Raw genomic sequence first — 66378 nt, 5'->3', positions numbered from 1 at the left:
AGCCCCATTACCCTGAGGCCCTGGGGACAGCTGGGAGCCCCCGTTACCCTGAGACTCTGGGTACAGCTGGGAGCTCCAGTTTCCCTTAGGCTCTGGGGACAGCTGGGAGCCCCAGTTACCTTGAGGCCCTGGGGACAGCTGGGAGCCCCAGTTACCCTGAGACTCTGGGGACAGCTGGGAGCTCCAGTTTCCCTTAGGCTCTGGGCACAGCTGGGAGCCCCATTACCCTGAGGCCCTGGGGACAGCTGGGAGCCCCCGTTACCCTGAGACTCTGGGTACAGCTGGGAGCTCCAGTTTCCCTTAGGCTCTGGGGACAGCTGGGAGCCCCAGTTACCTTGAGGCCCTGGGGACAGCTGGGAGCCCCAGTTACCCTGAGGCCCTGGGCACAGCTGGGAGTCCCAGTTACCCTGAGGCCCGGGGGAAAGCTGGGAGCCCCAGTTACCCAGAGGCCCTGGGGACAGCTGGGAGCCCCAGTTACCCTGAGGCACTGGGGACAGCTGGGAGCCCCCATTACCCTGAGGCCCTGGTGACAGCTGGGAGCTCCAGCTACCCTGAGGCCCTGGGGACAGCCGGGAGCCCCAGTTACCTTGAGGCCCTGCGGACAGCTGGGAGCTCCAGTTACCCTGAGGCCCTGGGCACAGCTGGGAGTCCCAGTTACCCTGAGGCCCTGGGGACAGCTGAGAGCCCCAGTTACCCAGAGGCCCTGGGGACAGCTGGGAGCCCCCATTACCCTGAGGCGCTGGGGACAGCTGGGAGCCCCAGTTACCCTGAGGCCCTGGGCACAGCTGGGAGCCCATTTACCCTGAGGCCCTGGGGACAGCTGGGAGCCTCAGTTACCCTAAGGCCCTGGGGACAGCCGGGAGCCCCCGTTACCCTGAGGCCCTGGAGACAGCTGAGAGCTCCAGTTGCCCTGAGGCCCTGGGGAGACCTGGGAGCCCATTTACCCTGAGGCCCTGGGGACAGCTGGGAGCCACAGTTACCCTGAGGCCCTGGGGACAACTGGGAGACCCCGTTACCCTAAGGGACAGGTGGGAGCCCCCATTACTCTGAGGGCCTGGGGACACTGGGGGCTTGGGAGGGGAGAGGAAGGGAGGTCTCTCTCTCTCTCTCAACTATCAGGGGACATTTGGAAAAGGATGGAGACATTTCTGCTTGTCATGACTTGCATGTGTGTGTGTGTATGTATGTGTGTGTGTATGTATGTATGTGTGTATGTATGCATGCATGCATGTATGTATGTGTATGTATGCATGCATGCATGTAGGTATGCATGTATGTGTATGCATGCATGTATGTGTATGTATGCATGTGTGTATGCATGTATGTATGTGTATGTATGCATGTGTGTATGCATGTATGTATGTATGTGTATGTATGCATGCATGCATGTGTGTATGCGTGTATGTATGTATGTATGCATGTGTGTATGTGTGTGTATGTATGCATGTATTTATGCATGTGTATATGTGTGTGTGTGTCTTTCAATGTATCCATTCAACTATTTATCCAACCATTCTTCTAACTTTCTATGTATCTATTACTATCATCTATCCATTTATCTATTCGTCAGTTCTTCTACGTTTCTTTCTATCTATGTATCTATCATCTATCTAACCACTTATCTGTCTGTTCATCTATCATTTTATCTATCTATGTATTCATCTATCATCTATCTGCACATTCATCTATATATTTATGTATCTACCATCTAACCACTTATCCATCTATTCATCTATCATCCTATCTATGTATCTATCTATGTGTTTATCTATGTATCTATCTATCGTCTATCTACACATTCATCTATATATTTATGTATCTATCATCTAACCACTTATCCATCTATTCATGTATCATTCTATGCAATTTATCTATCCATCATTTATCTATTCATCTGTTATCTGTCTATCCATTCATTTGTCCATGTATGTATGTATCTATCCATCACCTATCTATTCATCTATCTATCCATCTATCTATGTATCTATCTAATCTATCTATTATCTATCTGTCCATTCATTTATGAATGTATCTAACCATCATCTGTCTATTAATCTATCCATCTATCTAATCTATCCATAATCTATCTATCGATCCACCTATCTGACCTATCTTCATTTATCTATCATCTATCCATCTATCTATCCATCCATCATCTATCTATCCATCTACTATCTATCCATTCATTTATCCATGTATCTATACATCATCTATCTATCCATCATCTATCAATCCATGTATTTAATCTATCTATCCATCATCTATCATCTATCCATCCATCTATCCGTCTATCTATCCATCTATTATCTATCCATTCATTTGTCCATGTATCTATGTATCTATCCATCATCTATCTATCTATTATCTATCTATCCATTCATTTGTCCACGTATCTATGTATCTGTCCATCATCTATCTGTCCATCATCTATGTATGCATCTATCTATCCGTCATCTATCCATCTATTATTTATCTATCCATTCATTTATCCATGTATCTATCCATCATCTATCAATCCATCTATTTAATCTATCTATCCATCATCTATCATCTATCTATCCATCTATCTATCCATCATCTATCCATCTATTATCTGTCCATTCATTTGTCCATGTATCTATGTATTTATCCATCATCTATCCATCTATTATCTATCCATTCATTTGTCCATGTATCTATGTATTTATCCATCATCTATCCATCTATTATCTATCCATTCATTTGTCCATGTATCTATGTATTTATCCATCATCTATGTATCCATCTATTATCTATGTATCCATTCATTTGTCCACGTATTTATGTATCTGTCCATCATCTATGTATCCATCTATCTATCTATCTATCCGTCATCTATCCATCTATTATTTATCTATCCATGTATCTATGTATGTATCCATCATCTATCATCTATCTATCCATCTATCTGTCTATCTATCCATTATCTATCATGTATTACCTATCTATCCATTCATTTGTCCACCTATCTATATATCTGTCCATCATCTATCTGTCCATCATCTATGTATCCATCTATCTATCCATCATGTATCTATCTATCTATCCGTCATTTATCCATCTATTATTTATCTATCCATTCATTTATCCATGTATCTATGTATGTATCCATCATCTATCATCTATCTATCATCTATCTGTCTATCTATCCATTATCTATCATCTATTACCTATCTATCCATTCATTTGTCCACCTATCTATGTATCTGTCCATCAATCTGTCCATCATCTATGTATCCATCTATCTATCCATCATGTATCTATCTGTCTGTCTATCTATCTATCTATCTATCTATCTATCTAGGCAAGGCAGCGGTGAACAATCAGGGGTGATTCCACCCCCCCAGGGAACTCTTGGCAACGTCAATGGAATTTTTGGTCGTCACAGCTGAGAGGGAGGAGGTTGCAGCTGACATTTAGCGGGTGGAGGTCACGAATCCCGCCCAACACCCTGTGATACGCAGCACAGCTCAAAAACCACTAGGGCAGAAGCCACGGCGTCTTCCTTTGTGTCCGAAGCTCCCCAATCCAGAAACTTCCTGACCACAGACATCAGCACTTCTGCCTCTGCCCTCCCTCCCCCTCCACTTCCCTTTTCCCCAGCGCTCCCCATGACCATGCGCAGGGCATCCGTGTTTATGTGTGATTCGTTTCCTCCTACAGAACATGTTTTTTTATTTTTTTATTTTTTCAGATGGAGTTTCACTCTTGTCACCCAGGCCGGAGCGCAGTGGCGTGACCTCGGCTCACAGCAACCTCTGCCTTTAGGGTTCAAGCGATTCTGCCTCAGCCTCCTGACTAGCTGGGATTACAGGCACCTGCCACCACATCTGCCTAATTTTGTATTTTATTTATTTATCTTTTTTAGATGGAGTTTGTCTTATCGCCCAGGTCGGAGTGCAGTGCTGTCATCTCGACTCACGGCAACCTCCGCCTTCAGGGTTCAAGCGATTCTCCTGCCTCAGTCTCCCGAGTAGCTGGGATTATAGGTGCCCACCACCACGTCTGGCTAATTTTTTGTATTTTTGGTGGAGACGGAGTTTCTCCACGTTGGTCAGGCTGGTCTCGAACTCCCGACCTCAGGTGATTCACCTGCGTCAGCCTCCCAGAGTCCTGGGATTACAGACGTGAGTCACCACGTCCAGCTAACTTTTGTATTTTTAGTAGAGACGGGGTTTCATCATCTTGGTCAGGCTGGTCTCGAACTCCTGACCTGAGTTGATCCACCTGCCTCGGCCTGACAAAGTGTTAGGATTTACACGTGTGAGTCACCATGTCCAGCTGATTTTTGTATTTTTACTAGAGATGAGGTTTTGCCACGTTTCCCAGGCTGGGCTTGAAGTCCCGACCTCAGGTGATGCACCTGCCTCAGCCTCCTAGACTGCTGGTTTACAGGTGTAAACCAACGTGTCCAGCTAATTTTTGCATTTTTAGTAGAGACGGGGTTTCGCCATGTTGGTCAGGCTGGGCTCGAACTCCCGACCTCAGGTGATCCACCTGCCTCAGCCTCCCAGAGTCCTGGGATTACAGATGTGAGTCACCATGTCCAGCTAACTTTTGTATTTTTAGTAGAGACGGGGTTTTGCCATGTTGGTCAGGCTGGTCTCGAACTCCTGACCTCAGGTGATGCACCTGCCTCAGCCTCCTATACTGCTGGTTGGTGTAAACCAACGTGTCCAGCTAATTTTTGCATTTTTAGTAGAGACGGGGTTTCGCCATGTTGCTCAGGCTGGGCTTGAACTCCCGACCTCAGGTGATCCACCTCCCAGAGTGCTAGGATTACAGGTGTGAGCGAACGTATCCGGCCCTCTATAGTCTTTTTTTTTTTTTAAGATGGGGTTTCACCATATTGGTCAGGCTGGTCTCGAACTCCCGACCTCAGGTGATCCCGGCCCTTACACTCTTAAACTGGGATGCCATCTATCCAGCTTGTTACCATCGAAGTGTTTGTGGGGTCACGGGGAGAATGCCCACCAGCTGGGTCGCCTGGTCTGGGAACCCGGTCCTGGGTGAAGGCGCACTCTGCGTGTGGCTGGAGATAGATGAGCTCTCAAGTGTCTGGATGTCCAGCCCAGCTTGAGTGCAGAGACCACACAATCGCACGCTGGTGCGACATTCTCGTAGTTTAGCAGAGAACGTGATGCCCAGGCTTAGAAAGTTAGCCCGTGGGCCGGGCGCGGTGGCTCACGTCTGACATTCCAGGACTTTGGGAGGCCGAGGTGTGCGGATCACAAGGTCAGGAGTTCGAGACCATCCTGGTCAACATGGTGAAACCGCGTCTCTACTAAAAATACAAAAAAAAAAAAAAATTAGCTGTGCATGGTGGTGAGCGCCTGTAGTCCCAGCTACTCGGGAGGCTGAGGCAGGAGAATCTCTTGAACCCGGGAGGCGGAGGCTGCAGTGAGCCGAGATCGCACCATTGCACCCCGGCCTGGGAGACAGGAGTGAAACTCTGTCTCAAAGAAAAAAAAAGTTAGCATGCGACATGTTTTTTTTTCTTTTCTCTTTTGAGAAAGAGTCTCGCTCTGTCGCCCAGGCTGGAGTGCAGTGGCGTGATCTGGGCTCACTGCAGCCTCCGCCTCCCGGGTTCCAGCGCTTCTCCTGCCTCAGCCTCCCAAGTAGCTGGGATGACAGGCGCGCTCCCCAGGGCCCGGCTATTTCTTGTATTTTATTTATTATTATTTTTAAGTACAGATGGGGTTTCACCGTGTTGGCCAGGCTGGTGTGTGATATGCTTTCAAGAAAAGCTCAGGTCGCGTGCAGAGACCCAAGCCTGTCATCCCACTACTTTGAGAGGCTGAGGCAGGAGGATCGCTTGAGTCCAGGAGTTCGAGACCAGCCTGGCCGACATGGTAAAACCCTGCCTCTCCTAAAAATCCTAAAATTAGCTGAGCGTGATGGCGGGCAGCTGCCACCACAGAGTGAGACTCTGTCTCAAAAAAGGAAAAATGGGGAAGAGAAAGAAGAAGGGAGCGGAGGGCAGGGAAGGGGAGGAGAGGGGAGGGGGGAGTGGAGAGGAGGGGAGGGGAGGGGAGGGGAGGGGAGGGGGGAGTGGAGAGGAGGGGTGGGGAGGGGAGGGGAGGGGGGAGTGGAGACAAGGGGAGTGCAGGGGAAGGGAGGGGGTAGTGGAGAGGAGGGCAGGGGAAAGGAGGGAAGGGGAGGGTAGGGGAGTGGAGAGGAGGGGAGGGGAGGGGAGGGGAGGGGGGAGTGGAGAGGAGGGGAGGGGAAAGGAGGGGAGGGGGGAGTGGAGAGGAGGGGAGGGGAGGGGAGGGGAGGGGGGAGTGGAGAGGAGTGGAGAGGAGTGGAGGGGAGGGGAGGGGAGGGGAGTGGAGAGGAGGGGAGGGAGGGGAGGGGAGTGCAGGGAAGGACAGGGAGGGGAGTGGAGGAGTGGAGAGGGAAAGGAAGAGGAGAAAAGGGGGGGGAGGGGAGGGAAGGGGAAAGGAATGGTGGGGAGGGGAAGAGAGGAGAAGGGCAGGAAAGGACAGGGAGGGGGAGAGGTGGGGAGAGGAGAAAGGAGGGGCATGGAGGGGACTTAGGGAGGGAAGGGAGGGGAAGGGAGGGGAAGGGAGAGGAGGGGAGAGCAAGGGAAGGGTGCAGAGGGGAGGGAAGGGCAGGAAAAGGCAAGGAGGGGAGGAGAAGAGGGGAAGGGAGGGGAGGGGAAAGGAGAGGAATGGAGGGGAGGGGATGGAAGGGAAGGGCAGGGAGGTGAGGGGAGTGGAGGAGTGGAGAGGAGGAGAGGGGAGGGAAGGGGATGGGAGGGGTGGGGAGGGGAAGAGAGGGGAAGGGAGGGGAGGGGAGGGGAGGGAAGGGAAGGGAAGGGCTCAGTGGCACATGTGTAAATCCTGATCGTGGATTGTGTGTGTGTCTGTCTGTGTGTGTCTGTGTGTGTGTCTGTGTGACTGTGTGTGTGTCTCTGTGTGTGTCTGTGTGTCTGTGTCTGTGTGTCTCTGTGTGTGTCTGTGTGTATCTCTGTGTGTGTCTGTGTGTATGTCTGTCTCTGTGTGTGTGTCTGTGTGTCTGTGTGTGTGTATCTCTGTGTGTGTCTCTGTGTGTGTCTGTGTGTCTATGTGTGTGTGTCTGTGTGTCTGTTTGTGTCGGTGTGTCTGTGTGTGTGTCTGTGTGTCTGTTTGTGTCGGTGTGTCTGTGTGTGTGTCTGTGTGTCTCTGTGTGTGTCTGTGTCTGTGTGTGTCTGTGTCTATGTGTATGTATGTGTGTCTATGTTTGTGTGTCTGTGTGTCTGTGTGTCTATGTGTTTGTGTGTGTCTGTGTGTGTGTCTATGTGTGTGTCTGTGTTTGTTTGTGTTGGTGTGTTCTGTGTGTGTCTGTGTGTGTATGTGTGTGTGTCTATGTGTGTCTGTGTGTGTGTCTGTGTTTGTTTGTGTCGGTGTGTCTCTGTGTGTGTCTGTGTGTGTATGTGTGTGTGTCTATGTGTGTCTGTGTGTGTGTCTGTGTTTGTTTGTGTCGGTGTGTCTCTGTGTGTGTCTGTGTGTGTATGTGTGTGTCTGTGTCTGTGTGTCTATGTGTGCGTATCTGTGTATCTATGTTTGTGTGTCTGTGTGTCTATGTGTTTGTGTGTGTCTGTGTGTGTCTGTGTGTCTATGTGTGTGTCTGTGTGTATGTGTGTCTGTGTGTGCGTCTGTGTGTCTATGTGTGTATGTGTGTGTCTGTGTGTGTCTATGTGTGTGTCTGTGTGTCTGTGTGTCTATGTGTGTCTGTGTGTGTGTCTGTGTGTGTGTCTATGTGTGTGTCTGTATGTGTGTCTGTGTGTCTATGTGTGTGTGACTGTGGGTCTGTGTGTCTGTGTGTGTCTACGTGTGTGTCTGTGTGTGTCTATGTGTGTCTATGTGTGTCTGTGTGTGTCTGTGTGTCTATGTGTGTGTCTGTGTGTGTCTGTGTGTCTATGTGTGTGTCTGTGTGTGTCTGTGTGTGTCTATGTGTGTGTCTGTGTGTCTATGTGTGTGTGTCTGTGTGTGTGTCTGTGTGTGTGTCTGTGTGTGTCTGTGTGTGTCTATGTGTGTGTCTGTGTGTGTGTCTGTGTGTCTATGTGTGTGTGACTGTGGGTCTGTGTGTCTGTGTGTGTCTACGTGTGTGTCTGTGTGTGTCTATGTGTGTCTATGTGTGTCTGTGTGTGTCTGTGTGTCTATGTGTGTGTCTGTGTGTGTTTGTGTGTCTGTGTGTGTCTGTGTGTGTCTGTGTGTGTCTCTGTGTGTCTATGTGTGTGTCTGTGTGTGTGTCTGTGTGTCTGTGTGTGTGTGTGTCTATGTGTGTGTCTGTGTGTGTCTATGTGTGTGTCTGTGTGTCTATGTGTGTGTCTGTGTGTCTGTCTGTGTGTGTGTGTCTGTGTGTGTCTATGTGTGTGTCTGTGTGTGTGTCTATGTGTGTGTGTCTATGTGTGTGTGTCTATGTGTGTGTCTGTGTGTGTCTATGTGTGTGTGTCTGTGTGTCTATGTGTGTGTGACTGTGGGTCTGTGTGTCTGTGTGTGTCTACGTGTGTGTCTGTGTGTGTCTATGTGTGTGTCTGTGTGTGTTTGTGTGTCTGTGTGTGTCTGTGTGTGTCTATGTGTGTGTCTGTGTGTGTCTGTGTGTGTCTGTCTGTGTGTGTCTGTGTGTGTCTATGTGTGTGTCTGTGTGTGTGTGTCTCTGTGTGTCTATGTGTGTGTCTGTGTGTGTGTCTGTGTGTCTGTGTGTGTGTGTGTGTGTTCTCGACAAGCGTATCTTTCAAAACCAAGCGTCAGTGTGTTTCCTGCGTCTTATCGTTTCCCTGGCTTCCTTTCTGCCTTTTTAAAAAGGGAGTGACCTCTGCCTGTGAGTCACGCGCCACCTCCTCCCCGTAGGTGCCCCAGGGGCTCACTTCTCGCTCCTGTGTCAGGCATGAGGACGTTCCTTCTGCTGTGGGGAGCTGCAGTCTCTCTGCGGGGAGGCCGGGTGACTTCGGGGCAAGTGGACACAGGTAGGACACAACCACTCCCGGCGTAAAATGTCCTTCATTCCAACACCCTCTTCTTGTATTTTGCTTTGGGGATTCCTTGCAGGTTTCATTCATTCATTTCTTTTTTTGAGACGGAGTCTCGCTCTGTTGCCCAGGCTGGAGGGTACTGGTGTGATCTTGTCTCACTGCAACCTCCCCCTCCGGGGTTCAATCAATTTTCCTGCCTCAACTTCCCAAGTAGCTGGGATGAGACACATGCCCTCTTGGTAGCCAGAACTACACAAGGAATTGTGTCTGTGTGTGTCTGTTTATCTATTGATGGATTGATTGGTAGATGTGTGTATCTGTGTGTCTGAGTGTTTATTGATGGATTGATTGGTAGATATTCTAATTTTTAATCTATCCATCAACTTATCTCATCTGTCTTTTCCCATTCCTCATCCATCCAACCATCCACCATTCATTCATCTATTATCCATCCATCCATCCACCACCCACTCATCAAAGCATCCATGTACCCATGCATTTACCCACCCATAAACCCACCCACCCATCCACCCATCCATCCATCCACTCACCCTTTCACACACATATACATCTATCCACTTGTCCATCTATCCAACCATCCACCCACCATCCACCCAGCTATTATCCATCCATCCATCCACCAATACCTCCATGCACCCACCCATTCTTTTATCCACTTATCCATCCACCAATCCACTCATCAATCCATCATCCACCCATCTACTCTGCATGCTTCTTTACATCCACCCACCCACCCATCCACCCACCCATCCATCCATCCATCAATCCACCAATACATCCCTCTGCTCACCCATTCTTTCATCCACATATCCATCCATCCATCCATCCATCCAACCATCCATCCATCAATCCACCAATAAATCCCTCTACCCATCCATTCTTTCATCCACTTATCCATCCATCCATCCATCCATCCATGAATCCGTCATCCACCCATCCACCATCCATCCATCCTTCCACCAATACATCCATCTACCCACCCATTCTTTCATCCACTTATCTATCCATCCATCCACCCATCCACCTATCTATCTGTTCATCCAGCCATCCATCCATCCATCCATCCATCCATCCATCCATCCATCCATCCAATACATCCATGCACCAATCCATTCTGTCATCCACTTATCCATCCATCCATCCATCCATCCACCCATCAATCCGTCATCCACCCATCTACCATGCATCCATCCATCCATCCAATACATGCATGCACCCACCCATTCTGTCATCCACTTATCCATCCATCCATCCATCCATCCATCCATCCATCCATCCATCCACGCATCAATCCGTCATCCACCCATCTACCATGCATCCATCCATCCATCCAATACATCCATGCACCCATCCATTCTGTCATCCACTTATCCATCCATCCATCCATCCACCCATCAATCCGTCATCCACCCATCTACCATCCATCCATCTATCCAATACATCCATGCACCCACCCATTCTGTCATCCACTTATCCATCCATCCATCCATCCATCCATCCACGCATCAATCCGTCATCCACCCATCTACCATGCATCCATCCATCCATCCAATACATGCATGCACCCACCCATTCTGTCATCCACTTATCCACCCATCCAGCCATCCACCATCCACCTATCTATCTGTTCATCCACGCACGCACCCACCCATGTACACATCTACATATCCATCCATCCACTCACCTGCCCATCCACCCATCCACCTACCTGTTCATGCATTTATCCATGCACCCACTCACCCATCCGCCCATCCACCCACTTGCCTTCCGTGTACACACCCACCTGTCCATCTAGTCATCCATCCACCCAGCCATCCCTATCTATCTGCCTCTGTCCATTGCCATGATTATCTATATAACTCTATCTATCTACCGTTACGGTCTATCTATCCACCCTGCAGATACCTCCGTGTAGACTACAGCACGGCGAGTTTCAATCTACCTGTATTCTAAACCTGTAACTCACTTCTCTGCCACTGACAGACGTGGCTCCCCTCATCCAAGATATCGTGACATATTTCCCGTGTCTTGAAATGTACCCATTTGCCGCTTTCAGAATCGCAAACCGGGACATCTTGACACCTCAAACCCACTGAAGCCTCAGTAACCTTTCAAGCAAAGATGGAAGTTCTTATTTCTTTTTCTTTTCTTTGAAAAACATCAAGATGTTAAAAATTCAATCACTTCCCTTATTTTTGTTGGTTTTTGATATAGAGTCTCGCCCTGTCGCCCAGGCTGGAGTGCAATGGTGCGATCTCAGCTCACCGCAACCTCCGCCTCCCGGGTTCAAGGGATTCTCCCGCCTCAGCCTCCCGAGTACCTGTGACTACAGGAGTGCACAAGGACGTCCGGCTAATTTCTGTATTTTTAGTAGAGACAGAAATTGTCACTACTAAATGATGATGTCACTACTAAATGGATGATGAATTGATGGGTGAAATGGTCACCGTGTTGGCCAGGCTGGTCTCGAACTCCTGACCTCAGGTGATCCTCCCGCCTCAACCTCCCAACGTGCTGGGACGATCATAGGCCTGGCCAGTCCTCTGTGGTTTTCAAATCAGCGTCTCAGGGTTAGGGTGCAAGGACGGGCTTCCTTTCATGGGTTTCTGGCTTTAGAGCGGCCGCACAGCCACCTTCACGTGTCTGTCTGTGTCCAGGGGAAGCGATACACGTTCAGATAATCTACTTCAATCTGGAAGTCGTGCACATCACGTGGAATTCCAGCGAGTACGCCGGGACCAGCCTGACTTTCTTTTACAGGTAAGTGCTGTGACCAAGCCACGGGGGCTCACGTGGCTCTTCTGACCCGTCTGCAACGTGGGAAGGACAGAAATCTAACCCGTGACGCGTCAGACTCTCTGAGAGTTCTCCATGTCTGTTCTGTGTAACCCTCAGCCCTCCCCAAAACCACAAGCCCGTTTCCCCAACCTTCTGGCTGAGGCGTAGCTGAGTCATGCTCAAAATCACCTACATTATAAATTTTCTTTCCTTTTTTTTTGAGATGGAGTCTCTCTGTGTCCCAAGGCTGGAGAGCAGTGGCGTGATCTCGGCGCACCGCAACCTCCGCCTCCCGGGTTCAAGCGATTCTCCTGCCTCACCCTCCCGTGTGGCTGGGATTATAGTCCCCTGTCACCACGCCCAGCTAATATTCTGGATTTTCCGTAGAGACGGGGTTTCACTTTCTTGGCCAGGCTGCTTTCAAACTCCTGACCTCAGGTGATCCACCTGCCTCAGCCTTCGAAAGTGCTGGGATTAGAACTTTGGGAGACCGAGGCAGGTGGATCACAAGGTCAGGAGTTCAAGACCAGCCTGGCCAACATGATGAAACCCAGTCCTTACTAAAAATACCAAAAAAACAAAAAAAAAAACCAAAAACAGCTGGGCCTGAGCGCCTATAATCAATCTCAGCTACTTGGGAGGCTGAGGTAGGAGAATGTCTTGAACCCCGCAGGTAGACTGCACTCCAGCCTGGGCAACACAGCGAGACTCCATCTCAAAAAACACTTTGGGAGGCCGAGGCGGGTGGATCACGATGTCAGGAGTTCTAGACCAGCCTGATCAACACGGTGAAACCTTGTCTCTACCAAAAATACCAAAATTAGCCGGGCGTGGTGGCAGGTGCCTGTAGTCCCAGCTACTCGGGAGGCTGAGGCAGGAGAATTGCCTGAACCCGGGAGGAGGAGGTTGCGGTGAGCTGAGATCGCGCCATTGCACTCCAGCCTGGGTGACACAGAAGACCGCGCCCGGTCTTCTTTTTTTTTTTAAGATGGGGTGTCACCATGTTGCTCAGGCTGGTCTTGAACTCCCGACCTCAGGTGATCCCCACCCCCCCCCACCACCATGGCTTCCAAAGTGTTTGGATTACAGGCGTGAGCTCCGAGCCCAGCCGTGAACTTGAAATCTTATCTGCTGGGCGGCTCAGGAGGTGAAGACTCAGTCTCTGAAATCTTCCACACCAGGTAATCTCGGCCCGGACCCCTTAAGGCATGTGGCTGAGCGTGTGTCAGGAAGGGTTTTTCCAATACATTTAGTCAGAATTCAGGGAAGGGGAGGTGTGTCATGGCTGGCTCAGTCTTCAGTTTGATGGCAAAACAGATAAACCGGAAAGCATACGGATCAGAGAAATTTTCAGATGAAGTTATTTGTGAAATAAGACTCACACTTGGGAGGCTGAGACGCACAGATCACCTGAGGTCGGGAGTTCGAGACCAGCCTGTCCAAGATGGCGAAACCCCGTCTCTACTAAAAATACAAAAATTAGCTGGGTGTGGTGGCGGCACCTGTAATCCCAGCTGATTGGGAGGCTGAGGCAGGAGGATCGCTTGAACCCGGGAGGCGGAGGTTGCAGTGAGCCAGGATCGCGCCCCCGCACTCCAGCCTGGGCGACAGAACCAGACTCTGTCTCAAAAAACAAAATGAAATTAAAAAAACCACATACACACATTTGTGTGGTTACAGGTCTGGGAACCATACCCTGAAATGCATGTCGTGGACTAAAATCAGCTGTGAGCAGCGCCGTGTCCTCTGGGGCATTGAGGGAAGAGTCTGCTTCCTGGCATTTGAACCTAGAAGAAACGAGACTAGTGGCCGCCTTACTCTAGACAGAAAAAAAGGGGTGACCGGGTGGGGGGGGGGTTCACGCCTGAATCCAAGCACTTTGGAGGCCAAGGCGGGCTGATCACAAGGTCAGGAGTTCGAGACCGGCCTGGCCAACATGGTGAAACCCCGTCTCTATTAAAAATACAAAAATGAGCCGTGCATGGTGGCGGGCACCTGTAGTCCCAGCTACTGTGGAGGCTGAGGCGGGAGGATCGCTTGAACCCGGGAGGCGGAGGCTGCAGTGAGCTGAGATTGCACCACTGCGCTCCACCCTGAGGGACAGAGCGAGACTCCATCTCAAAAATAATAATAATTATAACGAAAAGACTCACAGAAACAAAAAAAAAAGTGCTGGGTTTTCCCTGTGCTGTGACACAGATGACTCACGTTAGCTCAGTTCCCTTCTCTGTAAAGGGGTCCCTTTTGGAGCCACGAGCTGCCGGGACATTGGACATGAAGAATAAGCCGGTTGGTCTCCCGCTGGCTTCTAATTATGGCTGCGGGACGACCGCAGAGTGACACATAATCCTGGCACGTTCCCGTACCTCAAAGACCCTCGGGAAAGTGGAGGCTTGGTGACCCTGACAGTTAAAGCATAGAGGTTTCTTCGGGTACATTTATAAACTATCACATGCTGGGCAGCTGAGATCAACAGATAGTCCCTCTCCTATTCACGGAGGGCAGACGTCCTAAAGCGAGCACTGGGCAGGGGTTTCCTCAGTCCATCCTCCCAGGAGGATCTTCCCTGCATCTCCCAGCTCCCGGGGCTCCAGCATCCCTGGGCTTGTGGCCCCATCACCCCGGCCTCTGTCTTCATCTGCACGTGCCTTCTCCTCTATGTTCTTTGCTACGTCTTATAAGAAATATTCTTTTTTTTTTTTTTTTTGAGACAGAGTCTTACTCTCACCCAGACTGGAGTGCAGTGGCTCGATCTCGGCTCACTGCAACCTCTGCCTCCCGGGTTCAAGAGATTGTCCCGCCTCAGCCTCCCGAGTACCTGGGATTACAGGTGCCTGTCACCACACACGGCTTATTTTGGTGTTTTTAGTAGAGATGGGGGTGGGAGGGTTTCAGTACGTTGGCCAGGGTGGTCTCAAACTCCTGACCTCGTGATCCGCCCGCCTCGGCCTCCCCCAGTGCTGGGATTCCAGGCGTGAGCGACCGTGCCCGGCCATAAAAATATTGTAATTGGATCGTGGGCTCCCATTCACCCAGGATGCTTTTATTTCAGTTGTGACCCAATCATATCTGCAATGACCCTGTTTGCAGGTAAGATTCCGGTCACAGGTTCTGGGAGTGGGGACATCAGAGGCACCGCCACGCCCAGCTCATTTTTGTATTTTTAGTAGAGATGAGGTTTCACCGTGTTGGCCAGGCCGGTCTCGAACTCCTGACCTTGTGACCCACCCGCCTCGGCCTCCCAAAGTGCTGGGATGACAGGCATGGGCCACCGCGCCTGGCTCAAGGGGTTTGAGCATTTGTGAGAGGTCGGTTTTCTCTTTGGACAGGTCTGGCTGTAGTTAGCTGTTAGGAAGGGGCACTGAAGGCAGCGACGAGAGATCCTAGCTGGGGACCACCGTCACCATGTGAAGGGAGAAACGGCCATGACGTGTGTTACAGGCTATTTTAAAAATCACTTGAATCTGGACGGCGCAGGTTGCAGTTAGCCGAGATCGCAGCACTGCACTGGAGCCTGGGCCACACAGCGAGACTCCGTCTCAAATAAGGACACGGGAAGGAATCGGAGATGCCCTCTGCTGCCCTTGCCCACACACACACATAAAGACACACACAGAGACACACACATACACAGACACACACACAGACACACACACACAAAGACACACACGGACACCACAGACACACACATGCACACACAAAGACACACACGGACACCACAGACACACACATGCACACACAAAGACACACACATACACAGACACACACACAGACACACACACACAAAGACACACACGGACACCACAGACACACACATGCACACACAAAGACACACACGGACACCACAGACACACACATGCACACACAAAGACACACACGGACACCACAGACACACACATGCACACACAAAGACACACACATACACAGACACACACACAGACACACACACAGACACACAGACACATACACACAAAGACACACACGGACACCACAGACACACACAAACACACATGCAGACACACACAGACACAGACACACATGTGCACACACAAAGACACACAGATACACAGACACACACACACAGCCACACACAGACAGACACCCACACACACAAAGACACACGGACACCACAGACACACACGCAGACACACACAGACACAGACACACACAGACACACACACATAGACACAGGCACACACACACAGAGACACAGACACATACAGACACACACACAGAGACACAGACACAGACACACGGAGACACACATGCACACACAAAGACACAGACACACACACAGACACGCACACAGAAAGACACAGAGACACACAGACACATACACCACGACACAAACACACAGACACACACAGACGCATAGATACAGAGACACACAGACACATACAGACACACACACAGAGACACAGACACAGACACATAGAGGCACACATGCACACACAAAGACACACACAGACACAGACACACACAGAGACACACACAGACACACATGCACACAGAAAGACAGACACACGTACACACATGACACAAACACACAGACACACACAGACGCATAGATAGAGACACACAGACACATACAGACACACACAGAGACACAGACACAGACACATAGAGGCACACATGCACACACAAAGACACACAGAGACACAGACACACAGACACACACGCACACAGAAAGACACACACAGACACACACGTACACACACGACACAAACACACAGACACATACAGACGCATAGATACAGAGACACACAGACACAGATACACACATACATACACATAGACACAGATACACAAACACACACAGAGACACACGCACACACAGACACACACACGCGTGCACACACACACACAGGGAGCGGTGGCTCAGGCCTGTAATCCCAGCACTTTTGGAGGCTGAGGCGGGTGGATCACCTGGAGTCAGGAGTTCAAGACCAGCCTGAGCAACACGGTAAAACCTCATTTTAAACCACAGATTCCATTCGGATGAGGCCTATCGCCAGTGCCCCAAGTACATTGTGCACCAAGGTCACACTTCGGGGTGCCTCCTAGACGCGGAGCAGAGAGACGACATTCTCAGTTTCTCCATCAGGAACGGAACGCACCCCGTTTTCAGCGCGAGTCGCTGGATCTATGAGTACCGTAAGTGTCCTAAAGCGAGCTCACCATGCTTTTCAGTATTTCCTTCAGCTCATTCCCGTAAGTTTCGGAAAGCCAGCTCATTCTACTCCCCCGATAAATGATTACCATAACTATTGTAAAGCAAGCCCACCATACTTTTCAGTATTTTCTTCAGCTCATTCCCGTAAGTACTGGAAAGCCAGCTCATGCTAGTCCCCCGATAAATGATTACCATAACTATTGTAAAGCAAGCCCACCATACTTTTCAGTATTTTCTTCAGCTCATTCCCGTAAGTACTGGAAAGCCAGCTCATGCTAGTCCCCCGATAAATGATTACCATAACTATTGTAAAGCAAGCCCATCATACTTTTCAGTATTTTCTTCAGCTCATTCCCGTAAGTACTGGAAAGCCAGTTTATGCTAGTCGCCTTGATGAATGATTACCATAACTATTGTAAAGCAAGCCCACCGTGCTTTTCGGTATTTCCTTCAGCTCATTCCCGTAAGTTTCAGAAAGCCAGCTCATTCTACTCCCCCATAAATGATTACCATAACTATTGTAAAGCAAGCCCATCATACTTTTCAGTATTTTCTTCAGCTCATTCCCGTAAGTACTGGAAAGCCAGCTCATGCTAGTCCCCTTGATGAATGATTACCATAACTATTGTAAAGCAAGCCCATCATACTTTTCAGTATTTTCTTCAGCTCAGTCCCGTAAGTACTGGAAAGCCAGCTCATGCTAGTCGCCTTGATGAATGATTACCATAACTATTGTAAAGCAAGCCCACCATAGTTTTCAGTATTTTCTTCAGCTCAGTCCCGTAAGTACTGGAAAGCAAGCTTATGCCTGTCCCCGATCAATGATTATACCATAACGAATGTAAAGCAAGCCCACTATACTTTTCAGTACTTTTTTCAGCTCATTCCCCTAAGTACTGAAAAGCAAGCTCATACCAGTCGCTGGATCAATGGATTCGTGCAGCGATTGAAAATCAAGTTCACCCCCCGCCTCTCTGCTAAAAAATACAAAAAATTAGCTGGGTGTGGTGGTTGCACTCCTGTGTAATCCCATCTCGTGGGGAGGCTGAGGCAGGAGAGTCTCTTGAACCCGGAAGGCAGAGATTGCAGTGAGCCGAGATCACACCACTCAGACTCCTTCTCAAATAAATAGGGGAATGAATCAGAGGTGCCCTCTGGTGTCCTTGCCTACACACACATAGACACACAGACACACACACAGACACAGACACACAGACACAGAAACACACATAGACACACAGACACACACACAGACACAGACACACAGATACACACAGACACAAAAAGACATATATACACACAGACACACACATAGACACACAGACACACACACAGACACAGACACACAGATACACATAGACACAAAAACACAGACATATATACACACAGACACACACATAGCCACACAGACACACACACAGACACAGACACACAGATACAGACACAGAAACGCAGACATATATACACACAGACACACACACATAGACACACAAACACACACAGACACAGACACACAGATACACACAGACACAGAAACGCAGACATATATACACACAGACACAGACACAGACACACAGATACACACAGACACACAGAGACACATACACAGACACACATATACACACACAGAGACAGACACACACATACACACATGCACACAGACACAATATACACAGACACACAGACACACACACAGAGACACAGACACACATACAGACACACACATACACACATATACACAGACACACACACATACAAACACACAGACACATATGCACCCAGACACACACAGACATACACACAGACACACATATACACACACAGACACATATACAGACACACACAGACACACATACACACATATACACAGACACACACACATACAGACACACAGACACATATGCACCCAGACACACACAGACATACACACAGACACACATATACACACACACAGACACACATACAGACATACACAGACACACATACACACAGAGACACACACAGACACATACACACAGAGACACACACAGACACACACACAGACACATATACACACAGACACACAGAGACACACACAGACACACATACAGACATACACACAGAGACACACACACAGACACATACACACAGAGACACACACAGACACACACACAGAAACATATACACACAGACACACATACAGACACACACAGACACACATACACACAGACACACAGACACACACAGACACATATACACCCAGACACAAATGCACCCAGACACACACAGGCACACACACAGACACATATACACACAGACACACACACAGACACACATACACACATATACACAGACACACATACATACAGACACACAGACACATATGCACCCAGACACACACAGACATACACACAGACACACATATACACACACAGACACACATACAGACACACACAGACACACATACACACAGAGACACACACACACAGACACACACACAGACACATATACACACAGAGACACACACAGACACACAGAGACACACACAGACACACAGACACACATACAGACATACACACAGAGACACACACACAGACACATATACAGACACATACACACAGAGACACACACAGACACACACACAGAAACATATACACACAGACACACATACAGACACACACAGACACACATACACACATACACACAGACACACACAGACACATATACACACAGACACATACACACAGAGACACACACAGACACATATACACACAGACACACAGACACACATACAGACACACACAGACACACATACACACATACACACAGAGACACACACAGACACATATACACACAGACACACATACACACATACACAGAGACACACACACAGACACATATACACACAGACATATACACACAGAGACACACACACAGACACATATACACACAGACACAGAGACACACACACAGAGACACACATACAGACACACACAGACACACATACACACAGAGACACACACAGACACATATACACACAGACACATACACACAGAGGCACACACAGACAGACACACAGACACATATACACACAGACACACACACAGAGACACACATACAGACACACACAGACACACATACACAGAGACACACACAGACACATATACACACAGACACACAGACACACACACAGACACACAGAGACACACACAGACACATATACACACAGACACACACAGACACATATACACACAGACACACACACAGAGACACACATACAGACACACACAGACACACACATACACACAGACACACACAGACACATATACACACACATACACACAGAGACACACACAGACACACACACAGAGACACACATACAGACACACACAGACACACATACACACATACACACAGAGACACACACAGACACATATACACACAGACACACAGACACACACAGACACACAGAGACACACACAGACACACACACAGACATATACACACACATACACACAGAGACACACACAGACACACACACTGACACATACACACAGACACACAGAGACACACACAGACACATAGACACACACACACAGACACACATACACAGACACACACAGACACACATACACACAGAGACACACACAGACACACACACTGACACATACACACAGACACACAGAGACACAGACAGACACATAGACACACACACATACACAGACACACACATACACACAGACACACAGAGACACACACACACAGACACACATACACAGACACACATACACAGACACATACACACAGACACACAGAGACACACACAGACACATAGACACACACACAGACACACATACACAGACACACACAGACACACATACACACAGAGACAGACACACACAGACACACATACACACAGAGACACACACAGACACACAGACACACACAGACACACAGACACACAGAAAGAGCAGGAAATACTCCCTCAACCTCATCTCACCCGCTGGGTTTTCTTTCTCTCTGTCTCTGTCTCTTTCTTTCTCTTTTTCTCTTTCTCTCTCTCTGTCTTTTTCTTTTTCTTTCTCTTTCTCTCTCTCTCTTTCTTTCTTCTTTCTTTCTCTCTCTTTCTTTTTCTTTCCTTTCTTGTGTCAGCCTGTTGCCCAGGCTAGAGTGCAATTGCGGTGTCTGTCTTCACTCACAGCAACCTCCATCCACTGGGTTCAAGTGATTCTCCTGCCTCAGCCTCCCAAGGAGCTGGGACGACAGGCGCCCGCCACCACGCGCGGCTAATTTTTGTATTTTTAGTAGAGATGGGGTTTCACCATGTTGGCCAGGCTGGTCTCGAACTGCGGACCTCAGGTGATCCGCCCGCCTCGGCCTCCCAAAGTGCTGGGATGACAGGCCCGAGGCACTCAGCTCAGAAGGGAGGGATGTGGGGTCGTCCCTGTGAGGTGATGGGTCTCTTATTTCTTCTTCTCAGTGAAACCCGCGTCCCCGAAGGCCGTGAGCTTCGAGTGGCATCAGGACTCAGTCACGGTGACGTGTCCTGACCTGGGGTACAAGGATCTCCTCTATGAGGTCCAGCACCAGAGCATCTTTGACTCCAAGTGGCAGGTGAGGCGGGCGGCCGCGACGCAGGGCAGCGGTGGCTGAGCGTCCCCCGGATACGGGCTGTGGGACTCGCTGTTTATGAGAACCCAGGTCCCCTCGGGCTCCACCTCCCTGAATTCCACTCCGCTGTTTCTTCCCGAGACAGCTCTAGTCCAGCTTGACTTCTGCATGGCTCTCTCTGTGTCTCCGAGGGGGCTCCAGAGAAAGAGAACCGACAACATGGCTGTCAGTCCATCAGTCTGTTTCTCTATCTATCTATGCATCTATCTATCTATCTATCTACCTATCTATCTATCATCTATCTATCTATCTATCTACCTATCTATCTATCATCTATCTATCTATCTATCTATCTATGCATCTATCTATCTATCTATCTATCATCTATCTATCTACCTATCTATCATCTATCTATCTATCTATCTATCATCTATCTATCTATCTATCTATCATCTATCTATCATCTATCTATCTATCTATCTATGCATCTATCTATCTATCTATCATCTATCTATCTATCTATCTATCTATCATCTATCTATCTATCTATCTATCATCTATCTATCTATCTATCATCTATCTATCTATCTACCATCTATCTATCTATCTATCTATCATCTATCTATCTATCTATCATCTATCTATCTATCACCTATCTATCTATCATCTATCTATCTATCTATCTATCATCTATCTATCTATGCATCTATCTATCTATCATCTATCTATCTATCTATCATCTATCTATCTATCTATGCATCTATCTATCTATCATCTATCTATCTATCATCTATCTATCATCTATCCATCTATCTATCATCTATCTATCATCTATCTATCTATCATCTATCTATCTATCATCTATCTATCTATCTATCTATCATCTATCTATCTATCATCTATCTATCTATCTATCTATCATCTATCTATCTATCATCTATCTATCTATCTATCTATCATCTATCTATCTATCTATCATCTATCTATCATCTATCTATCTATCTATCATCTATCTATCTATCTATGCATCTATCTATCTATCTATCATCTATCTATGTATCTATGCATCTATCTATCTATCTATCTATCATCTATCTATCTATCTATCTATCATCTATCTATCTATCTATCTATCATCTATCTATCTATCTATCTATCTACCATCTATCTATCTATCATCTATCTATCTATCTATCTATCATCTATCTATCATCTATCTATCTACCTATCATCTATCTATCTATCTACCATCTATCTATCTATCTATCTATCATCTATCTATCTATCTATCATCTATCTATCATCTATCTATCTATCTATCTATCATCTATCTACCTATCTATCTATCTATCATCTATCTATCTATCTATCTGTGCATCTATCTATCTATCTATCTATCATCTATCTATCTATCATCTATCTATCTACCTATCTATCATCTATCTATCTATCTATCTATCTATCATCTATCTATTTATCTATGCATCTATCTATCTATCTATCATCTATCTATCTATCATCTATCTATCTATCTATCTATCATCTATCTATCTATGCATCTATCTATCTATCATCTATCTATCTATCTATCTATCATCTATCTATCTATCTATCTATCTATCATCTATCTATCTATCATCTATCTATCTATCATCTATCTATCTATCTATCTATCTATCATCTATCTATCTATCTATCATCTATCTATCTATCATCTATCTATCTATCATCTATCTATCTATCTATCATCTATCTATCTATCTATCTATCATCTATCTATCTATCATCTATCTATCTATCTATCATCTATCTATCTATCATCTATCTATCTATCATCTATCTATCTATCTATCATCTATCTATCTATCTATCTATCTATCTATCTATCTATCAATCTATCATCTATCTATCTATCTACCATCTATCTATCTATCTATCTATCATCTATCTATCTATCTACCATCTATCTATCTATCTATCTATCTATCATCTATCTATCTATCATCTATCTATCTATCTATCTATCTATCATCTATCTATCTATCTATGCATCTATCTATCATCTATCTATCTATCATCTATCTATCTATCTATCATCTATCTGTCTGTCTATGTGTCTATCTATCCATGTATCCATCCGTCTGTCTGTTCATTTATCTGTATGTGGATCTATCATCTCTTTATCTATATGTCTATCCATCTATCCATCTCTCTGTCTATCATCATCTATGTCTATTTATCTATCTACGTGTCTATCCATCTATCCGCCTGTCTCTGTTCATCTGTTTATCCATCTGCTGTTCATCTATCTATCTATATATGCATCTATCTATCATCTATTTACCTGTATGTCTATCTATCTTTCCATCTGTCTATCATCGTCTGTGTTTTTCTATTTATCTATGTGTCTATCTATCCATCTATCTCTCTATCATCATCTATGTCTATTTATCTATCTACCTGTCTATCCATCTATCCATCTGTCTCTCTGTTCATCTGTTTATCTATCTATCCATCTGCTGTTCATCTATCTATCTATATATGGATCTATCATCTAGTTATCTATATGTCTATCTATCTTTCCATCTATCATCATCTATGTTTTTCTATTTATCTGTTTATGTGTCTATCTATCCATCTATCTGTCTGTTCAACTGTTTATCTGTCCATCTGTCTGTCTGTTCATCTATCTATCTAACCGTCTGTCTATGTACCAATTGATCTATATATGTATGTATCTATCTATCATCTATCTATCTATCCATTTGTCTATCTCTGGATCTATCTATCAATTGATCTATATGTGTGTGTATTTATCATCTATCTCTCTATCTATGTATCTATCCATCTATCTATCTATGTGTCTATCTATCTATCTATCATGTTTCTGTCTATCATCTATCTATCTATGTATCTATCCATCTATCTATGTATGTGTCTATCTATGTATCTATCTATCATGTTTCTATCTATCTATCTATCTATGTATCTATCCATCTGTCTATCTATGTGTCTATCTATGTATCTATCTATCATGTTTCTATCTATCTATCGATCTATCCATCTATGTATCTATCCATCTGTCTGTCTATCTATGTGTCTATCTATGTATCTATTTATCATGTTTCTATCTATCTATCTATCATCTATGTATCTATCCATCTGTCTATCCATGTGTCTATCTAAGTATCTATCTGTCTATCTATGTGTCTATCTATGTATCTATCTATCTATCTATCTATCTATCATGTATCTATCCATCTGTCTATCTATGTGTCTATCGATCTATCATGTTTCTATCTATCTATGTATCTATCCATCTGTCTAGCTATGTGTGTATCTATGTATCTATGTATCTATCCATCTGTCTATCCATGTGTCTATCTATGTGTCTATCTATCTATCTATCATGTTTCTGTCTATCATCTATCTATCATCTATGTATCTATCCATCTGTCTGTCTATCCATGTGTCTATCTATGAATCTATCTATCATGTTTCTATCATCTATGTATCTATCCATCTGTCTATCTCTGTCTGGATCTATGCACTGATGCACATATGTATGTACATATCTATGTATCTGTCATCTATTTGTATCTATTATCCCTATCTATGTGTCCTTCAATCTATCATGTATCTATTTGTTGTACCGACTGCCTTTGTTCCGTCCCTCCATTGCTCTGTCTGTGTCTGTTTTATCTACCTATGTCTATCGATCACCTGTGTCATAATCTCTACCTCATCTATCATCTCTATCTACCTGGCCATCTGTTATTTCTCTCTATTCTATCACCTACTGTCCTATCAATCTATGTATTTATCTATCACCATATGTATGTACCTGTCATCTCTCTATCTACTATTTACCTATCATCTATCTATGAAATCTATCATCTCTGTTTTCTCTACTTATCATCTGTTTATTTCTCTCTATTCCTATATCTCTACTATCTCTATTTCTACCTATGTACATGCAGAGACACACAGAGACACACAGACACACTGACACACACACTCAGAGACACAGACACACACATATACACACAGACACACTCAGATACAGACAGACACACACAGACATAGACACACACAGCCAAAGACACACACAGACACACTGACACACACACTCAGAGACACAGACACACACATATACACACAGAGACACTCATATACAGACAGACACACACAGCCACAGACACACACAGACACACATGCACATACACACAGATACATATACAGATACAGACACACACAGACATAGACACACACAGCCACATACACACACAGAGACACACACAGACACACATGCACATACACACAGATGCACATACAGATACAGACACACACATATACATAGACACACACACAGCCACACATACAGACACACAGACACACACACTGAGACACACACACAGTCACACACGCAGATACACACAGACACACACTGAGACACACAGACAGTCACACACGCAGATACACACAGACACACACAGGCATAGACACACACAGCCACAGACACACACAGACACACATGCACATACACACAGATACACATACAGATACATAGACACACACAGCCACACATACACACACACAGAGACACACAGACACACACTGAGACACACACACAGTCACACACGCAGATACACAGAGACACACATAGACACACACACAGAGCCACACATACACACAGAGACCCACAGACACACACACTGACACATACACTCGGACACACAGACACACACACACTGAGACACACACACAGTCACACACGCAGATACACACAGACACACACAGATACATAGACACACACACAGCCACACATACACACACAGAGACAGACACACACAGACGCACACACATAGTCACGTGCTGCCTAAGGATGTGTTGGTCTTCAGCTGGACCAATTATATGCACACCTTATATGTACACACACATATACATACATATATACATATACACCTTATACACACAGCTTAGATATACACATATATATGCACACCTGTACATACACAGCTTATATACGCAGTTAGATATACACATACACATCTTATGTACACAGCTCAGATACACATATATACACACAGCTTAGATATACACATATATATGCACACCTTATATATACACACCTAATATACACAGATATACACATACACACCTTATGTACACAGCTTAGATACACATATATACACACAGCTTATATATACACACATATATACATACACATATACATACACACCTTATATACAAAGCTTACACACATATATATTTATATACACACATAGACACCTTATATATACAGCTTACATACACACATATATATACACACATATATATACACACCTAATATACACAGATATACACATACACACCTTATGTACACAGCTTAGATACAGATATATACACACAGCTTATATATACACACATATATACATACACATATACATACACACCTTATATACAAAGCTTACACACATATATATTTATATACACACATAGACACCTTATATATACAGCTTACATACACACATATATATACACACATATATATACACACCTAATATACACAGATATACACATACACACCTTATGTACACAGCTTAGATACACATATATACACACAGCTTATATATACACACATATATACATACACATATACATACACACCTTATATACAAAGCTTACACACATATATATTTATACACACACATAGACACCTTATATATACAGCTTACATACACACATATATATACACACATATATATACACACCTAATATACACAGATATACACATACACACCTTATGTACACAGCTTAGATACACATATATACACACAGCTTATATATACACACATATATACATACACATATACATACACACCTTATATACAAAGCTTACACACATATATATTTATATACACATATAGACACCTTATATATACAGCTTACATACACACATATATATACACACCTAATATACACAGATATACACATACACACCTTATGTACACAGCTTACACATATATACACACAGCTTATATATACACACATATATACATACACATATACATACACACCTTATATACAAAGCTTACACACATATATATTTATACACACACATAGATACCTTATATATACAGCTTACATACACACATATATATACACACCTTATATACACAGCTTAGATACACACATATATACACACATATATATACACAGCTTAGATACACACACATATATACACACATATATATACACACCTTATATACAGAGCTTAGATACACACATATATATACACACACATGTATACACACCTTATCTACACAGCTTACATATATATGCACACATAGGTACACACATATATACACACATTATATATGCAGCTTAGATGTACGCATATATATATACACACACCTTATATACACAGCTTACACACCCACACATATGTACACACACATATACATACCTTATATATACAGCTTAGATACACACATAATATGCACACACCTTATAAATACAGCTTACATACACACAAATATATACAGACACACATATACACACCTTGTATACACAGCTTAGATACACACATACATATACACACACATATACATAGCTTATATATACAGTTTAGATACACACATACATATACACACAAACTCACACATATACACACCTTGTATACACAGCTTAGATACACACATATATGTACACACACATACACACCTTATATATACAGTTTAGATACACACATACATATACACACAAACACACACATATACACACCTTGTATACACAGCTTAGATACACACATATGTACACACACACATACACACCTTATATACACAGTTTAGGTGCACACATACATATACACACATATATACACCTTACATACACAGCTTAGAAACACATATATGTACACACACATATATACATAACCTTATATACACAGAGTAGATACACACATGTACATACACATATATACATAGCTTATATATGTGCATAGATGCACATACACACACGTTATACATAGCTTATATATACAGTTTAGATACACACATACATATACACACAAACTCACACATATACACACCTTGTATACACAGCTTAGATACACACATATGTACACACACATATACATACCTTATATATACAGCTTAGATACACACATGATATACACACACCTTATAAATACAGCTTACATACACACAAATATATACAGACACACATATACACACCTTGTATACACAGCTTAGATACACACATATGTACACACACACATACACACCTTATATACACAGTTTAGATACACACATACATATACACACAAACACACACATATACACACCTTGTATACACAGCTTAGATACACACATATATGTACACGCACATATACACACCTTATATACACAGCTTAGGTGCACACATACATATACACACATATATACACCTTATATACACAGCTTAGAAACACATATATGTACACACACATATATACATAACCTTATATACACAGAGTAGATACACACATGTACATACATACATATACATAGCTTATATATGTGCATAGATGCACATACACACACGTTATATACACAGCTTATATATGTGCATATATACACACAAACACATAGACACATACACACATATATGTACACGCACATAGACACACCTTATATACACAGCTTAGGTGCACACATACATATACACACATATATACACCTTACATACACAGCTTAGAAACACATATATGTACACACACATATATACATAACCTTATATACACAGTAGATACACACATGTACATACACACATATACATACCTTATATATACAGCTTAGATACACACATAATATGCACACACCTTATAAATACAGCTTACATACACACAAATATATACAGACACACAAATACACACCTTGTATACACAGCTTAGATACACACATACATATACACACACATATACATAGCTTATATATACAGTTTAGATACACACATACATATACACACAAACTCACACATATACACACCTTGTATACACAGCTTAGATACACACATATGTACACACACACATACACACCTTATATACACAGTTTAGATACACACATACATATACACACAAACTCACACATATACACACCTTGTATACACAGCTTAGATACACACATATGTACACACACATACACACCTTATATACACAGTTTAGATACACACATACATATACACACAAACACACACATATACACACCTTGTATACACAGCTTAGATACACACATATATGTACATGCACACGCACATAGACACACTTTGTATACACAGCTTAGGTGCACACATACATATACACACATATATACACCTTACATACACAGCTTAGAAACACATATATGTACACACACATATATACATAACCTTATATACACAGTAGATACACACATGTACATACACACATATACATAGCTTATATATGTGCATAGATGCACATACACACACGTTATACACACAGCTTATATATGTGCATATATACACACTAACACATAGACACGTACACACATATATGTACACGCACATATACACACCTTGTATACACAGCTTAGGTGCACACATACATATACACACATATATACACCTTACATACACAGCTTAGAAACATATATGTACACACACATATATACATAACCTTATATACACAGTAGATACACACATGTACATACACACATATACATAGCTTATATATGTGCATAGATGCACATACACACACGTTATACACACAGCTTATATATGTGCATAGATACACACAAACACATAGACACGTACACACAGAGCTATCTTACTAGTACATCGACATATCTTCACGCATACATACACATATGTATCAATGGATACATAGAAGAGAACGTGTATCTGTATCTTTTTTTTTGATTTTTGTAGAGATGGAGTTTCACCGTCTTTCCCAGGCTGGTCTTGAACTCCCGAGCTCAGGCAATGCACCTGCCTTGGACTCCCAAAGTGTTAGGGTAGCAGACCTGGGCCACCACACCTGGCCTGTGTATCTGTATCTGTACATGCATTTATATCTGTAAAGATACATAGTCATAGGCCGGGCACAGTGGCTCACGCCTGTCATCCCAGCACTTTGGGAGGCCGAGGCGGGTGGATCACGAGGTCAGGAGTTCGAGGCCAGCCTGAACAACATGGCGAAACCCCGTCTCTAGTAAAAATACAAAAATTAGCCGGGAATGGTGGCAGGTGCCAGGAATCCAGCTACCTGGGAGTCTGAGTCAGGGGAATCACTCGAACCCGGGAGGCGGAGGCTGCGGCGAGCCCAGGTTGCGGCCATGGTACTCCAGCCTGGGCGACAAGAGTGAGACTCAGTCGCACACCGGCCCCTCCCGATAACCGTCTGCAGACAAAAGAACAGCAGAATGAAAGCGGCCGAGAGGGGAATGAAAACGTGTAGGTGTTTGGGGGCCTAAAATGACAGGGCCAGGGTTATGTCACTCATCATTCCGTGTGTGTGTGTGTGTGTGTGTGTGTGTGTGTGTCTGTGTCTGTGTGTGTCTGTGTGTGTCTGTGTGTGTGTCTGTGTGTCTGTGTATGTGTCTGTGTGTGTTTGTGTCTGTGTGTGTGTCTGTCTGTGTGTGTGTTTGTGTGTCTGTGTGTATTTGTGTGTGTCTGTGTGTGTGCCTGTGTGTGTGTCTGTGTGTGTGTTTGTGTGTGTTTGTGTGTGTCTGTGTGTGTCTGTGTGTCTGTGTGTGTGTCTGTCTGTGTGTCTGTGTGTCTGTGTGTGTGTCTGTGTGTGTGTCTGTGTGTGTGTTTGTGTGTCTGTGTGTGTATCTGCGTGTGTGTGTCTGTGTGTGTGTCTGCGTGTGTGTCTGTGTGTGTGTGTCTGTGTGTGTCTGTGTGTGTGTCTGTGTCTGTGTGTGTGTGTCTGTGTCTGTGTGTGTGTCTGTGTGTGTGTCTGCGTGTGTGTCTGTGTGTGTGTGTCTGTGTGTGTGTGTGTGTGTGTCTGTGTGTGTGTGTGTGTCTGTGTGTGTGTGTTTCTCCAGTCCAAAGAAAGAGACACCTGCAACGTCACCATCGAAGACCTGGACCCCGAGAACTGCTACTCTCTGCGGGTCAGGGTGAAGGCCACACAAGTCGCCTACGGGTCAGACACGTACCCCAGCGACTGGTCGGAGGCGACGCACTGGCGAAGAGGAGAGCGGACGGGTAATGCTTGTTACGCGGCAGGGCCGCGCGCACACTGCTACATGGAACGGAACACGTGCATGGATCTTTACATCCGTGTCTATCTACATGCATGGTCACAGCGCACGCCTGTCATCCTGGCGCTGTGGAAACTGGGACCGAGAAGAACAGAGACCAAAAGACACAAGAAAAAGAAAATTTCTTCCCTCCTTCCTTCCTTCCTTCCTTCCTTCGTCTCTCTCTCTCTCTCTCTCTCTCTCTTCCTTTCTTTCCCTCCCTCCCTCCCTCCCTCCCTCCTTCCTTCCTTCCTTCCTTCCTTCGTCTCTCTCTCTCTGTCTCTCTCTCTCTTTCTTTCTTTCCTCTCTGTGTTTCTTTTCTTTTGAGATGGAGTCTCGCTCTGCTGCCCAGGCTGGGGTACAATAGCGAAGTCGCCCACCGCAGCCTCCGCCTCCCGGGTTCAAGCCATCCTCCCGCCTCAGCCTCCCGAGTAGCTGGGATCACAGGCGCCCCCCACCAGGCCCGGCTGATTTATGCATTTTCAGTAGAGATGGGGTTTCGCCATGTTGACCAGGCCGGTCTCAAACTCCTGACTGCGAGATCCGCCGTCCTCGGCCTCCCAAAGTGCTGGGATGACGGAAGGAGGGAAGGAAGGAAGGAAGGATGGAGGGAAGGAGGGAGAGAGGGAGCGAAGGAAGGAGGGAGGGAAGGAAGGAGGGAGGGAAGGAAGGAAGAAAAGAAAAACATAAAGGAAGGAAGGAAAGAAAAAGACAGAATGAAAGAAGGAAAGAAATAAAGAAGGGAAGGAAGGAAAGAAAAAGAAAAGAAAGAAAGAGGAAGAAAGAGAAATTCTCCCGCCTCAGCCTCCCGAGTAGCTGGGACTCCAGGCACCCGCCACCAGGCCTGGCTAATTTTTGCATTTTTAGTAGAGATGGGGTTTCACCATGTTGACCAGGCCGGTCTCGAACTCCCGACCTCGTGATCCGCCCGCCTCGGCCTCCCGAAGTGCTGGGATGACAGGCGACCTCCATCATGCCCGGCTAATTTTTGCATTTTTAGTAGAGACGTGGTGTTACCATTTTTAGTAGAGATGGGGTTTCACCACGTTGACCAGGCCGGTCTCGAACTCCCGACCTCGTGATCCGTCCGCCTCGGCCTCCCGAAGTGCTGGGATGACAGGCGTGAGCCACCGTGTATGTTTTCAGGGGCCCCGTTTAAGGCACAGACCCAGCAATAGCCCAGTGCAAGGTCTCCTGTGCCGTGAACACCCCCAGACACCCCCGGCCTCCGAGGCGGGTGGATCACGAGGTCAGGAGTTCGAGACCATCCCGGTCAACATGGTGAATCCCCGTCTCTCCTAAAAATACAATAATTACCCGGGCACGGTGGCGCGTGCCTGTAGACCCAGCTACTGGGGAGACTGAGGCAGGAGAATCGCTTGAACCCGGGAGGCGGAGGTTGCGTTGAGCTGAGATTCTGTCTCAAAAATAAATAAATAAATAAAATAAATAAAACATTTGCTGACACTGATATATTAAAAAAAAATTAAAAAAAAAAAAAGGCCAGGTCCAGTGGTTCACACCTGTAATCCCAGCACTTTGGGAGGCCGAGGCGGGTGGATCACCTGAGGTCGGGAGTTCGAGACCAGCCTGGTCAACATGGTGAAACCCTGTCTCTACTAAAAATACAAAAATTAGCCAGGCGTGGTGGGGGGGCACCTGTTATCCCAGCTACTCGGGAGGCTGAGGCAGGAGGATGGCTTGAACCCGGGAGGCGGAGGCCGCACTGAGCCGAGATCGTGCCAACACACTCCAGCCTGGGCGACACAGCGAGACTCGGTCTCAAGAAAACCCCCCAAAACGCAAAACACACACCCAAAAAACTGAACAAAAACACCATGAGGATGGCGGTGAGGGATGAGAACTAGTTAAGAGGTCACAGCGGGTTCAAAACTCACGGACGCCTTTTCCTTGTGTCTTAGATTCCTGCTCGGAGACGCAAAGGGCCCCCAAAGCCAAGCCCCCCAGATTCACCCTGATTTCCGGCCTCCTTCTCCTGGTGATGCTGCCCCTTCTCCTCCTGGGTTTATGGAGGACACGCAGGTAAGAACCACTCCTGCCGACCCCCTTACACACGTGGCCGGAGGGTCCCGCTTCCAAAGCGCCCGTGGAATGGGAAGATCGATCACCCGAGACTCTCACGTCCCTGAGCCTCAGTTTCCATCCAATGCCCACTTTTCTCACGGTGCATGACGAGAAATGTGGGAGCAGCGCCGTCCCGCAGGTGCAGGGACATGTGGAATATTCACTGAGAAATATTCTGTTTTTGTTTGTTTGTTTGTTTGTTTGAGATGGAGTCTTGCTGTGTTGCCCAGGCTGGAGAGCAATGGTGTGATCTCAGCTCACCGCAGCCTCCCCCTCCCGGGTTCAAGCGATCCTCCTGCCTCAGCCTCCCGAGTAGCTGGGATTACAGGCACCTGCCACCACGCCCGGCTAATTTTGTATTTTTACTAGAGACGGGGTTTCATCATGTCGGTCAGGCTGGTCTTGAACTCCCGACCTCAACTCATCCACCCGCCTCAGCTTCTCACAGTGCAGGGACTACAGGGCTGAGTCACCGCGCCTGGCCACTTTTTTCCTCCTTCCCTCCCTCCCTCCTTCCTTCCTTCCCTTCCTGCCTCCATCCCTCTCTCCCTCTCTCCCTTCCGCCCTATGTCCCTTCCTCCCTCCCTTCCTCCCTCTGTCCCTCCTTCCCTCCCTCCCTTCCTTCCCTCCCTCTCTCCCTCCCTCCCTCTTTCCTTCCCTCCCTCTCTCTCCCTCCCTCCTTTCCTTCCCTCCCTCTCTCCCTCCCTCCCTCCCTCCCTTCCTTCCCTCCCTCTCTCCCTCCCTCCCTCCCTCCCTCCCTCCCTTCCTTCCCTCCCTCTCTCCCTCCCTCCCTCCTTCCTTCCCTCCCTCCCTCGTTCCTTCCCTCCCTCCTTCTTTCCCTCCCTCCCTCCCCTCCTTCCTCTCTCTTTCTCTCTTTTGCCTTCCTTCCCCGCCTTCCTTCCTTCCTTTCTTTTCTCTTCTTTTCACAGAGTCTCCCTCTGTCCCCCAGGCTGGAGTGCAATGGGCCAGTCTCAGCTCAGTGCAACCTCCGCCTCCCGGGTTCAACCGATCCTCCTGCCTCAGTCTCCCGAGCAGCTGGGACGACAGGCACCCACCGCCAGGCCTGGCTAATTCTGTATTTTAGTAGAGACGGGGTTTCACCGTGTTGGTCAGGCTGGTCTCGAACTCCCGACCTCAGGTGTTCCTCCTGCCTCAGCCTCCCGAAGTGCAGGGAGGACAGGCCTGAGCCACGTCTCCGGCCCTGGTGGGATCTATATGAGGACTCAGAGTCGGGGTCTCTGGTGAGGAGGTGGACGGTCCCGTGTGTTTGGTTCACGTGGAAGGCCCCCCTCTGCCTGGGTCCTGGTCTCCAAGGGGCAGCCACAGCCGTCCTCGGCCTCTCCCCGGGGTCCCTGCCAGTGCCAGGCGCAGCCACAGCCGTCCTCGGCCTCTCCCCGGGGTCCCTGCCAGTGCTGGGGCAGCCACGTCCATCCTCGGCCTCTCCCCGGGGTCCCTGGCAGTGCTGGGGCAGCCACCTCCATCCTCGGCCTCTCCCCGGGGTCCCTGCCAGTGCCGGGGCAGCCACGTCCATCCTCGGCCTCTCCCCGGGGTCCCTGGCAGTGCCGGGGCACCCACGTCCATCATCGGCCTCTCCCCGGGGTCCCTGGCAGTGCCGGGGCAGCCACGTCCATCCTCGGCCTCTCCCCGGGGTCCCTGGCAGTGCCGGGGCACCCACGTCCATCATCGGCCTCTCCCCGGGGTCCCTGGCAGTGCCGGGGCAGCCACGTCCATCCTCGGCCTCTCCCCGGGGTCCCTGGCAGTGCCGGGGCAGCCACGTCCATCCTCGGCCTCTCCCCGGGGTCCCTGGCAGTGCCGGGGCAGCCACCTCCATCCTTGGCCTCTCCCCGGGGTCCCTGCCAGTGCCGGGGCAGCCACGTCCATCCTCGGCCTCTCCCCTGTGTCCCTGTCAGTGCCGGGGCAGCCACGTCCATCCTCGGCCTCTCCCCGGGGTCCCTGCCAGTGCTGGGGCAGCCACGTCCATCCTCGGCCTCTCCCCGGGGTCCCTGTCAGTGCTGGGGCAGCCACGTCCATCCTCGGCCTCTCCCCGGGGTCCCTGCCAGTGCTGGGGCAGCCACGTCCATCCTCGGCCTCTCCCCTGTGTCCCTGTCAGTGCTGGGGCAGCCACGTCCATCCTTGGCCTCTCCCCGGGGTCCCTCCAGTGCCACTTGGGGGGTGCAGTGCAGGTGACCCCGCCCTCCGTCTGTGTTTCAGGCTGAAGAAATGTGTCATGCCCACCGTGCCAGACCCCAAGGCCACCTTCCCTGGGCTCTTTGAGAAGCACGAAGGGAACTTCCAGGTACCCGCCCTGTCCCCGCCGCCCCCTTCTCTGTCGGGGCCACAGGCTCACGTCTCCCTCAGTGGCCCTTTCGGAGAATGACTTCAGGGCCGGGCGAGGAGGCTCAGGCCTGACAACCCGGCACTTAGGGAGGCCCAGGTGGGTGGGTCCGGTGAGGTCAGGAGTTCGAGACCAGTGTGGGCAGATGGCGAAACCCTGCTCTTTAAAGGAAGAAAATAAGAAAATCACGTTAGGTCGCTGCTCCGTGGAAACACTGAGTACTGCATAGGTGGAGGAAAAAAGACAGAGAGAGACAAAAAGTAAGGAAGGAAGGAAGGAAGGAAGGGAGGGAGGGAGGGAGGGAGGAGGGAGGGAGGGAGGGAGGGAGAGAAGGAGGAAAGGGAGGGAGGGAGTGAGGGAGGGAGAGAAGGAGGGAGGGAAGGAAGGGAGGAAGGAAGGGAGGGAGGGAGGGAGGGAAGGGAGGGAGGGAGGGAGAGAAGGAGGAAAGGGAGCGAGGGAGTGAGGGAGGGAGAGAAGGAGGGAGGGAAGGAAGGGAGGAAGGAAGGGAGGGAGGGAGAGAAGGACGGAAGGGAGGGAGGGAGGGAGGAAGGAGGGAGGGAGGGAGGGAAAGAAGGAGGAAAGGGAGGGAGGGAGTGAGGGAGGGAGAGAAGGAGGGAGGGAAGGAAGGGAGGAAGGGAGGGAGGGAGGGAGGGAGGGAAGGGAGGGAGGGAGGGAGAGAAGGAGGAAAGGGAGCGAGGGAGTGAGGGAGGGAGAGAAGGAGGGAGGGAAGGAAGGGAGGAAGGAAGGGAGGGAGGGAGAGAAGGACGGAAGGGAGGGAGGGAGGGAGGAAGGAGGGAGGGAGGGAGGGAAAGAAGGAGGAAAGGGAGGGAGGGAGTGAGGGAGGGAGAGAAGGAGGGAGGGAAGGAAGGGAGGAAGGAAGGGAGGGAGGGAGGGAGGGAGGGAAGGGAGGGAGGGAGGGAGAGAAGGAGGAAAGGGAGCGAGGGAGTGAGGGAGGGAGAGAAGGAGGGAGGGAAGGAAGGGAGGAAGGAAGGGAGGGAGGGAGAGAAGGACGGAAGGGAGGGAGGGAGGGAGGGAGAGAAGGAGGGAGGGAAGGAAGGGAGGGAGGAAGGGAGGGAGGGAGAGAGAGAGGAAGGAGGGAGGGAGAGAAGGAGGGAAGGGAGGGAGGGAGGGAGGGAAAGAAGGAAGGAAGGAAGGAAGGGAAGGAGGGAGGGACGGAGGGAGGAAGTAGGGAGGGAGGGAAGGACGGAGGGAGAGAAGGAGGGAAGGGAGGGAGGGAGGGATGGAGGAGGGAGGGAGAGAGGGAGGAAAGGGAGGAGGGAAGGAGGGAAGGAAGGAAGGAAGGGAGGGAGGGAGGGAGGGAGGGAGGGAGGGAGTTAGAGAGGGAGGGAAGGGAGGGAGATAGGGAGGGAGAGAGGGAGGGAGGTAAGGAGCGATGGACAGAGGGAGGGAAGGGAGGGAAGAGGAAGGCAGGGAGGGAGAGACGGAGGGAAAGGAGGGAGGGAGGGAGAGAGGGAGGAAGGAGGGAGGGAGGGAAGGAGGGATGGACAGAGGGACGGAAGGGAGGGAAGAGGGAGGGAGGGAGGGAGAGACAGAGGGAAAGGAGGGAGGGACGGAGAGAGGGAGGAAGGAGGGAGGGAGAGAAGGAGGGAAGGGAGGGAGGGAGAGAGGGAGGGAAGGGAGGGAGGAAAGGAGGGAAGGAACGAAGGGAGGGAGGGCAGGAGGGAGAGGGGGTAGTGAGGGAGGGAAATAAGGAAGGAGGGAGGAAAGGAAGGAGAGATGGAGGGAAGGTAGGGAGGGAGGAAGGGAAGGAAGGAGGGACAGAGGGAGGGAGGGAGTGAGGGACGGAGGGGGGAGGGAGGGAGGGAAGGAAGGAAAGAGGGAGAGGGAGGGAGAGAGGGAGGGAAGGAAGGAGGGACAGACAGAGGAAGGGAGGGAGGAAGGGAAGGAAGGAGGGACAGAGGGAGGGAGGCAGTGAGGGACGGAGGGGGGAGGGAGGGAGGGAAGGAAGGAGGGACAGACAGAGGAAGGGAGGGAAGGAAGGAGGGAGGGACACAGGGAGGAAGGGAGTGAGGGAGGGAAGGGGGAGGGACAGATGGAGGGAAGTGAGGGAGGGAGGGAGGGAAGGAAGGAAAGAGGGAGAGGGAGGGAGGGAGAGAGGGAGGGAAGGAAGGAGGGACAGACAGAGGAAGGGAGGGAAGGAAGGAAGGAGGGACAGAGGGAGGGAAGTGAGGGAGGGAAGGGGGAGGGACAGATGGAGGGAAGTGAGGGAAGGAGTGAGGAAGGGAGGGAAAAGAAAGGAAGGATGGATGGAGGGAGGGAGGGACAAGAAAAGTCCAGTTCTGGTGACTCACGTGCATCAACCCAGCACTTCGGGAGGCTGCGGCGGGAGGATCACCTGAGGTCGGGAGTTTGAGACCAGCCTGACCAAGATGGTGAAACCCCGTGTCTGATAAAAATAGAAAAAAATCACCGCGGCCTGGTGGCCGGTGCCTGTCACCGCAGCTCCTATGGAGGCTGAGGCAGGAGAATCGCTTGAACCCGGGAGGTGGAGGCTGTGGTGAGCCGCGATGGCGCCGCCGCACTCCGGCCTGGGGGACAGAGCAAGGCTGTGTCTCAAAAACACACAGAAAATCAAAACAAACAAACAAACAAACAAATAAAACCAGAAATGCTCAGGCCACAGTCCGTGGTGTTTCCACTGTGTTTGATGTAGAACGTTCCCTCCCTCCCTCCCTCCCTCCCTCCCTCCTCCCTCCATCCTCCCTCCTCCCTCTCTCCACCCTTCCTCCTCCCTCTCTCCTCCCTCCATCCTCCCTCCCTCCTTTCCTTGCCTCCCTCCTCCCTCCCTCGCTCCTTCCCTCCCTCCCTCCGTCCCTCCTTCCCTCCTCCCTCCCTCCTCCCTCCCTCCTTCCCTCCTCCCTTCCCTCTCTCCTCCCTTCCCCCTCCTCCCGTTCTCCTCCCTTCCCTCCCTCATCCCTTTCTCCCTCCTCCCTACCTCCTCCCTTCCCTCCCTTCTCCCTCCCTCCTTCCCTCCTTTCTCCTTCCTCCCTCCCTCCTCCCTCCCTCCCTCCTCCCTCCCTCACTCATTCCCTCCCTCCTCACTCCCTGCCTCCTCCCCACCTCCCTCCTCCCTCCCTTCTCTCCCTCCTCCCTTCCCTCTCTCCTCCCTTTCACCCTCCTCCCTCCCTCCTCCATCCTCCCTCTCTCCTCCCTCCATCCTCCCTCCCTCCTTTCCTTGCCTCCCTCCTCCCTCCCTCGCTCCTTCCCTCCCTCCCTCTCTCCCTCCTTCCCTCCTCCCTCCCTCCTCCATCCTCCCTCTCTCCTCCCTCCATCCTCCCTCCCTCCTTTCCTTGCCTCCCTCCTCCCTCCCTCGCTCCTTCCCTCCCTCCCTCCGTCCCTCCTTCCCTCCTCCCTCCCTCCTCCCTCCCTCCTTCCCTCCTCCCTTCCCTCTCTCCTCCCTTCCCCCTCCTCCCGTTCTCCTCCCTTCCCTCCCTCATCCCTTTCTCCCTCCTCCCTACCTCCTCCCTTCCCTCCCTTCTCCCTCCCTCCTTCCCTCCTTTCTCCTTCCTCCCTCCCTCCTCCCTCCCTCCCTCCTCCCTCCCTCACTCATTCCCTCCCTCCTCACTCCCTGCCTCCTCCCCACCTCCCTCCTCCCTCCCTTCTCTCCCTCCTCCCTTCCCTCTCTCCTCCCTTTCACCCTCCTCCCTCCCTCCTCCATCCTCCCTCTCTCCTCCCTCCATCCTCCCTCCCTCCTTTCCTTGCCTCCCTCCTCCCTCCCTCGCTCCTTCCCTCCCTCCCTCTCTCCCTCCTTCCCTCCTCCCTCCCTCCTCCATCCTCCCTCTCTCCTCCCTCCATCCTCCCTCCCTCCTTTCCTTGCCTCCCTCCTCCCTCCCTCGCTCCTTCCCTCCCTCCCTCCGTCCCTCCTTCCCTCCTCCCTCCCTCCCTCCTCCCTCCCTCACTCATTCCCTCCCTCCTCACTCCCTGCCTCCTCCCCACCTCCCTCCTCCCTCCCTTCTCTCCCTCCTCCCTTCCCTCTCTCCTCCCTTTCACCCTCCTCCCTCCCTCCTCCATCCTCCCTCTCTCCTCCCTCCATCCTCCCTCCCTCCTTTCCTTGCCTCCCTCCTCCCTCCCTCGCTCCTTCCCTCCCTCCCTCTCTCCCTCCTTCCCTCCTCCCTCCCTCCTCCCTCCCTCCTTCCCTCCTCCCTTCCCTCCCTCCTCCCTTCCCCCTCCTCCCTTCCTCCTCCCTTCCCTCCCTCATCCCTTTCTCCCTCCTCCCTACCTCCTCCCTCCCTCCTTCCCTCCTCCCTTCCCTCCGTCCTCCCTTCCCCCTCCTCCCTTCCTCCTCCCTTCCCTCCCTCATCCCTTTCTCCCTCCTCCCTACCTCCTCCCTCCCTCCTCCCTCCCTCCCTCATTCCCTCCCTCCTCACTCCCTGCCTCCTCCCCACCTCCCTCCTCCCTCCCTTCTCTCCCTCCTCCCTTCCCTCCCTCCTCCCTCCCTCCTTCCCTCCTTTCTCCTTCCTCCCTCCCTCCTCCCTCCCTTCCTCATTCCCTCCCTCCTACCTCCCTTCTCTCCCTCCTCCCACCCCTCCCTCCCCCCTCCCCCCTCCCCCCTCCTTCCCTCCCTCCCTCCTCCCTCCTCCCTCCCTCCCTCGGTTTCTTCCTCCCGGCAGGAATGGATCAGAGACACCCAGAACTTGTCCCCCTCGAGCAGCCCGGCAGACGGGGAGCCAGACGCTGGCCAGGAGGAGCCCGCGGTGCTGCAGGTGACCAGCCCAGAGCCCGAGCCAGCCAGGACCAGCGGGCGACACACCGGGGACACCGAGGCCTCTGGGGGGCCCCCGCAGGTTCCCCAGCAGCCCCTCCGAGGCGGTGACGTGGTCACTCTCGCCGGCTTCACCTTCGTGACGAAAGACGCCTCCTACGTGGCGTTGTGACAGACACACATACTCCTGAGGTCAGGAGTTCGAGACCAGCCTGGCCAAGTTGGTGAAACCCCGTCTCTACCAAAAATAGAAAAAAATCACCCAGCCGTGGAGGTGGGTGCCTGTAATCCGTGCACTTCGGGAGGCTGAGGCGGGAGGATCACCTGAGGTCGGGAGTTCAAGACCAGCCTGGCCAAGATAGTGAAACCCCGTCTCTAATAAAAATACAAAAATAGCAGCCGGATGTGGTGGCTCAGGCCTGTCACCCCTGCACTTTGGGAGGCTGAGGCAGCAGAATCACCTGAGGTCAGGAGTTCGAGACCGGCCGGGCCAAGATGGTCAAACCCCGTGTCTAATAAAAATACAAAAACTAGCTGGGCTTGGTGGCAGGTGCCTGTAGTCCCAGCTACTGGGGAGGCTGAGGCAGGAGAATCACTTGGACCCAGGAGGTGGAGGCGGCATTGAGCCGACATGGCGCCATTACACTCCAGCCTGGGCGACAGAGGAAGACTCTGTCTCAAACCAAAGAAAGAACAGCCACAGCCTCATTCAGAAGCACCGTCTATTCCCTTCCACGGACTGAGGGGTGTCAGATGCTTTCGGTGGACGCCGAAATCCCCCAGAAGAAACAATGAGGTTTTCAATCATCGCAGAACAAATTTTCCAGACACTTTCTGGGTGTCGCAGGATTCGTCTTATTCCCGTGGAAAAACACATCGTAACACCGTCTGTTTGGCCAGTACAACCTTGTTCTGTGTGGGACACGTGCGAGGGGACAGGAAAATAAACACATACAACACTTTTTTTTTTTTTTGAGACGGAGTCTCGCTCAGTCTCCCAGGCTGGAGTGCAATGGCGCAATCTCAGCTCACCGCAACCTCCGCCTCCCCGGGTTCAAGCGATTCTCCTGCCTCAGCCTCCAGAGTAGCTGGTACTACAGGCACCTGCCACCACGCCCGGCTAGTTTTTGTATTTTTAGTAGAGACGGGGTTTCACCATGTTGACCAGGCTGGTCTCGAACTCCCGACCTCAGGGGATCCGCCCTCCTCGGCCTCACAAAGTGCTGGGATGACTTTTGACGTTTTAGTTCACAAAGTGGACGCGTTGTTTCTCGACCCGCCACTAGGTGGCAGCAGATACATACAGCTTCCTGCATTGCTTTTTTTTTTTTTTTTTTTTTTTTGAGAGTGTGTTTTGCTCTTGTCACCCAGGCTGTGGCCATCTGGGCTCACTGCAACCTCCACCTCCCGGGTTCAAGCGATCCTCCCGCCTCAGCCTCCAGAGTAACTCACATTACAGGCGGCCACCACCACGTCCCGCTCATTTTTGTATTTTTAGTAGGGACGGGGTTTCACCACGTTGGCCAGGCTGGTCTCGAACTTGTGACCTTAGGTGATCCGCCCGCCTCAGCCTCCCAAAGTGCTGGGGTCACAGGTATGAGCCATTGCTCCTCTTTGAAACCCAGCACTTTGGGAGGCCGAAGCGGGCAGATCTCTGCAGCTCGGGAGTTCGAGACCAGCCCGACCCACAAGGAGAAACCCCATCTCTACTGAAAATATAACAATTAGCTGGACATGGTGGTGGGCGCCTGTCATCCCAGCTACTCGGGAGGCTGAGGCGGGAGAATCTCTTGAACCCGGGAGGCGGAGGTTGCAGTGAGCTGAGATCACACCACTGCACTCCAGCCTGGGTGACGAGGGCGAAACTCCGACCCCACCCACCCGCCCCCAAAAAACGCAGTAGAAACAAGGCCACAGAGCATGTTCCAGGGCCCCTGTTCCTCTCCCTTGAGACAATCACTCCTTGTGATCAGTGGCAGAAGCGAGTATCTCAGGCCGCAGCTGAACCCCGGGACTGGCAGGCCCTGAGCATGACTTAAAAAGGCAGATGATGCAGAGACAGCAGATGCTGGAGAGGATGTGGGGACATAGGGACACTTTTACGCTGTTGGTGGGAGTGTAAATTAGTCCAACCATCGTGGAAGACAGTGTGGCGATTCCTCAAGGCCTTAGAAATAATAATTCCATCTGACTCAGCAATCCCATGACTGGGTATATATCCAAAGGACTATAAGTCGTTCTACTATAAGGACACATGCACACGAACGTTCATTGCAGCACTGTTTACAATAGCAAAGACCTGGAACCAACCCAAATGCTCAATGATGATAGACTGGATTGGGAAAATGTGGCACATATACACCATGGAGTACTATGAAGCCATGAAAAAGGATGAGGTCGCGTCCTTTGTAGGGACATGGATGAACCTGGAAACCATCATGAGTCTGTCACTGTGTCCTGGGAACTGGGGCCCTCCTGCCTCTGAGTCTGTCCCTGTGTCCTGGGACCTGGGGCCCTTCTGCCTCTGAGTCTAAGCCCGTGTCCTGGGAACTGGGGTCCTCCTGCCCCTGAGTCTGTCCCTGTGTCCTGGGACCTGGGGCCCTCCTGCCTCTGAGTCTGTCACTGTGTCCTGGGAACTGGGGCCCTCCTGCCTCTGAGTCTGTCACTGTGTCCTCAGGAACTGGGGCCCTCCTGCCTCTGAGTCTGAGCCCGTGTCCTGGGACCTGGGGCCCTCCTGCCTCTGAGTCTGAGCCTGTGTCCTGGGACCTGGGGTCCTCCTGGCTGTGACTCTGTCACTGTGTCCTGGGACCTGGGGTCCTCCTGGCTGTGACTCTGTCACTGTGTCCTGGGACCTGGGGCCCTCCTGCCTCTGAGTCTGAGCCTGTGTCCTGGGACCTGGGGCCCTCCTGCCTCTGAGTCTGTCCCTGTGTCCTGGGACCTGGGGTCCTCCTGCCTCTGAGTCTGTCACTGTGTCCTGGGACCTGGGGCCCTTCTGCCTCTGAGTCTGTCCCTGTGTCCTGGGACCTGGGGCCCTCCTGCCTCTGAGTCTGTCCCTGTGTCCTGGGACCTGGGGCCCTTCTGCCTCTGAGTCTAAGCCCGTGTCCTGGGAACTGGGGTCCTCCTGCCCCTGAGTCTGTCACTGTGTCCTGGGACCTGGGGCCCTCCTGCCTCTGAGTCTGTCACTGTGTCCTGGGACCTGGGGCCCTCCTGCCTGTGACTCTGTCACTGTGTCCTGGGACCTGGGGCCCTCCTGCCTCTGAGTCTGAGCCTGTGTCCTGGGACCTGGGGCCCTCCTGCCTCTGAGTCTGTCCCTGTGTCCTGGGACCTGGGGCCCTCCTGCCTCTGAGTCTGAGCCTGTGTCCTGGGACCTGGGGCCCTCCTGCCTCTGAGTCTGAGCCTGTGTCCTGGGACCTGGGGCCCTCCTGCCTCTGAGTCTGTCACTGTGTCCTGGGACCTGGGGTCCTCCTGGCTGTGACTGTCACTGTGTCCTGGGACCTGGGGTCCTCCTGGCTGTGACTCTGTCACTGTGTCCTGGGACCTGGGGTCCTCCTGCCTCTGAGTCTGAGCCTGTGTCCTGGGACCTGGGGCCCTCCTGCCTCTGAGTCTGTCACTGTGTCCTGGGACCTGGGGTCCTCCTGGCTGTGACTGTCACTGTGTCCTGGGACCTGGGGCCCTCCTGCCTGTGACTCTGTCACTGTGTCCTGGGACCTGGGGCCCTCCTGCCTCTGAGTCTGTCCCTGTGTCCTGGGACCTGGGGTCCTCCTGCCCCTGAGTCTGTCACTGTGTCCTGGGACCTGGGGTCCTCCTGCCTCTGAGTCTGTCCCTGTGTCCTGGGAACTGGGGTCCTCCTGCCTCTGAGTCTAAGCCCGTGTCCTGGGAACTGGGGTCCTCCTGCCCCTGAGTCTGAGCCTGTGTCCTGGGACCTGGGGTCCTCCTGCCTCTGAGTCTGTCACTGTGTCCTGGGAACTGGGGTCCTCCTGGCTGTGACTCTGTCACTGTGTCCTGGGACCTGGGGCCCTCCTGCCTCTGAGTCTGTCACTGTGTCCTGGGAACTGGGGCCCTCCTGCCTCTGAGTCTGAGCCTGTGTCCTGGGACCTGGGGTCCTCCTGCCTCTGACTCTGTCCCTGTGTCCTGGGACCTGGGGTCCTCCTGCCTCTGAGTCTGTCCCTGTGTCCTGGGACCTGGGGCCCTCCTGCCTCTGAGTCTGTCCCTCTGTCCTGGGACCTGGGGTCCTCCTGCCTCTGAGTCTGTCCCTGTGTCCTGGGACCTGGGATCCTCCTGCCTCTGACTCTGTCACTGTGTCCTGGGACCTGGGGTCCTCCTGCCTCTGAGTCTGTCACTGTGTCCTGGGACCTGGGGCCCTCCAGCCTCTGAGTCTGTCCCTGTGTCCTGGGACCTGGGGCCCTCCTGCCTCTGAGTCTGTCCCTGTGTCCTGGGACCTGGGGTCCTCCTGCCTCTGAGTCTGTCCCTGTGTCCTGGGACCTGGGGCCCTCCTGCCTCTGAGTCTGTCCCTGTGTCCTGGGACCTGGGGCCCTTCTGCCTCTGAGTCTAAGCCCGTGTCCTGGGAACTGGGGTCCTCCTGCCCCTGAGTCTGTCACTGTGTCCTGGGACCTGGGGCCCTCCTGCCTCTGAGTCTGTCACTGTGTCCTGGGACCTGGGGCCCTCCTGCCTCTGAGTCTGTCCCTGTGTCCTGGGACCTGGGGCCCTCCTGCATCTGAGTCTGTCCCTGTGTCCTGGGACCTGGGGCCCTCCTGCCTCTGACTCTGTCCCTGTGTCCTGGGACCTGGGGTCCTCCTGCCTCTGAGTCTGTCACTGTGTCCTGGGACCTGGGGTCCTCCTGCCTGTGACTCTGTCACTGTGTCCTGGGACCTGGGGCCCTCCTGCCTCTGAGTCTGTCACTGTGTCCTGGGACCTGGGGTCCTCCTGGCTGTGACTCTGTCACTGTGTCCTGGGACCTGGGGCCCTCCTGCCTCTGAGTCTGAGCCTGTGTCCTGGGACCTGGGGTCCTCCTGCCTCTGAGTCTGTCCCTGTGTCCTGGGACCTGGGGTCCTCCTGCCTCTGAGTCTGTCCCTCTGTCCTGGGACCTGGGGCCCTCCTGCCTCTGAGTCTGTCCCTGTGTCCTGGGACCTGGGGCCCTCCTGCCTCTGAGTCTGTCCCTGTGTCCTGGGACCTGGGGCCCTTCTGCCTCTGAGTCTAAGCCCGTGTCCTGGGAACTGGGGTCCTCCTGCCCCTGAGTCTGTCACTGTGTCCTGGGACCTGGGGCCCTCCTGACTCTGAGTCTGTCACTGTGTCCTGGGACCTGGGGCCCTCCTGCCTCTGAGTCTGTCACTGTGTCCTGGGACCTGGGGCCCTCCTGCCTCTGAGTCTGTCACTGTGTCCTGGGACCTGGGGTCCTCCTGGCTGTGACTCTGTCACTGTGTCCTGGGACCTGGGGCCCTCCTGCCTCTGAGTCTGAGCCTGTGTCCTGGGACCTGGGGTCCTCCTGCCTCTGAGTCTGTCCCTGTGTCCTGGGACCTGGGGTCCTCCTGCCTCTGAGTCTGTCCCTCTGTCCTGGGACCTGGGGCCCTCCTGCCTCTGAGTCTGTCCCTGTGTCCTGGGACCTGGGGCCCTCCTGCCTCTGAGTCTGTCCCTGTGTCCTGGGACCTGGGGCCCTTCTGCCTCTGAGTCTAAGCCCGTGTCCTGGGAACTGGGGTCCTCCTGCCCCTGAGTCTGTCACTGTGTCCTGGGACCTGGGGCCCTCCTGCCTCTGAGTCTGTCACTGTGTCCTGGGACCTGGGGCCCTCCTGCCTCTGAGTCTGTCACTGTGTCCTGGGACCTGGGGTCCTCCTGGCTGTGACTCTGTCACTGTGTCCTGGGACCTGGGGCCCTCCTGCCTCTGAGTCTGAGCCTGTGTCCTGGGACCTGGGGTCCTCCTGCCTCTGAGTCTGTCCCTGTGTCCTGGGACCTGGGGTCCTCCTGCCTCTGAGTCTGTCCCTCTGTCCTGGGACCTGGGGCCCTCCTGCCTCTGAGTCTGTCCCTGTGTCCTGGGACCTGGGGCCCTTCTGCCTCTGAGTCTGTCCCTGTGTCCTGGGACCTGGGGTCCTCCTGCCTCTGAGTCTGTCCCTGTGTCCTGGGACCTGGGGCCCTCCTGCCTCTGAGTCTGAGCCTGTGTCCTGGGACCTGGGGCCCTCCTGCCTCTGAGTCTGTCCCTGTGTCCTGGGACCTGGGATCCTCCTGCCTCTGACTCTGTCCCTGTGTCCTGGGACCTGGGGCCCTCCTGCCTCTGAGTCTGAGCCTGTGTCCTGGGACCTGGGGCCCTCCTGCCTCTGAGTCTGTCACTGTGTCCTGGGACCTGGGGCCCTCCTGCCTCTGAGTCTGTCACTGTGTCCTGGGACCTGGGGTCCTCCTGGCTGTGACTCTGTCACTGTGTCCTTGGACCTGGGGTCCTCCTGCCTCTGAGTCTGTCACTGTGTCCTGGGACCTGGGGCCCTCCTGCCTCTGAGTCTGTCCCTGTGTCCTGGGACCTGGGGCCCTCCTGCCTCTGAGTCTGTCCCTGTGTCCTGGGACCTGGGGCCCTTCTGCCTCTGAGTCTAAGCCCGTGTCCTGGGAACTGGGGTCCTCCTGCCCCTGAGTCTGTCACTGTGTCCTGGGACCTGGGGCCCTCCTGCCTCTGAGTCTGTCACTGTGTCCTGGGACCTGGGGCCCTCCTGCCTGTGACTCTGTCACTGTGTCCTGGGACCTGGGGCCCTCCTGCCTCTGAGTCTGTCACTGTGTCCTGGGACCTGGGGTCCTCCTGGCTGTGACTCTGTCACTGTGTCCTGGGACCTGGGGCCCTCCTGCCTCTGAGTCTGAGCCTGTGTCCTGGGACCTGGGGTCCTCCTGCCTCTGAGTCTGTCCCTCTGTCCTGGGACCTGGGGCCCTCCTGCCTCTGAGTCTGTCCCTGTGTCCTGGGACCTGGGGCCCTCCTGCCTCTGAGTCTGTCCCTGTGTCCTGGGACCTGGGATCCTCCTGCCTCTGACTCTGTCACTGTGTCCTGGGACCTGGGGTCCTCCAGCCTCTGAGTCTGTCACTGTGTCCTGGGACCTGGGGTCCTCCTGGCTGTGACTGTCACTGTGTCCTGGGACCTGGGGCCCTCCTGTCTGTGACTCTGTCACTGTGTCCTGGGACCTGGGTCCCTCCTGTCTGTGACTCTGTCACTGTGTCCTGGGACCTGGCTCCCTCCTGCCTCCTCTGCACGGGTCTCAATATAATCATGATTTTCTTGTAGGGAGAACACTTAGTTTCTTCTGTCCCAAAACAGCTGCCTTCGTGCAGGGGGCGGAGGTGTCCTCTGTGGAGTCCTGTGACCTTTGCACTTAGGAATCCTCCTGACCTCCGCCTGCCACCTGCACCTCTTCTTCTGCTGGGCCGGGTCCCGGGAGGGACCTTCCATCGTCCGCCCCACAACCGGCCTCCCCTCCGTCTGCCACGCTCTGTCCTCGGAATCAAACTAAACTCTAAGCTGAACACGTCGGATGAGAAATGAGGCCCTGTAGGGCTTGACTCCCCAGACCCCTCAGAATTTGGGTAACAAGAAAAAATCAGAGCTTCCTGCTCAGAACATGGATATACAAATGTTTATTTATTTATTAATTTTTTGAGACAGAGTCTGGCTCTGTCTCCCAGGCTGGAGTGCAATGGCGCGATCTCGGCTCACGGCAACCTCCGCCTCCCGGGTTCAAGAGATTCTCCTGCCTCAGTCTCCCCAGTAGCTGGGATTACAGGCACGCGCCACCATGCCCAGCTAATTTTTATATTTTTAGTAGAGACGGGGATTCACCATGTTGACTAGGCTGGTCTCGATCTCTTGACCTCGTGATCCACCCGCCTCGGCCTCCCAACGTGCTGGGATTACAGGCATGAGCCATTGTACCTGGCCTGATTTTTCTATTTTTAGTAGAGATGAGGTTTCACCACGTTGACCAGGCTGGTCTCGAACTCCCGACCTCAGGTGATCCGCCCGCCTCGGCCTCCCAAAGTGCTGGGATGACAGGCGTGAGTCACTGTGCCCGGCTAATTTCCTAGTCTTTTGGGGGACACTTCTTGATGGCTTGAAAGTGATACGGGGGGGCACAATGGCTTACACCCCGTCTTCCAGGTCGGAGGTCAACGCAGGTGGATCAGCCCAGGTCAGGAGTTCGACACCAGCCTGGGCAACGTGCTGAAACCCCGTCTCCACCAAAAATAGAAGAAAAAAGAAAAATATGTGGGTGTGGTGGGGGCGCCTGTCATTCCAGCTACTCGGGGGGCGGAGGCCGGGGCACGAGGATCGCTTGAACCCGGGAGGCGGAGGCTGCGGTGGGCTGAGATCCTGCCCGGGCACTGCGGCCTGGACACAGCGAGGCGGGGTCTCAAAACACATGACAAGGAGAAACAGGAGGACAGAAGGGAAGAAAAGAGAATAAGAGAAAAGACAGGACAGGGGAGGGGAGGGGAGGGAGGGTAGGGGGGAGGGGATGGAGGGGAGGGCAGAGAAGGGCACGGGAGGGCAGAGAAGGGGAGGAAACGGGGAGGGGAGCAAAGGGCAGGAGAGTCCAGGGGAAGGGGAGGAGAGGGGAGATGGAGGGGAGGGAAGTGGAAGGGGAGGGGAAGAGAGGGAATGGGACGGGAGTGCAGGGGAAGTGGAGGGGAGGGGAGATGGAGGGGAGGGCAGGGGAACGGGAGGGCAGGGGAGAGGAGAAGAAGGAAAGGGAAGGGGAGGGGAGGAAAGATGGAGGGAAGGGGAGGGGATGGGAAGGTAAGGGAAGGGCAGGCGAGGGGAGAAAGGAAGGGAAAGGGAGGGGAGGAAGGATGGAGGGAAGGGGAGGGGAGGGGAAGGGAAGGGAAGGGCAAGGGAGGGGGGAAAGGAAGGAAAGGGGAGGGGAAGAAAGATGTAGGGAAGGGGAGGGGAGGGGAAGGGAAGGGGAGGGGAGGGAGGGGAGGAGAAGAGAAGAGGAGGAGAGGGCAGAGGAAGGGGAGGGGAGGGGAGGGGAGAAAGGAAGGAAAGGGGAGGGGAGGAAAGATGGAGGGAAGGGGAGGGGAGGGGAAGGTAAGGGAAGGGCAGGGGAGGGGAGAAAGGAAGGGCAGAGGAGTGGAGGAAAGATGGAGGGAAGGGGAGGGGAGGAGAAGGGAAGGGGAGGGCAGGGGAGGGGAGAAGAAGGGAAGGGAAGGGGAGGGGAGGAAAGATGGACGGAAGGGGAGAGGAGGGAGGGGAGGAGAAGAGAAGAGGAGAGGGCAGAGGAAGGGGAGGGGAGGGGAGGGGAGGGGAGAGGACGGGGGGGTAGCAGAGGGCAGGGGAGGGCAGGTCAGGGCTGAGGGAAGGGAGCGGAGGTCAGGGGAGGGAGAAGAGCAGAGCAGAATCAGCATCTGAGCCCCGAGTGCTATGACAGGCCCAGGTGTGAGACCCCAGCAGGATCCCCACTGCTGCCATGTCCAGGGCGACCCCAGACCCAAACGTGCCAGGATTTCTCTGCAGACACGACAGGTCTGTGAAGACCCCAGAACAGAATCGGCCACCGGCCTCCGGGGTGGGTCCCGACACCCAGGTTTTCAACAGGAGGCTCCAGCCCGGTCCCCACGAAGGGCCCCCAAAGCTCCCAGAGCTGGTCTGAATGATTCTCACTAAGACTTATGATGATGATGATGATGATTATTTGTTAATTTAATTTAATATTATGATGATGATTATTATTTGTTAATTTAATTTAATATTATTACGATGATGATGATTATTTGTTAATTTAATTTAATATTATGATGATGATGATTATTATTTGTTAATTTAATTTAATATTATGATGATTATTATTTGTTAATTTAATTTAATGTTATTATGATGATGATGATTATTTGTTAATTTAATTTAATATTATTATGATGATTATTTGTTAATTTAATATTATTATGATGATTACTATTTGTTAATTTAATTTAATATTATGATGATGATGATTATTTGTTAATTTAATTTAATTTTTATTGCATTTTAGGCTTTGGGGTCCACGTGCAGAGCATGCAGGACAGTTGATGACGTCCCCGGGGCGGACGCAGAGGAGGCTGATTCTATAGCAACAGGAAACACAGTGAAAGTCCCTGAGAAATGAAACAAGCCGTGAACTTTGCCTCTAACGTTTATTTTTACTACACTGGAAGTTCTGGGGCAAATGTGCAGACGGGGAGGTTTGTTACACGGGGACACACGTGCCGTCCACACCCCCACTCATCTGCATTACATATGTCTCCCAATGCTCTCCCTCCCCTAACCCCCACCCCTGCTGTCCCTCCCCAGCCCCCACCCCCTGCTGTCCCTCCCCAATCCCTCCACCCCCTGTGATCTCTCCCCAATCCCCACCCCCTGCTGTCCCTCCCCAATCCCCCCACCCCCTGCTATCCCTCCCCAATCCCCCCACCCCCTGCTATCCCTCCCCAGCCCCCACCACCTGCAGTCCCTCCCCAGTACCCCCACCTCTGCTTTCCCTCCCCAATCCCCCCACCCCTGCTGTCCCTCCCCAGCCCCCACCCCCTGCTGTCCCTCCCCAATCCCTCCACCCCCTGTGATCTCTCCCCAATCCCCACCCCCTGCTGTCCCTCCCCAATCCCCCCACCCCCTGCTATCCCTCCCCAATCCCCCCACCCCCGCTGTCCCTCCCCAATCCCTTCACCCCCTGCTATCTCTCCCCACCCCCACCCCCTGCTATCCCTCCCCAATCCTCCCACCCCCTGCTATCCCTCCCTTAACCCCCCCACCCCTGCTATCTCTCCCCAGCCCCCACCACCGCTGTCCCTCCCCAATCCCTCCACCCCCTGTGATCTCTCCCCAATCCCCACCCCCTGCTGTCCCTCCCCAATCCCCCCACCCCCTGCTATCCCTCCCCAATCCCCCCACCCCCTGCTATCCCTCCCCAGCCCCCACCACCTGCAGTCCCTCCCCAGTACCCCCACCTCTGCTTTCCCTCCACAATCCCCCCACCCCTGCTGTCCCTCCCCAGCCCCCACCCCCTGCTGTCCCTCCCCAATCCCTCCACCCCCTGTGATCTCTCCCCAATCCCCACCCCCTGCTGTCCCTCCCCAATCCCCCCACCCCCTGCTATCCCTCCCCAGCCCCCACCACCTGCAGTCCCTCCCCAGTACCCCCACCTCTGCTTTCCCTCCCCAATCCCCCCACCCCTGCTGTCCCTCCCCAGCCCCCACCCCCTGCTGTCCCTCCCCAATCCCTCCACCCCCTGTGATCTCTCCCCAATCCCCACCCCCTGCTGTCCCTCCCCAATCCCCCCACCCCCTGCTATCCCTCCCCAATCCCCCCACCCCCGCTGTCCCTCCCCAATCCCTTCACCCCCTGCTATCTCTCCCCACCCCCACCCCCTGCTATCCCTCCCCAATCCTCCCACCCCCTGCTATCCCTCCCTTAACCCCCCCACCCCTGCTATCTCTCCCCAGCCCCCACCACCGCTGTCCCTCCCCAATCCCTCCACCCCCTGTGATCTCTCCCCAATCCCCACCCCCTGCTGTCCCTCCCCAATCCCCCCACCCCCTGCTATCCCTCCCCAATCCCCCCACCCCCTGCTATCCCTCCCCAGCCCCCACCACCTGCAGTCCCTCCCCAGTACCCCCACCTCTGCTTTCCCTCCCCAATCCCCCCACCCCCTGCTGTCCCTCCCCAATCCCCCCACCCCCTGCTATCCCTCCCCAATCCCCCCACCCCCGCTGTCCCTCCCCAATCCCTTCACCCCCTGCTATCTCTCCCCATTCCCCACCCCCTGCTATCTCTCCCCATTCCCCACCCCCTGCTATCCCTCCCCAATCCTCCCACCCCCTGCTATCCCTCCCTTAACCCCCCCACCCCTGCTATCTCTCCCCAGCCCCCACCACCGCTGTCCCTCCCCAATCCCCCCACCCCCTGCTATCTCTCCCCACCCCCCACCCCCTGCATCCCTCGCCAGCCCCCACCACCGCTGTCCCTCCCCAATCCCTCCACCCCCTGTGATCTCTCCCCAATCCCCACCCCCTGCTGTCCCTCCCCAATCCCCCCACCCCCTGCTATCCCTCCCCAATCCCCCCACCCCCTGCTGTCCCTCCCCAGCCCCCACCCCCTGCTATCCCTGCTCAATCCCCCCACCCCCTGCTGTCCCTCCCCAATCCCCCCACCCCCGCTATCCCTCCCCAATCCCTTCACCTCCTGTGATCTCTCCCCAATCCCCACCCCCTGCTGTCCCTCTCCAATCCCCCCACCCCTGCTCTCCCTCCCCAATCCCTCCACTCCCTGTGATCTCTCGCCAATCCTCCCACCCACTGCTATCCCTCCCCAATCCCCCCACCCCCTGCTATCCCTCCCCAATCCCCCCACCCTCTGCTATCCCTCCCCAATCCCCCCACCCCCTGCTATCCCTCCCCAATCCCCCCACCCCCTGCTATCCCTCCCCTAGCCCCCCACCCCCTGCTATCCCTCCCCAATCCCCCCACCCCTGCTATCCCTCCCCAATCCCTCCACTCCCTGTGATCTCTCCCCAATCCTCCCACCCACTGCTATCCCTCCACTATCTCCCCAACCCTGCTATCACTCCCCTAGCCTCCACCCCCTGCTATCCCTCCCTTAACCCCCCACCCCTGCTATCCCTCCCCACGCCCCACCCCCGCTGTCCCTCCCCAATCCCCCCACCCCCTGTGATCTCTCCTTAATCCTCCCACCCCCTACTGTCCCTCCCCAATTCCCCCACCCCGTGCTGTCCCTCCCCTAAGGCCCCCACTCACTATCCCTCCCCTACCTCCACCCCCTGCTATTCCTCCCCTGACCCCCACCCCCTTTTATCCCTCCCCAATCCCCCCCCGATGTCCCTCCCCTAACGCCCCCACCCGCTATCCCTCCCCTACCTCCACCCCCTGCAATCTCTCCCCTGGACCCCCACCCCCTGCTCTCCCTCCCCAATTGCCCCATAGCCTGTTATCCCTCCCCTAACACCCCACCCCTTGCTACCCCTCCCCATCCCCCATCCCTGCTCTCCCTCCCGTAGCCCCCCACCCCTGCTATTCCTCCCCTAACACCCCACCCCCGTTCTTCCTCCCCTAGCACCCCACAGCCTGCTATCCCTCCCCTAGACCCCTATCCCCTGCTATCCCTCTCCAATGCCCCCACCCCCTGCTATCCCTCCCCTAACACCCCACCCCTTGCTACCCCTCCCCATCCCCCATCCCTGCTCTCCCTCCCGTAGCCCCCCACCCCTGCTATTCCTCCCCTAACACCCCACCCCCGTTCTTCCTCCCCTAGCACCCCACAGCCTGCTATCCCTCCCCTAGACCCCTATCCCCTGCTATCCCTCTCCAATGCCCCCACCCCCTGCTATCCCTCCCCTAGCCCCCCACCCCCTGCTATCTCTCCCCAATTCCCCCACCCCCTGCTATACCTTCGCTGCCCCCCACCCTCAGGCCCTGGTGTGTGATGTTCCCCTCCTTGTGTCCATGTGTTCTCATTGATCAACCCCCACTTACGAGGGAGAACAGGTGGTGTTTGGTTTTCTGTTCTTGTGTCCGTTTGCCGAGAATGATGGTTTCCAGCTTCATCCACGTCCCTGCAAGGGACATGAACTCATCCTTTTTCACGGCTGCATAGTATTCCACGGTGTCCATGTGCCACATTTTCTTTATCCAGTCTATCATGGATGGCTGTTTACGTTGGTTCCCAGTCTTTGCTATTGTGAACGGGGCCACAGTGAACATACCAGTCCTCTGGGTATACATTTCTTTTAAAAAATTATGGCAACAGATCCATGACGCAAACGTTCCCACGTTACCCACTTTGAAGTGTGTAGCTTGTGGCGCTAAAGGATTTCAGTTTGGTTCAAGTCCCTCGGCCCCGTTCAACTCCATAAGGTTTCATTATCCCAAATGGAAACTCTGTAACTGTTTTAAGAAAACAATAAACCTAAGAAAATTCATCCAGATTGGACAATGTCGGCGGAATCGTACAGCCTCGGGAGGGATTCATCTTTCTTGTTTCCCTGGTTGGGTTTTGAGAAAGCGTCTCACTCTGTGCCCCAGGCTGGAGGGATCTCGGTTCACTGCAACCTCCGCCTCCCGGGTTCAAGCTGTTCTCCTGCCTCAGCCTCCCCAGCAGCTGGGGTTACAGGCACCCACCACCACGCCTGGCTAATTTTCATATTTTTAGCAAAGACGGGGTGTCGCCATGTTGTCGAGGCTGGTCTTGAACTCCTGACCTAAGATGACCCACTTGCCTTGACCTTCCAGAGTGCTGGGATTACAGGCATGAGCCGCCGTGCCGGCCATTATTATATTTTTAGAGGAAGTGTCACTCTGTGACCCAGGCTGGAGTGAGGTGGCGCGATCTCAGCTCACCACAACCTCCGCCTCCTGGGTTCAAGCGCTTCTCCTGCCTCAGCCTCCCAAGCAGCTGGGATTACAGGTACCTGCCATCATACCTGGTAATTTTCGTATTTTTGGTAGAGAGAAGGTTTCACTATGTTGGTCAGGCTGGTCTCGAACTCCTGACCTCAGGCGATCCACCTGCCTTGGCCTCCACATGCTGGGATTACAGGCAATGCGGCTTCATTCGCCCCTTCCAGCACCTGGAGATGTTTGCTGAGAACTACAGGTGTGTCTGCGCCGCTGGGCTGAACCCCATTTCCCGGAGGTGCAGGACAGCCAGCCTTGTGCAGGGAGCTGGCTGGGGCCGTTCTCTGCTGTGGACTAAGATTCCGGCGGGATTGGGCCCTCGGGTGGGGGACAGGGACATGTACCTTCCATTGTCACAGGGGGAAGAAAAGGAGGAAGACGGACTGTGGAGGAGACTTCGAACGTTGAGCTGCAGGAATTTTTTTTTTTTTTTAGATGGAGTCTCGTTCTGTCGCCCAGGCTGGAGTGCGGTGGTGAGTTCTGGGCTCACTGTGTCCTCCGCCTCCCGGGTTCAAGCGATTCTCCTGCCTCAGCCTCCAGAGTAGCTGGTACTACAGGCACCTGCCACCACGCCCGGCTAGTTTTTGTATTTTTAGTAGAGACGGGGGTTTCACCATGTTGACCAGGCTGGTCTCGAACTCCCGACCTCAGGCCATCCGCCCTCCTCGGCCTCACAAAGTGCTGGGATGACTTTTGACGTTTTAGTTCACAAAGTGGACGCGTTGTTTCTCGACCCGCCACTAGGTGGCAGCAGATACATACAGCTTCCTGCATTGCTTTTTATTTATTTATTTTTTTTTGAGAATGTGTTTTGCTCTTGTCACCCAGGCTGTGGCGCCATCTGGGCTCACTGCAACCTCCACCTCCCGGGTTCAAGCGATCCTCCCGCCTCAGCCTCCAGAGTAAGTCACATTACAGGCGGCCACCACCACGCCCCGCTCATTTTTGTATTTTTAGTAGGGACGGGGTTTCACCACGTTGGCCAGGCTGGTCTCGAACTCCTGACGTCGGGGGATCCTCCAGCCTCGGCCTCCCACCATGCTGGGATGACAGGCGTGAGGCACCGCGCCCGGCCTGGAGGAATCCCTTCATCCGGGCTGCACAGAGATCCAGAGGGAGACGTTGAAGACACACCAGGCACTTCGGGAGGCCGAGGCGGGAGGCTCAGGAGGTCGGGAGTTCGAGACCAGCCTGGCCAACATGGAGAAAGCCCGTCTCTACAAAAATAACAAAAAAATCCGCCGGGAGTGGTGGCGGGTGCCTGACATCCCAGCTACTCAGGACGCTGAGGCCGGAGAATCGCTTGAACCCCGGGAGGCGGAGGCTGCAGTGAGCCGAGATCGCACCAGTGCCCTCCATCCTGGGAGACAGACGGAGACTATGTGTCAATCAATCAATCAATCAATAAATGGAGAGAGACAAAAAAGAAAGTCAATGTGACATTGGAGGGTGGGGCAGAGATTGCTGTTCACAGAGGAATCCGAGCTCTCTGTCTCTCTCTCTCTTCTCTCTGTCTCTCTCTGTCTCTGTCTCTGTGTCTCTCTCTTTATGTCTCTGTGTCTCTTTCTGTCTCTCTCTGTCTCTGTGTCTCTCTCTTTATGTCTCTGTGTCTCTTTCTGTCTCTGTGTCTGTCTGTGTCTCTCTCTCTTTCTGTCTCTCGGTCCTCTCGCTCTCTGTGTCTCTCTGCTTCTGTCTATCTCTGTGTCTCTCTCTCTTTCTGTCTCTCGGTCCTCTCGCTCTCTGTGTCTCTCTGTCTCTGTCTATCTCTGTCTGGTCTCTCTCTCTTTCTGTCTCTCTCTCTGTGTCTCTGTCTCTCTCTTTCTGTCTCTCTTTGTCTTTGTCTCTCTCTGTGTGTCTCTCTTTCTGTCTCTTTCTCTCTCTCTGTCTCTCCTGTCTCTCTCTCGGTCTCTCTCCTATCTCTCTCCATCTCTCCTGTCTCTCTCTATCTCTCGCCCTGTCTCTGTCTCTCCTGTCTCTGTGTGTCTCTCTCCTATCTCAGCCTCTGTCTCTCCTGTCTCTGTCTCTCCTGTCTCTTTCTCTCTCGGTCTCTCTCCTATCTCTCTCCATCTCTCCTGTCTCTCTCTGTCTCTCGCCCTGTCTCTGTCTCTCCTGTCTCTCTGTGTCTCTCTCCTATCTCAGCCTCTGTCTCTCCTGTCTCTGTCTCTGTGTATCTCTCTCCTATCTCTGTCTCTGTCTCTCCTGTCTCTGTCTCTGTGTGTCTCTCTCCTATCTCAGCCTCTGTCTCTCCTGTCTCTGTCTCTGTGTGTCTCTCTCTTATCTCAGCCTCTGTCTCTCCTGTCTCTGTCTCTGTGTGTCTCTCTCCTATCTCTGTCTCGCCTGTCTCTCCTGTCTCTGTCTCTGTGTGTCTCTCTCCTATCTCTGTCTCTCCTGTCTCTGTCTCTGTGTGTCTCTCTCCTATCTCTGTCTCTCCTGTCTCTGTCTCTGTGTGTCTCTCTCCTATCTCTGTCTCTCCTGTCTCTGTCTCTGTGTGTCTCTCTCCTATCTCTGTCTCTGTCTCTCCTGTCTCTGTCTCTGTGTGTCTCTCTCCTATCTCTGTCTCTCCTGTCTCTGTCTCTGTGTGTCTCTCTCCTATCTCTGTCTCTGTCTATCCTGTCTCTGTCTCTGTGTGTCTCTCTCCTATCTCTGTCTCTGTCTCTCCTGTCTCTGTCTCTCTGTCTCTCCTGTCTGTTTCTGTCTCTCTCTCTCTCTGTGTCTCTCCTATCTCTGTCTCTCTGTCTCTCCTGTCTGTCTCTGTCTCTGTCTCTCTCCTATCTCTCTCTGTCTCTCCTGTCTCTGTCTCTCTTCCTGTCTCCCTCTTGTCTCTGTCTCTGTCTCTCTCTCTGTCTCTGTCTCTCTCTCTCTCTGTCTCTGTCTCTGTCTCTCTCTCTGTCTCTGTCTCTGTCTCTGTCTCTCTCTCTCTCTCCTCTCTTCTCGCTCTCTCCCCACTCTCTGACCTTAGGTCGGGAGTTCAAGACCAGCCTGGCCAACATGGTGAATCCCTGTCTCTACTAAAAACACAAAAATTAGCCAAGCACAGTGGCCGGCGCCTGCAACCCCAGCTACTCGGGAGGCTGAGGCAGGAGAATCTCTTGAACCCGGGAGGCGGAGGCTGCAGTGAGCTGAGATCCCGCCACGGCACTCCGGCCTGGGCGACAGAGCGAGACTCCTGTTATTTGTGTATTTATTTATTTTTAAAAGGATAAATCAGCTGGTCACGAACACGGCGGCCGCCGCCGTGATGGACAGAACACATTAGACTCCACGGAGGAATAAAGCCAGGCCCCCCATTTCCTCCTAAAGCTCAAGATGAAGGCGGAGACTCCCCGGCCCCAGAGACCCGGTGAACGGAGTCATTCAGAGGTGACCCCTCCGCTGAAATCTCTCCTGAAAACAGCAGCTGCGTTGACGAGGAAGAGAAACGGGGGGAGTCGGGGCTGGGACCCCCCGCGCTCTTGGCAGCGGACCAGGGTTTGCATCAGCCAGGCTCAGAGGGAAGTGAACAGACGGGAGGATGGAATCGAACCTGGGACAGAGGAAAAAGTGGGGGTGCGGGAAGACATGGTATAACTCTAATGATGCCCACGTCCTAATCCCGTGTGGGAGACAGAATAACGACCCCAAAGACATCCACATCCTAATCCCCATGTGGGAGACAGAATAATGGCCCCAAAGATGTCCACATCCTGATCCCCGTGTGGGAGACACAATAATGGCCCCAAAGATGTCCACGTCCTAATCCCCATGTGGGAGACAGAATAATGGCCCCAAAGATGTCCACGTCCTAATCCCATGTGGGAGACAGAATAATGGCCCCAAAGATGCCCACATCCTGATCCCAATGTGGGAGACAGAATAATGACCCCAAAGATGCCCACATCCTGATCCCAATGTGGGAGACAGAATAATGACCCCAAAGATGCCCACGTCCTAATCCCGTGTGGGAGACAGAATAATGGCCCCAAAGATGCCCACATCCTGATCCCCATGTGGGAGACACAATAATGACCCAAAGTCGTCCACGTCCTGATCCCCATGTGGGAGACAAAATAATGGCCCCAAAGATGCCCACATCCTGATCCCCATGTGGGAGACAGAATAATGGCCCCAAAGATGCCCACATCCTGATCCCCATGTGGGAGACACAATAATGACCCAAAGACGTCCACGTCCTGATCCCCATGTGGGAGACAAAATAATGGCCCCAAAGATGCCCACATCCTGATCCCCATGTGGGAGACAGAATAATGGCCCCAAAGATGCCCACATCCTGATCCCCATGTGGGAGACAGAATAATGGCCCCAAAGATGCCCACATACTGATCCCCATGTGGGAGACAGAATAATGGCCCCAAAGATGCCCACATACTGATCCCCATGTGGGAGACAGAATAATGGCCCCAAAGATGCCCACATCCTGATCCCCATGTGGGAGACAGAATAATGGCCCCAAAGACGCCCACATCCTGTGGGAGACAGAATAATGGCCCCAAAGACGTCCACGTCCTGATCCCCATGTGGGAGACACAATAATGGCCCCAAAGATGTCCACATCCTGATCCCATGTGGGAGACAGAATAATGGCCCCAAAGATGTCCACATCCTGATCCCCATGTGGGAGACACAATAATGGCCCCAAAGATGTCCACATCCTGATCCCCATGTGGGAGACACAATAATGGCCCCAAAGACGTCCACATCCTGATCCCCATGTGGGAGACACAATAATGACCCAAAGATGTCCACATCCTGATCCCCATGTGGGAGACACAATAATGGCCCCAAAGACGTCCACGTCCTGATCCCCATGTGGGAGACACAATAATGACCCCAAAGACGTCCACGTCCTGATCCCCATGTGGGAGATAGAATAATGGCCCCAAAGACGTCCACGTCCTGATCCCCATGTGGGAGACACAATAATGGCCCCAAAGATGTCCACATCCTGATCCCCATGTGGGAGACAGAATAATGGCCCCAAATATGTCCACGTCCTAATCCAATGTGGGAGACAGAATAATGGCCCCAAAAATGTCCATGTCCTGATCCCCATGTGGGAGACAGAATAATGGCCCCAAAGATGACCATGTCCTGATCCCCATGTGGGAGACACAATAATGGCCCCAAAGACGTCCACATCCTGATCCCCATGTGGGAGACGGAATAATGGCCCCCAAGATGCCCAGATCTGACATTAGCCAGGTTCCAGCGATTCTCCTGCCTCAGCCTCCCGAGTAGCTGGGACTACAGGTGCCTACCACACCCGGATAATTTTTGTGCTTTTAGTAGAGACGGGGTTTCACCATATTGTCCAGGCTGGTCTTGAACTCCCGACCTCAGGTGATGCGCCGGCCTCGGCTTCCCACAGTGCTGGGGTGACAGGCGTTAGCCACCGCGCCCGGCCCCACAAAGACACTCTCAACAGGCAGAACATTCCACGGGCTGCCAGAATAATGTCTGTATTTGCCCGATTGCCTCGGGCCGTGCCGGGGGGGGGGTGGTCTGGGCCCCAGCAGATTATTTAAGCTGTGATGTCATGCATGGTGACAGTTTGGGGAACATGGCTTTACCCTGACCTCCTGTCTAGGAGACCACCCCAAATAAAGAGCCTGCATTTCCAGACACGGATGAATGTGTCTGCTCAGCAACGAGCTGGCGTGACCCGTCACACCTCACGACCACGGGAAGTTGGGGTTACCGACGGGTCCCCTGGAAACAGACAATGAGAAGCTCAGGGCTGCGCTCTGCTGCACGTTTGTCTCTTCTCTTCAAAAAAAAAAAAAAAAAAAAAATTCAACTCTTTAAAAACAGAGTCTCACTCTGTCCCCCAGGCTGGAGTGCAGTGGCGCAATCTCGGCTCATTACAACCTCCGCCTGTAATCCCAGCACTTTGGGAGGCCGAGGCGGGTGGATCACGAGGTCAAGAGATCGAGACCATCCCGGTCAACACGGCGAAACCCCGTCTCTACTAAAAATACAAAAAATTACCTGGGCAGGGTTGCACGTACCTGTGATCCCAGCTACTGGGGAGACTGAGGCAGGAGAATTGCCTGAACCCAGGAGACGGAGGTTGCGGTGAGCCGAGATCGCGCCATTGCACTCCAGCCTGGGCGACAAGAGTGAAACTCTGTCTCAAAAAAAAAAAAAAAAAGAAAAGAATAATAAAAAAAAAGAAAACCCACTCACGTATGATTGGTAAATGCCGTGGCGTGGGGATCATGGCTGTTTCTTGTAAAAACGCATGGTGGCTGGGGGCGGTGGCTCACACGTGTCATCCCAGCACTTTGGGAGGCCCAGGTGGGTGGATCACCTGAGGTCGGGGGTTCGAGACCAGCCTGGCCAACATGGTAAAACCCCGTCTCTACTAAAAACACAAAAATCAGTGTGGTCACGGGAGCTCCCGCCTGTCACCCCAGGACTTTGGGAGGCTGAGGCGGGCGGATCACCTGAGCTCAAGGGTTCGAGACCAGCCCGGCCAACATGGTGAAATCCCGTCTCTACTAAAAATTCAAACATTAGCCGGGCGTGGTGGGTGACACCTGTAAACCCAGCTACTCAAAAGGCGGAGGACGGAGAATGGCTTGAACCCGGGAGGCGGAGATTGCAGTGAGCTGAGATCACACCAGTGCCCTGCAGCCTGGACAGCAAGTGAGACTCCATCTCAAAAAATAAAAATAAATAAAAACAAAAGTACAAAAATTAGCCTGGCACGGTGGCGCGTGCCTGTGGTCCCAGCTACTCGGGAAACTGAGGCAGGAGAATCGCCTGAACCCGGGAGGCGGAGGTTGCGGTGAGCCGAGATTGCGCCATTGCACTCCAGCCTGGGTAACAAGACCGAAACTCCGTCTCAAAAAAAAAAAAATTAATAATAATAAGAAGAATTCAATACCATCCCTCCCCTTCTCATTCTCTCGGGAAAATCTGCACGTCTCTTGTCTTGATATACTTTTCAATTACAAGTGTTTTATTACCAAGACACCACAAGGCTGTAAATCGTGTCTCAAGCAGGTATAATCCGGCCCCCGTCCCCCTTAGAAAGACGGGGAGGACAGTGAACAGATTCTGTGATATTGTATTTCAATAACTTGACTAATCTAATTATCTGCTGCTCTGGACCTAAACGCAGAGAAAAATTCCTGTGGCTTCAATCAAAAGCTCCTCTGGGCTCACCGCAGCCTCCGCCTCCCGGGTTCAAACGATTCTCCTGCCTCAGCCTCCCGAGTAGCTGGGATTACAGGCACCCAGCGCCACGCCGGGCTGATTTTTGTGTTTTTAGTGGAGACGGGGTTTCACCATGTCGGCCAGGATGGTCTCGATCTCCTGACCTCGTGATCCGCCCGCCTCGGCCTCCCAAAGTGCTGGGATGTCAGGCGTGAGCCACCGTTCCCGCCGTAGCAATCAAGTATTTCTTTTCTTTTCTTTTCTTTTTTTCCTTCCAGGAGGTATGGTTGAAAGTCTTTCTTATTAATGTTCATGTCTGTTCATTGTTTTTTTAAAAAAATAATGCTTTGAAGATATATATATATATATATATTTTTTGAGACAGAGTCTCACTGTGTTGCCCAGGCTGGAGTGCAATGGCGCGACGTCGGCTCATGCAGCCTCCCGGGTTCAAGCGATTGTCCTTCCTCAGCCTCCCGAGTAGCTGGGATTACAGGCGCCGGCCACCGCGCCCGGCTAACTTTTGTATTTTTAGTAGAGATGTGTTTTCAACATCTTGCCCAGGCTGGTCTCGAACTCCCGACCTCAAGTGATCCACCCACCTCGGCCTCCCCGAGTGTGAACAAGTTTTACATGCAGTGGGAAATGGGCCTCACTGGGGAATGATCCTTATCGCAGATAAATTTGCGCCACGTCCAAGGTACGGCTGGATGGGATGGGAGCCGCGTGTGAGTCCTCATGATCAGGGACTTGGATGCACCCTGGTGATTTCCTCCTCCACGCTCTGCCGGGCTCACAGACGCAGGACAGCTAAGTAGCAGGTGACTCTCATCCACGGTAACGTCATCCCTTCTTTCATATTTATCTATTGTTTTATTGCATTTTGGGTTTTGGGGTCCATGTGAAGAACATGCAGGACTGTTGCATAGGTGCACACGTGGCAGTGTGATTTGCTGCCTGCCTCCCCTTCACCTATATCTGGCATTTCTCCCCATGCTGTCCCTCCCCAACTCCCCACCCCCCCGCTGTCCCTCCCCTATTTCCCCCCTAACAGACCCCAGTGTGTACTGCTCCCCTCCCTGTGTCCGTGTGTTCTTATTGTTCAACAGCCACCTATGAGTGACAAAATGCCACGTATGATTTTCTGTTCTTGTGTCACTTTGCTGAGAGTGATGGTTTCCTGGTTCATCCACGTCTCTCTGAACGACACGAAGTCATCCTTTTTCAGGGATGCATAGTGTTCCATGGTGTCTACCAGACACATTTCCTTCATCTAGTCTATCATTGATGGGCATTGGGGTTGGTTCCAGGTCTTTGCTATTGTGAACAGGGCTGCAATGCACATACGTGTGTGTGTGGTACACACGTGGCAGTGTGATTTGCTGCCTGCCTCCCCTTCACCTATATCTGGCATTTCTCCCCATGCTATGTCTCCCCAACTCCCCACCCCGCACTGTCCCTCCCCTATTCACACCCCAGTGCGTGATGCTCCCCTCCCTGTGTCCATGTGTTCTCATTGCTCATCACCCGCCTATGAGTGAGAACATGCGGTGTTTGATTTTCTCTTTTTCTGTCAGTTTGGTGAGAACCACCTTTACTAAAAATACAAAAATTAGCTGGGCGTGGATGGCGGGTGCCTGTAAGCCCAGCTGCTCAGGAGGCTGAGGCAGGAGAAGTTCTTGAACCCGGGAGGCGGAGGTTGCGGTGACACGAGATCGTGCCCCGGCACCCCAGCCCGGGCGACAAAGGACCCCAGAGAAAGCTTCAGACCTTACGCAGCCTTTTCCGACTCTGCAGAGAAGGCGACACTCACCGCATATGGTCCCAGGCCCCAGACACATCAAAGAAACGCATTTAACTTATTCAACAAGGCGTTTCCATGACAGACGTTCAAATTCAAAAGCCAGATCCCGGTTAATAACCGGGAGAATTAAAACGTAATTCTGCATTTATGAGACACAGATAATTGTGGGTTTTACCTTCAAAGGGAGATTGCAGAAAGCCGCAGGTGCTTTTAGGTAAAAAAAAAAAAAATCCACTTTAATGTAAAATGCTGTTGATTTTCAAAGCCCGGGACCCGTCTTATTCGTACGTACACGTGGTTCGACAGACCCAGGTTCATGGAATGCCGTGAAATAAATTAAAGCCATTTATGGATCTCACTGAAATTTCCCCCCCCAGAAAAATGCAGCCACAGAAGGGATACTACGGTGTGGCATTGTATGAAAGAGAGAGGGTGAGGCCGGGCGCGGTGGCTCACGCCTGTCATCCCAGCACTTTGGGAGGTCGAGGCAGGCGGATCACCTGAGGTCAGGAGTTCGACACCATCCCGGCCAACATGGTGAAACCCCGTCTCTACGAAAAATACAAAAACTTAGCTGGCCACGGTGGCGCGTGCCTGTAATCGCAGCTACTCGGGAAACTGAGGCAGGAGAATCGCCTGAACCCAGGAGGCGGAGGTTGCGGTGAGCCGAGATCGCGCCACTGCGCTCCAGCCTGGGCAACAAGAGCGAAACTCCATCTCAAAAAAAAAAAAAAAAAAAATTAAATAAATAAGTAAATATCTATCATTGATTAATCTTTCTATATCTATCCTATGTCTAACATCTATCTATCTGGTTATCATCTATCATTTATCTATCTATGTAACCATATCTACTTATCATCTCTACTATCTATGTGTCTATCTATTATGTATCTATGTATCCATAACTATCTAGCTACCCATCAATATCTATCATTTTATATCTATGTGTCTCTGTGTCAATCATCTATCTACCTATCTTTATTATCTATGTATCTATCTATCATCTATCTATGTATCTGACTATCCATGTGTCTACCTATCATCTGTCTATGTATCTATGTATAATCTATGTATCCATAACTATCTACCTGTACATCAATCTTTTTTTATATCTATCTATCTATGCATCTGTCTCTATTATCTATCTATGTAACGATCATCTATCTATGTATCTACTGATGTATCTATCATCTATCTATCTGTCATCTATCTGTCTATGTATCCATCTATCATCTATCTCTCTATCTAAGCATATCTGTCTATCATCTCTGTGTCTGTACCATATCTATCTATCTGTGTCTATTATCTATCTCTGTATCTATCTATCATCTATCTGTCTATGTATCCATCTATAATCTATCTATCTAGCTAAGCATGTCTGTCTATCATCTCTGTGTCTGTACCATATCTATCTGTGTCTATTATCTATCTCTGTATGTATCTATCTATCATCTATGTATCTATCTATCATCTATCTGTCTATGTATCCATCTATCATCTATCTCTCTATCTAAGCATGTCTGTCTATCATCTCTGTGTCTGTACCATATCTATCTATCTGTGTCTATTATCTATCTCTGTATCTATCTATCATCTATCTATGTATCCATCTATAATCTATCTATCTATCTAAGCATATCTGTCTATCATCTCTGTGTCTGTACCATATCTATCTATCTGTGTCTATTATCTATCTCTGTATGTATCTATCTATCATCTATGTATCTATCTATCATCTATCTGTCTATGTATCCATCTATAATCTATCTCTCTATCTAAGCATGTCTGTCTATCATCTCTGTGTCTGTACCATATCTATCTATCTGTGTCTATTATCTATCTCTGTATCTATCTATCTATCTATCATCTATGTATCTATCTATCATCTATCTGTCTATGTATCCATCTATCATCTATCTATCTATCTAAGCATGTCTGTCTATCATCTCTGTGTCTGTACCATATCTATCTGTCTGTCTCTATTATCTATCTCTGTATCTATCTATCATCTATCTGTCTATGTATCCATCTATCATCTATCTATCTATCTAAGCATGTCTGTCTATCATCTCTGTGTCTGTACCATATCT

At 51.3% G+C, this 66378-nt stretch overlaps 1 protein-coding gene across 1 annotated transcript; it reads left to right on the top strand.

Moving 5' to 3' along the window:
- The first annotated feature begins 8867 nt into the window (after window positions 1-8867).
- On the top strand, window positions 8868-41397 carry LOC128930592 (cytokine receptor-like factor 2). Its single transcript, XM_078362762.1, has 8 exons — window positions 8868-8968; window positions 11653-11755; window positions 16761-16927; window positions 21406-21539; window positions 31583-31745; window positions 33703-33823; window positions 36077-36161; window positions 40832-41397. Exons 1-8 carry the CDS (start codon window positions 8890-8892, stop codon window positions 41093-41095), a joined length of 1116 nt encoding a protein of 371 aa, XP_078218888.1. The 5' UTR covers window positions 8868-8889; the 3' UTR covers window positions 41096-41397.
- The last annotated feature ends 24981 nt before the right edge of the window (window positions 41398-66378 follow it).

The sequence above is a fragment of the Callithrix jacchus genome, chromosome X (genome assembly GCF_049354715.1).
Source record: "Callithrix jacchus isolate 240 chromosome X, calJac240_pri, whole genome shotgun sequence".
In the NCBI taxonomy this organism is placed as follows: domain Eukaryota; kingdom Metazoa; phylum Chordata; class Mammalia; order Primates; family Cebidae; genus Callithrix; species Callithrix jacchus.
This window is presented reverse-complemented; position numbering and strand designations above follow the sequence as displayed.

Excerpts from the sequence above, each read along its gene's own strand:
- LOC128930592 (XM_078362762.1), top strand. The coding sequence starts at position 8,890 with ATGAGGACGTTCCTTCTGCTGTGGGGAGCTGCAGTCTCTCTGCGGGGA. Across the intron at positions 11,756-16,760 it reads AGCCTGACTTTCTTTTACAG|ATTCCATTCGGATGAGGCCT; the intron begins GTAAGTGCTGTG and ends TTTAAACCACAG. Across the intron at positions 21,540-31,582 it reads TCTTTGACTCCAAGTGGCAG|TCCAAAGAAAGAGACACCTG; the intron begins GTGAGGCGGGCG and ends GTGTTTCTCCAG.